The sequence below is a fragment of the Planococcus citri genome, chromosome 2, assembly GCF_950023065.1.
Source record: "Planococcus citri chromosome 2, ihPlaCitr1.1, whole genome shotgun sequence".
Classification (NCBI taxonomy): Eukaryota; Metazoa; Arthropoda; class Insecta; order Hemiptera; family Pseudococcidae; genus Planococcus; species Planococcus citri.
In genome coordinates, this window is record NC_088678.1 from 11591577 (window position 1) to 11652524 (window position 60948).

Genomic DNA, 60948 nt, shown 5'->3' on the forward strand with positions numbered 1-60948 from the left:
TTGGGTTTTTAAAGCTCCGACCTGACAAAATTTTTTGACCTTTAAAGAACAATTTGCAAGATAATACCTAGTGTGAACAAAAGGTGTTTTTGCTGAAATTTTACCTCAATAAACTAGAAAATTATAAAAAGACATGGTAAATGACATGAAAAAGACCATATTATACAATGTAGTTTTCCTACTTTTGGAACAAAGCTGCAATTTTCAGCGATCAAAATTCAAATTTCTCATGTGAGATGGACTTTAAATTTCATTAAAACGCTCCTAATTCAACCATTTTTTTTTTTAAATTTCGGGGTTTTCAACATTTTTAACTTCAATTTTTGCTCAGAACATGAAAATTCTGATGTACTTTGAATGCAACCTTCTCTAAAACAAAAAAGAAAAATCGGAGCGGAGCGGAACGGAACGCTAAACTGAAACGGAACAATATTTTTAAGCGGAGCAGAATGATATAGGAAACCGGAACAGAATTATTTTTCATGCTGGAGCTGAACCCTGAACCCAGAACGAAATGTCTCAGTACATACTTATGGTCTAGCTTGCTATGTACTAAATTTATTAAACAGTATAAAAACGTCATGTTTGAGTGTCCTACTTTTCATTCTCTCACTCCTCAACCTATTCCTCAAATTCTGACTCATCCAACTAGCTCACTTGCTGTACACTGTCCTATTACTGGTACAACAATTCAGTATTTTTTTGTTCATTGAATTGATTCATGTATTTGGTTATTGGTAGTTATTGGTATTGGAACTGAAAGGAGATTTTAATTGTTTTATGAATGGTTTCTGGAAAGGTTCAAATAAAGTTTCTCGTTGCTCCTTTTAATTTTTTGTATTTTGTCGGACATTTTTGGCAAAAGATTAGTAATTTTCTATCATGGTGGAGGCGCCGGGTATGCCAAAAATTGAAATAATCGTTTTATGAGCTCATGATTTGCGAATCATTGAAGTTGATCCGGCACTAAATGCAAAGTACGGCAGATAGAAAAATGTATGTTAAAGCCTGTACCTGCGTACACTACAAATCTGAATGAAACTTCAGAATGATTAAAATATCCCAGGTGAAAGAATACCATTGGTTTTAAAAACCAATGGTATTCTTTCACCTGGGATCAGTCTTCAAAGATTTTTCAGGTGTTTAATTTTCAATTCAGGGTTTCCTAAAGAATTGTGGGCATGGGCGCCAGAGTCCTGCACGGTGTAGTTAAAAGTTATCTGCGTTAGTCAGCTATGGTTATTAGTCATCCTAATGTCAGGTTATAACCGCACCAGCCAGTGAGATAATATTTGTAACTCAGATAACGTAACCATTGACTAACTTGTAGTTAAAATAACTCACTACCTGCGATTAGGTATACCGCGTTCTTATTGGAAAAATAACATTTGCTTCTTTCTTATCTATTTGATGAGTCACCAAAAAGGAATTGATGAGACACCTACAGAACCGAAGCTAACTTACCGCTGCATCGGCAGGTAGTTGTAGTTAGTTATTTGTCGGTTGCGCGCGCCGACAAAACTAACTACAGTTAGTAACGTGTAGTTAAATTAGCTGATAGCTCCAGCAGTTATCCGGCTATTTTAACTACACCATGCAGGACTCTGATGGGCGCTTCAGCAGGGCCAGACCCATTGAACACGTGGTCTACCTAGATATCCCATTTCAGCCCCCTGATTTTGGGCTCCTCAATTAATCTGCCAATTTTTTTTCTCCCCTTTTTTAAAGTGCAAGACACTGAGCATAAAAATTCATTCAGAATTTTTTTAAGTGGCCCAGTTTTTACCTCATCAGCCCAAAAACGTCGCGGCCCACCGAGATTTTCTTGGTAACTCGGTGGGTGGGTCCGAGCCTGTGCTTCAATATGCAGTTGAGATCCATAATCTGACACCGAAGAAAACGTTAAAAAGGAAAATGCCCTTATTTGTTATTTGTGAAAAAGCCATGTACTGTAAAATAAGGTGCACCGGGGCAAGTCAGAATGATTTTTTGCAATTTCAACTTTGACCAGCTGTTACTCCACTTCTAATGAACCAATATGGATCAAATTTATTATGTAGGTTCCCATAAGGGTTCTCAACCTATGGTAAAAATTTGAGCGCGATTGACACAGTAGCTTTCGCTCAGTGGAATAAAATATAAACTGTCCTGACTTACCCCAATTGGGGGAAGTCAGAACAGGCTAAAATTTGCAGAGGCGTAGATCACAAACCGAGCGTCCTAGAAAAATTACATAGAAACAAAATTGTAGAGAATTTAATTCTCTTTGAGATCACTCTCATCAGATTTTCACTAGGACGCACGGTTCGTCCGCTATATGCGAAAAACTAAGAAATAGAAAGTCTGTATTTTAGACCAAATTCAAAATAAGTTCAAAACAACAACAAAATACAATTGAACCAAAGACATCTAAAATGAAACTGAATCGTGAAAATTTTTATGCCTTGATGAAGTAGGGGTAGTACCCTCAAGTCACCTTTAGTGGCACTTCGCCAGATATAAACCTCTAGGTGCTAGAGCAAGTTTTCTAACTTACCCCGAATTCCAACTTCCCCCGGTGCACCTTACATAAAACGGTTTGGCTGTCTATCTCATGTTTTAATTGCATCTCCTTTAGCAAAATTTGATGAAAGAACTGTAAGATCTTTTCTGGTTGGTTGCAATGAGGATTCATATATTATTTTTATTCCCAAAACAGGAAAATTTACAAGGAGCAAATATGTAACTTTTAGAAAGGGGAAAGTGTACGGTAATTTTTATGGAAAAGTGAAAGAAAAATATGTTTTGGAAAAGGAAAGGAGTACAGAAAAGGAAAACGATTTTTGGAAAACTCCTCTATTTCCTATCGCTATCAGACCTAATCATGATATGAGCACTGATTTCATATTGGGAAACTAAATTTTCATTTTTATCTTGATTTGTTCAATGTGTAATGCATCACTCAATAATGGTGGGTAGAAGTTCCCATGTGACGGAAATTTTATTAGAGGAAAAAAATACAATCAAAATTATAATAATATGTAAAAAAATAAGTACATCGCTTTCTTTATCATATCAACCTACGCAACATTATAAACTAGCAGCTAGATCACCAATAAAGCACCGCGGTTGGATCTTTCCCAGCTGGCAAAGTGCTGCTAATTTTTAAAATATGCTGCTATTCATGCTACTAGATGCATGGATAGCGGCGCGCGAACTGGTTTATAGCTGTACAGCTATGTTTGCCACCATTTGTGCTGCTATTGCACTACTAGATGCGCTGCTACTTTTGCTTCCATTTACGCTGCTATGGTGCAGCCAAGTGTGCTGCTAGGAGCGCTATGGGTGTGCACGCTACCATTTTTTAAAGGAACAATGAAAAAAAAAATAAAAACTGGTTTAATAGTGGTATAGGGAGGGAACTCGTACATTCCCCATACAATCACTAAACCTCAGCTCTTTGTTATAGACAAGGTACTCGACCATTCTATTCTACAGGGCATAAACTCGAGCGGTCACCCATCCAAGTTCCAACCAGGCTCGATGCTGCTTAACTTCTCCGTTTAAATGAAAGAATGAACTGTAACATGCTAAAGGACTATTATTTTTGAAACAGCGCACTTCTGAAGTATATTGTACATGCATGGAGTTGTACATTCAACTTCTGGGTATTTTTATTGATTTATTTTTTTGTTTTATGCAAACATGATAATTTATTATTTATGTATTATTATGTAGTGCAGAAAACAGGACCAATTTTCATATTCGAATTGAAATTAATTGAATTTAGTTAGTCTTTTGAGCTTACAAATTGTCCATAAATCTTGACTAAACATTTAAGAAAACCTTAAATGAATAAGTAGGCATAAATTCAAATTTGAAATCCCAATTTTCGTAATTAGGTATGTTGTCAAAAATAATAAATTGAAAAATGATATTCTGCTTGCCAATGACAATATTCAATACATTAGGTAAGTACAATTTTCTTGCTCAAACATGCTTTTTGTTCTTATGCATAGGGAATAAGGAATTTTTTTAGTAATCTCAAAGATCAGGGGTACCGAGATCACTTAGAGAGTTTGAACACTTATCCTCAATTTTTACCTTTTTTCCTAATTTTTCCTCAATTTTTTGGTCATTTTATTTACTTACGAATCTCAGTAACTTCATTAAAAAAAATCAATCTTTATACTTGGAGTCATTTTTGTTCTCAGTCTCGGACCATAAAAAACTCAACGGATTCACCACAAAAAAAAAATTAAGTATTGGGTAATTTTAAATTTTCAAAAATGATGGGCTTGTAACGAAAAATTTGAATTATTCTATTGATGTCGTAATATTTTTGAAATTTTTCAAATGAATTATTTCATCCTGGAAAATTTTTAGCGTACCTACACTAATTCTGGAAGTAATACAACATTAATTTTGATATAAAAAAATTGTTTTCTCTGACTTTTGCTGTGGTTTCTGAAAATTTATAGGCTTAATCTAAAATGCAAAACGGCATCATTTTCGACTCTAAAAAATGTTTTTTTTTTCAACGTTTAAATTGTTCAAACTTGGAACAATATTTTATAAAAAATAATGGAGAATTTTGGGGAAAAAAATTCACTCCATGCAAACAAACCTAAGACAAAAGTTTTTGAAAATTTATGACTGGGGAAACAGAAAAACAACATTTTTTATGGTAAAAAATGATAGATGCTTTAAACCTTGGAATTCTCCAAATTTGAGTAGCCTAATTGTTTTTCAATTATTTCAAACTACAGAAAGAAGAATCCGGAATTGCATGTTTTTAAAAATAAAATTCATTCAATTCAAGCAAAGCAAACACAAGAGATTTTGAAAATTTATCAACAAGGAAAGCATAACATAATCAGTTTTGATGGTGGAAAATAATTTTTCAAACTTGAACTGCTATTTTTTTTAGAAATTCCAAATTTAGGAAAATAAAAGTCAAGTGACTCCAGCGAAATAAATGAAATAAATTTGAAGGAGCGGATGCACTTTCAATGATAACTTGGCGGGTCACAATTTTATGAGTACCTACCTAATTCTTTAGAGTTGGATTGCGATTTATAGGGGAAAAAAAGGTGGTTCCATCCAAAAAAAAAAAAAAAAAAAAAAGTTTGCAAGTAAAATGAGCTCAATTTGTTGAAGCATTTTTTCACATTTTCTACCAATAACAGCATGAAAAAGAATTTTTAGGCATTATTCACTTTTTTAGGCAATTTTAGATGAAACGAAATCCGCAGAAAGAACAAATATTTGAAAATTCTCAAGAATATTGCAAAAAAAACTTCAATTCTTGAAAATAATCCCCCAAAAAAAACGTAAATAGTCTAAAGAAATATGTAAGCATAAGTGAGTATAAGATAGGTACCTAATTAAATATTTGAAAATTGAAAAAAAAACGAAAGATATGGGAGTTGAGTCAGTTTTAGAAATTTCGCGAAAAAAATAGCCCAATACAATATAAAACTTTTAAATTAAAATATTCCCCAACAATAAAAATAAAAAAGAGAAAAATTCTTCTAAAACGGTTAAAAAAAGAGTTCATTCTACTGGGAACTTCATGAATGTTGAAGAGCAAGAAAATAGCCCTGGATAGTGATTAATCAAGAAACATTAAAAAAAAAATCACCAGTGATGAAACTATCTAATTTTTATAGCAGTGAAAAGCGGAATTTACTGCCAGTAGCGCAAGTGGAAGTGCAGTTAGCTGCACTACTAGCTGCGCTACTGCGGATGCCGCTAAATTCTATAGAGGTGCGATGCCACTGTACGCTTCTATTCGCGCTTCTAGCTGGGTGATTAGTAGTGCAAAGCGGCATTCGCTACCATAGCGTGAGTGGAAGCGTAGATAGCTGCACTACTAGTTGCGCTACCGTAGCAAGCCTTTTTTTCTTTGGTGGTGAGTGCTGCTAAACACACCTATTTTTGCCGCTAGCAGCATGATTAGCAGCACTTGAGCAACAATGCTTCTAGCTGGGTGAATAGCAGCGGAGATAGCTGCACAGCTAGTAGCGCAATGGTAGCATGACATATTACACCATGGTAGTGAGCACAGCTATACACTGCCAATTCCACCGCCACTTCTCATACTAACACATTGCGAAGTAAAATGTATTTTACTTGAAAATTTGTGAATGTGTTGGTAATAGTAGCGGTGCTACCATACGCTTCTAGTAGCACAGCTAATTCTTTGCCAGCTGGGTTGTAATTGGGCAAGAACTATCTGCGAATTGTTTCAAAATGGTGAAGGTGAAAGAATTCTGTTGCGGGTGCTCTCTCCGAAGTGGAACGTATATTGCAGCATGGGGTTTACTAGTAAGTTTTTTAAAAGAAAATTTAAGAGTGCTGTTTGTTTTCAAAATAATCATTTCATTTACTTAGGTACCTAAATTGAATCACTGTTTGTTTACACAGGTATGGAGTTTCTATCTATGTATATCGGCTGTGTATTATTTTATGTTCATTCAACGTTGGACTACCAAAACAAGTAAGTATGTCCTCATTGTATTTTTCGGTTTGCTATTGATTTTTGAAGAAACTGTAATGCAAGGAGTTTACCAGTGCTCTTCGTTTCTCTCAGATGTCATTTTTACTTCACAAACAATGCGAAAATTTCAAACCTGAAAAAAAAGTTCTATTTTAAGAAAACAGTCTAGACCAAAATTTTCTATGATCAAATTATTGTTCAAGGTTTCCGACGCAATTTCTTTACGCATCTACAAGGTACATGCACATCACAAAATTATGGTTTTCACGTTGAAATTAGATCCCGTTTCTCGTTGCAGTTTCCTCCGATTTTTGTGAAATAATGCGCAAATACAGAGTATTACAGTGATATGACACATGATACCTACTTGCTATTTAATTTGATATTCGAACATCTGATTGGTTGGGCCTTAAGTGATGTCTTCTTACTAGATAAAATCATCACCTGGGTACCTACCTACCTGAAAATATGTGCATATCCTGGATCAAATAAGCATCCAACTAGGTACACATTACTTATGTACTTATACCAATTAAAATAAATATACCTAATTTATTTTTGAAGGTTCTTGGTTACCATATTTACTTGCCTATGAAGTCACAAGGACCACTATTGGAATGACAGTTTCCCTAATAGCGATATGGGCACTTCAAAAGGTAGGTAACCATGTATTTTCATCCATTAGTCGCAGCATGCAGTGTAATTTTATAATGTAAATGTACTTACCACGGACGAGGTGCTAACGTTGTAACGTTTGCTCATAATCTGATTACCTACTACATATCGCACCTCGGGAATAATAAGGTGACATCTCAAAAAAGTGAAATTTTACAGGAGAGTGATTTTCTTTTTTTTTAAAAAACTTGATTCATTATTTTTATCAACTTATAATTAATTGTGAGGAATGAATAGCACCTCATTTTAAAGATCTGGTATCCTACCTTCATTTAGCATAAGAACACTTTGAAAAATAAAATCTTAAAGAGGAAATATTTCAATGTTTGGAAAACATTTTGTGTTATAACCTTTCATTAAAGTTGATGTGGAGGCGAAAGGAAGCGTCCAAAAAAATTTCATGATAACAAAGTTGTAGAGAATTAAATTTCCAATCGACATAGTGTCGTTAGTTTTTTTCTAGAGTGCTTAGTTTTTGAGTTTTTCTCAAAAAACTAAAATTTCATTATATGTGCAAATTCATTTTTCTGAAAAGTGATCAATTTGAAAAATGTTTTCCATTTGGTACAAACCAATAAAAAATGCACTCCTTGTGACTAAATCTAACTGACAAACATTCAAAACAATCAAAACTGTTTGTTAACACTTTGTATGTGTACGAAATTCGCTCAAAAAAGGTGGAGTTTTTTGAGATGTCACCTTATAACTCCAAACAACTTTTGCAATGTTGTTAGGATTTTGAGTTAGGCCATTTGGGTTTTTTACATGATCTAGATAATGTACCCACTACCCAACTCAAAGTGTTATTTTTGGTTGAGGGGGATCATACAAGCCCCAAAAATGCAAAAACGTCAAAATCAATTTTTTTTGAGATGTCACCTTATTATTACTTCCGAGGTGCGATATACTACCCTTTTATATTTTCAGAACAAATGCAAATTTTTAAGCGGTCTTTTATGGTACCTATGTTACTCCATAACTTTTACAATACTTCAGGAGATATTGGTAATATTCGCGTTGGAGGTAGAAAGAAGTTTATCGGGGTTAAATCCGTTGGCTAGTTTCTATTTTGGGTATGGGAGTAGTGAAGACGTCGCATTGATTTTCTTGATTTATTTATTTGGAATAGGTAAGAAATACGAGTACTTACATATTATATAAATATGCACCATTCTCCCATATTTATACTATGGGTATATCCAATATATCCATATTAAAAATACTAAGTAGGCATTCCTTCATCTCAATGTTATTGTAAAATTGTATAGGAGCTGCATCTTATTTTGCGTTGATTGTGAAATCCTACCGAGATTATTCGTTAAGAAATGAAGCTCGCAATGTTCAATATGTCGGCCCGGATGCAACAACTATTGGGTATATAAGATCATAGTCGAATAGATACTTAACTAATAATTAGTAAACTAATTTAAGTACAATTAGTACAATTTATTGTTTTGCCGCAATATTTAATATGTCACTTAGATGCACAATAAGTACAATGAAAAATCAAACCATATTTTATTATAGTCATATGCTAATCATTTGTGTTTGTGAACGCGTTTTATATTAAAAAAAAATTAATTTGAGTACAGCCTATTCATTTTTGAAAATAAAAATGTTTTGTTAATCATCTGTCATCATGACACTTTCATCTAAGTATAGGAATCGAATTAGGTAAATGTAAATAGGTATGTATTACAGGGTGCACAGAAATATCTAGCAGTGCAAATTAATCTTGCTTCAGAACAGAAAAATCAGTATTTTTTAAAATAGATACCTACTTACTTACCTAAAACATTTCAAAGCAAAAAAAAACCTTTACGCATTTAGCGTGAGAAGACCGACTTTTCTTCAAATGAAAATCTGATTTCTAGGTGAATCATTCACGAACGAATCAATTCGTATAAGTGACTCGTTCCCGAACGAATCGATTCTATTACTTAATTTCAGGCAAATCATTCACAAACGAATTCAATGATTTTTAGTGAATCATTCGCGAACAAATTGGTTTGTATAAGTGACTCGTTCGCGAACGAATCGATTCATTTACTCAATTTTAGGCGAATCATTCGCGAACAAATTGGTTTGTATGAGTGACTCGTTCGCGAACGAATTGATTCATTTACTCAATTTTTGGGGAATCATTCACGAACGAATTGAATAATTTTTTGTGAATCATTCGCGAAGGAATTGATTTATAAATTACAGAATTGATCGATTCATTGTCGAATGATTCACCAACAATTAAGGGTCGTATTGGTATACTTTGTAGGAATTGAACCAGGTCTAGTGAGATTTCAAGTTTCATTGGAATCGGTTCAGCCATTTTCTAAGTACATACCTACCTACCTAATGAGTTTTAACAAATGTTGAAAAAAAAAAAAAATTCGTCGCTAGATAAACTTGGAAGCTTTGAGTTTTTGGAACTTGATGATGATGGCGAAATGTCCAGATAGTGCGTAGCCTAGTTGAGAAATTTCAAGTTTGATCAAAATCGGTTCTGTCATTGCTGAGAAATTCAATTTTTAATGGACTTTGCGCAAAGTCACCCCGTGGAAATTTCAAAAAGCCGAATTTTGTTTGCGATTACGGGCGAAAGCTGCGAACTGAAAGTCCGACATTATGGGAATGGGTAATGGACTTGTGATACTTCAAGTTTCATAAAAATTAGTTCAGTCGTTCATCAGGGTAATCATTTCCAAGTGAAAAATGTCGAAAAAAATGTATGAATCAATTCGTTTGAGAATGATTCACAAAAAATGATTCAATTCGTTCGTGAATGATTCACCAAAAATTGAGTAAATGAATCGATTCGTTCGCGAATGAGTCACTTATACGAACCAATTTGTGCGCGAATAATGATTCACTAAAAATCATTGAATTCGTTCGTGAATGATTTGCCTGAAATTAAGTAATAGAATCGATTCGTTCGTAGTGATGTTATGAGCATATGCTCGCCGAGCAAATGCGCGCAAATGCCCGCATATGCGCGCATTTGCGCCCAAAAATTTTGAGCAAATGCGCAAAATATGCGCGGTGAAAAAAGCATGTGACATATCAAAATACACGCCAGAGGTCGCTATTAATGGATAAACTAATAAAAACGCTATCAAATCAACTCTCCTCCCCCAAAGTCGAAAAATGAAATGATTTGAGCAGTTTTCACTTTGATTCTATAACAATTTCTCGGTAAAGAGTGATGAATTTTGGTTTTATTTGATTCTCAACGGTTAAAATATTTGAAAAACGTGTCCTTCAGAAAGTTCTGCTGTTTTCCTCTTTTTTTCATAATGTCCTGTTTGTTTGACACTTTGTAGCCTACTCACTTGTTCTATTTTTAAATCATGAAACAAAACTTTTGAGACACTTCCTTCTGAAAAATATTGAAGTATTTTTGGGAGAAAATGGCTTGTCTTTTCATATTTTAACTACAATTGTTTGCTATTTCCATTTATTCTTTCTTCTTCTCTTTTTCTTCTTTTTTTTTTTTTTTTGTTGAAAATATGAATGTCTAAAAATTTTCTACCAAGTGATAATAAATTTGCGGGGGGGGGGAGACATCAAATAAAATTCAAGAAATTGTCTTGCTTTGTCTTATTTACGATTTTTTAATCATATGTAAAACAAAAATTTGGAGCCTCCCCTTTCTGAAAAATATTGAGGTAGTTTTGAAAAAATAGCTCATATTTTCATATTTTGAATCAAAACTTTTTCAATTTCCCACTTATTCTTCCCTTATTTTGGAAATTTCAATTTCTAAAAATTTTCACTCTAGTAATAATACATTAGGGAGGAAAAATCTAAACATTTTAAAATTTTGAATTGAAAAAAATCGAAATGTTTTCTAAAGTATGTATGTAGTGAAAAAAATCGATTGTAATAATATTGAACATCTCCCCCTTCCTTCAAAATAAAATATGAGAAATTGTCCTGCTTTAATTTGTCCTATTTTTCATGTTTTTTCGTTTTCTGGACAACTTTTCATGTTGAAAATCACAAATAGAAGCAAATAACGTCCATTTGTGGAATTTGCGCGCAAATGCTCACCTTGCGCGCAAGCAAATGAATATGCGCGCATTTTAACATCACTATCGTTCGCGAACGAGTCACTGATACGAATCGATTCGTTCGTGAATGATTCAGTAACTATTGATCAATTCGTTCGCGAATGATTCACCTAGAAATCAATCAGTTTGTTCAATTGCCAATCGGTTGTGAATGACTCCATTCGATTTAATTCGATTTGATTCACTTCGGTTGAAAACAGATCAATTCCCATACAATAGTTTCTCAAAAACCGAATCAATTATAAGTTATACCTAGTTGATTCGTGTGCGAATGATTCGCCAAGAAATCAATCAATTTTTTTAATCGTCAATCGTTCGTAAATGATTCGATTCGATTGTAAACAGATCAATTGCTGCACAAATATTTCTAAAAAAGTGAATCAATTCGTTCGTAAAAGATTTTTATTTGAAGAATAGTCGGTCTTCTTACGGTAAATGCATGATGAGAGTTTTTTTTTTTTTTCAAATTGTAGTACTTCAAGGGTAATCGACGAATGATGTCAAAATTAGTGTTGCCATTTTCAAAAGCCTAAAAAAATAGATTTAAAAACTCATAATTTAAATATATCTCGATGTCCGCGAGTAAAAATTCTGAAAAAATTCTCAGTTTCAGTCCTTTTCAGGTAGAATAACATATCAAAAAATTGTACTGGCATTTTTTTCGTTTTCGAGAAAAAAAAAATACAAGTTTGGCACTTATTGCAAAAATGCCATCAGAAACCTGAAAAATGAAAAATTTTGCATTTTTGAGATATGTACTCGTATTTTACCAATGTGGAGACGATCATTTGAAAAAAAATTTCCATTTGCGGCCATTTTGGAAAACTTTGAAGCCCCACAATTACAGACACGTTTTTGTTGTGAATTTTTTTGGGTACTTATTCATTTTTATCTCGATTTCTTCAATGTGCAGGTAGTGCATCACTCATTTATAGTGGGTAGAAGTTCCCACGTGACGGAAATTTTATTGTAGGAAAGAAAATACATATAATCAAAATTATAATATGTAAAAAAAAATACATAGTTTTCGTTATCAAATCAACCTACACAACATTATAAACCAGCAGCTAGATCACTAATAAAGCACAGTTGGATCTTTGTAATTGGGCAAGAACTATCTGCGAATTGTTTCAAAATGGTGAAAGTGAAATAATTCTGTTGCGGGTGCTCCCTTCGAAGTGGAACGTATATTGCAGCATGGGGTTTACTAGTAAGTTTTGTAAAAAATTTTAAGAGTGCTATTTTTGGTTCAATTTTCAAAATATGCAATCATTTCATTCACTTAGGTACTTAATTCGTATCACTTTTTGCACAGGTATGGAGTTTTTATCTATTTATAGTGGCTGTGTATTATTTTATGTTGATTCAACGTTGGGCTCCCAAACAAAGTATGTCGTATGTCATTATTGTATTTTTCGGTTTGATATTGATTTTTGAAGAAACTGTTATGCAAGGCAAGGAGTTTATCAAGGAGTTTATCAGTGCTGTTCGTTTCTCTCAGATGTCATTTTTACTTCACAAACAATGCGAAAATTTCAAACCTAAAAAAAGGTTCTATTTTAAGAAAACAGTCTAGACCAAAATTCTCTGTGAGTGATCAAATTATTGATCAAGCTTTCCGATGCAATTTTTTTACGCATCTGCAAGTTACGTGCACATCACAAAATTAGGGTTTTAACGTTGAAATTACTGAAATTAGATCCCGTTTCTTGTATTGCAGTTTCCTGATTTTTGTGAAATGATGCGCAAATACAGAGTACAGTGACATGACACATTGTACCTATTTGCTATTTAATTTCATTTGGGATACATATTAGGTAGGTAATGATATTCGAACATCTGTTTGGTTGAGCCAAAAAGTGATGTCTTCTTACTAGATAAAATCATCACCTAGGTACCTACCTAAAAATATGTACATATCTTGAATCAAATAAGCACCCAAGTAGGTTCACATTACTTACCTATACCAATTAAATTAATATACCTAATTTATTTTTGAAGCTTCTTGGTTACCGTATTTATTTGCCTATGACGTCACAAGGACCACTATTGGAATGACAGTTTCCCTAATAGCGATATGGGCACTTCAAAAGGTAGGTAACCATGTAATTTTCAATTTTCATACATTATTCGCAGCCTGCAGTGTAATCTTATACTTATCACGGACGAGGTGCTAATATAAGTTCAATTGCTCATAATCTAATTACCTATACTATACTTACCCTTTTATTTTCAGAACAAATTCAAATTTTTAAGCGGTCTTCTATGGTACCTATGTTACTCCATAACTTTTACAATACTTCAGGAGGTATTGTTAATATTCGCGTTGGAGGTGGAAATAATTTTATCGGCGTTAATTCGTTTTTTAGTACCTATCTTGAGTCTAGGAGAAGTGAAGACATCGCATTGATTTTCTTCATTTATTTATTGGGAATAGGTAAGAAATAAATGTACGAGTAAAATACTGTTCTGCCGTATTTACTATGGGTACCCGTATTAAAAATACCTAGGCATATATTCCTTCGTCTCATGTTGTAAATTTGTACAGGAGCTGGATCTTATTTTGCATTGATTGTGAAATCCTACCGAGATTATTCGTTAAGAAATGAAGCTCAAAATGTTCAATATGTCGGCCCAGATGCAACAACTGTTGGGTATATAAGATCATAGTTAAATACATAGATACGTACCTACTTAACTAATTAATTTAAGTACAATTTATACAATCTATTGTGTTGCTTCAATATTCAATGTAATTTGGATGTACAAGTTGATGAAAAATCAAATTATATTTTATCATAGTCATATGCTAATCATTTGCCATTTGTGTTTGTGAATGTGTTTTTTAAAAAAATTAATTTTTGTGTACAGCCTATCCATTTTTGAAAATAAAAGTGTTTTGTCAATTACCTATCCGTCATCTTGACACTTACACCTATAGAAATATGGCTTTCCAATTAGGTAGATACCTAAATGTAAACATACAGGGTGCACAGAAATATGAAGCAGGCACCTCCAAATAATTTTTTTGCTGAATGTTTCTGCTGGTCATAGTTAATGATGGATAATGATAGCACATAAATAATTGGTTACATCCTTACATCCAATCCAACCAATCATATGCATCTGTTTCACATTGCCAATCTACAGTATGACACGAAAGTAGTGCCTGCTGGTGGCTTTTATTTCTGAGTATAGAAAAAGAGCTAGCGAGATGAATGAAGCGGCGTTGAGTATGGAAAAATAAGGGCTTCCCAAAATGACCTTGAAAATTTCAGGCCCATGCAACAGGGTGTCCACAAATTGAAAAACCAGTTTCGTCAAAAAATTCAAACTGGTTTTTATTGGCGCAATGTACCTATTCTACACACTAAGGCGGCAAAAATGTGATATGAATTTTTTGAAACCGGTTCATTAATTTGCGACCAGTTAACAAGAAATTGAGAGGAGTAGGATTGCCCTCACCACTTAGGTGGTCATTCGCGTAATTTTCCCCTCAAGAGAAGCTTCTGTAATATGTTTCTATAATAGAGTCTGCGCTTTACTCCATATACTGCAAGTAGGGTAACGTGATAAACTCTTCTAAATTTATACGTGCGCTCATAGGATCCTAAATAACTGGAAGGATCCCCCTAACCATCGTATGATAATACAATCAGATCATTCGTTCCTGCCGAATGATCTATTTTCTGATGAATAATTTCTAAGCAGGAAGTTGCTTTGGCAAGCCACAAATTTTACTTGGTCTTGTAACTCTGTGGTAACTTGTTCCTCGTCAAAATGATGATGTGTTAGCTATATCAACACAGTTAATGTGTGAGAGCAAATGGGGTTCTCTCCTATTTGCCCTTTTTTGTATTTCACCCACTTACGGCGTGGTAATTAGTGTTTTCTCTGAACGTTTTAATTAATTATTATTAAATTTGGTTCTTTTGAATACACTTCGATTTTCCAGACATCGAAAGTATTTCTCATCTATACATCGTACCTATAGATAGACGTCCCTACCTACATACCTAGTTTTGGTGAGTACATCAACAGAGGTAGGAAAAATGCATAGTGTCCAAGTAAGTCTAAAGTAATTAATTATAAATAAATCGTAATTAATTGAGATGGATGAAATGAGTAATAATACACCTAGTATTAGTGGCTGTATAGGAGATACTTATTTTATCTCAGACGAAAGACATAATTTCACCATGTTTTAGTTAGATTAGAACAGCAAACATAGCACGTAAGCATTTGAGGTAAAACTTAGGTGGATACATGTAGATTAAACTTTACTGGATACAAGTGTGCACTCGTATTGAATTACATATTAAGGGTAAGGTGCCCGAATGTCGACCACCTAGTTTATTTTTGGAATAAAAAGACCTGTAATTGACTTAGGTTCGCGCACAATGGCTCAAATGATAGCCACATGCCTCTAGTTTAATGCCCTGAAGTCACTAAACCTAAAACCCCCCCGCTGATTTTTCATGGCGTTTTTTCCAAAAAGTGAGAAAATTGAAAATCGCAAAAATGGTATCCTAATTCCGACCACCCCAAAAAAATTGAAAAAAAGATGGTAAATAATATGTCAACATCGTTGTTTATTAATTGAAATGACACAAATAGAAAGGCAATTAATTATTTAAGCAAAGGGGAACAAATATTCAATTTTTTTTTACATTTTTCTGACCCCGCATCACAAATCTCATGTCCCCATTTGAAACACTTGGAAATTGTTTAGATGCTTTTAAATACCCTTATTCTCGTTTTCTTACAGCTTTTACAGCTTTGTTCATTGCATCAGCACACCATTTTTTACGTTTTGGCATTTTTTTCGAAAATCCAGGAAAATAAAAATTTCAAATATATAGCCAAATCATTGGTGGTCGGAATTAGGGCACTCGATGAAAATAAATTTGATGGAAAATTTATCGGACTTACCTTTCATCGATCCAAAAACTGATTATCGGCTTTTATTCGTCGAACTTTGTACTTTAAAAAATAATTAAAACTTTTTTCACGAGAAATCACACATTTGCGCAACAGGCGATTGAAGTTGCGGGAAAAGTTAATTTTGACTTTTTGAATTTCGTTTTTTAGCTATATTTTCGCGAGTTTTGGCTTTTGGGTTGTGATTTTGGTCTTATATGGCAGAAAAATATGCATTGAATTTAAAATTCAAATATAAATTAAATTTGATAGAGTGAGATCTTACAGGATTGATATAGATGATTTTTATTAGAATTCCTACCTACGTGATTAAGTCAAGAAATATTCCCTAAGGTAGTGAATAATTGCCTCGCCTGGTTAGCTCAAAATATCGGAGAGGTTTCAGTCATGCAGCTCATTCTTCACAGTAAAATCTCTAATTACCAATAAAACTCATATTAATTACACTAAAGTGATAATATGTTTATTGTTAATTAGACATAATAAAATCAAATGCATATTAAAACTGGTACAAAGATAAAGAAGTATAGAATAACTATAGGGTTGTTCTATAATAGGTACATGCACAAGCTTATACCTTACGACGCGCGTTAATGGATTACTGAAGGTGGGTAATTAGATACCCTAGAAATTGCATGCAATTTCGGAAATAGTAGTGAGATTTACTCACCAAGGCTCACATAATGTCCGCTTCTACTGTCTCTTTCAGGGTGGCTCACTAATACTAGGCCGGTCGACAGCAATGTAATACACGAGGTACCTATTCTTCTAGGACTATCTCTGATGGCCAGCATAATCAGATGATATCCGGTGTGGACGCGATTAATTACGTATACGATAATTTAAATCACGAAAACGAGAAACATATTAACCACTAAAAGTGGGCGAAGACTGAATAAAAGGGATGAACCCCCTATAGAGGACTTCATCTACTCGTATCTACATAAGTACACTTTTGACCAAGAACCAGCTATCCGGATCGCCGAGTCCAAGATCGTATGGAAGCTCAACTTATTTGGAAGTTCAGCCCATTTTAAATACAACTAGTTTGGCTCGCGTCCGTGTTGCTCTATTTATACTATTTTTGGGTGCATCGGATGCGTTCTATGCGTTTGCTGCGCGCGATTACGTTATAGCTACATAGTAGGAGTAGCACAGTAGTAGGAGTTAACACATTACCGAACTTGCAGTTTAAGGGAGTTATTTTATTCATCATCTCTATGGTGATGATTAATTTAATCATCGCTTAGGCGATGAAGGCATATTTCCTCATATCATATGCCCTTCCGGGGGTTGACCCCTACAGCAGGTCACGGGGGGAAGCACGGATCACGAAAAATAAGAGGAAAAATATGCCGTAACCCCGCTTTCCCCTCCCTTCCAAGACAAGGGAGGCTCCACCACCCTGCCCCTCCGTACTTTGCTGCGTTGATCTGCAGACTATTTTGAGGTGACAGGTTTTCAAGAGATGGGTCGGAGGGTGGGATTTTTCAAGTGGAAAAGTCGTTAATATGCTTCTGACTACTAAAGGTGTCTATAATTTTTGAAGTCAATAATGAGGGATCGTTTACTCAAATTTATAACCAATCAACAGGATCGAAAAATGGTAATGTGTTTTACAGAAAATTCTAAAATTTTTGAGTTCCGAAATGGCCCTTCTCTTTTTTGTTATGTAGCCAAATGTATCCTAAATGTCTTAATGGGTATGAACTGAAGGTTTTCCTTATAACTGGATAGAATAAATACGCGAAGTATGTGCTCTGCTAATGTGAGTGGTTCTTGGTCATTAAGTGTCATTATGGTAATTTGACCTATAAATTTCTGAAGATTTCCTATTTCTTGCAAATATGACGGAGACGAAAAGCTAGCTTCTTTTATAGAAAGTTTTACAATTGTCATATTGCAGATTTTAAATTTTTGTTCCCTAATTTTTGTTCAGATGTGACGACCAAAAGTATAAAGTTGAAAAAAGTTCGAAAGCTAAGAAAAGTTGATTAACGTCACTGTGTGTTCTAATTTGTACATTATGCGGCCCTATCTTTCCGAAAGTGCATGTAGTTTCAAAAATTTTGCTTAATTCTACCGTTTTGTGTAATTCTAAGATTAATTTTAAAGGCATACTATATGTACATGGCATGAGACTAAATGTATAAAAGTAGACACGTGATACAGAATTTGAATATGAATGCATATAAAAGACAAATATTGTAAAGAATGCAAAAATATGAACTATTGAATAATGTTGATTTGTGAAAATTATTTGTTGAAGAAGTAGTGGTATTGTGTGATGAGAAGTTGTAGTTGTTTGGTCACCAACAGTATCATTATCAAGGAATCTCAGCTTTTTTCGAGTTAAACATCTCTCAAAGTCGTCAATTAGCATGGGATCATTACTCTGGACTGTGTTGTTTTCGAGTCATAATAATTCTGTGGGGAAGCAAACTATTAGTATGTTTTTCGAAAAATACTCACTTGTGTAGCTTGTTTATAGATGAGCGTCTGAAACGTTAGTAATGTTCTACTTTTATATTTAAATCTAGGGTTAAATATAATTGGTTAATAAGTATATGGAAAATTCAATTTTTACAACTGCGATCCAATCCCAGTGATCCAGAGCTCTACTGGTTTTGGCCTGATGAATTGATGTCTTTCTCAGCCTCCTTTTTCTCTGTCTCATCATCTCGTGATGGCGTTCGTTGATCATTTAAAGATGACCTGGAATCAGAAGCAAACATACGAGCCGCGCGGTCGCGTGGCACATTAACTGGTGGCATGCTGGTTTTTTCCACCTGCTCTATAGCTTCTTCTACCATACGCACGATGGGATCGGTGCGTCGTCGTACATTTCGAACTAAGCTTTCCTCCTCATCGCGTTTACGACGTTCTACACGGCGTGGTTTACCTTTCTTTCCGAGATTGTTTGCATTCTTTTCGGTGGAAATTTGTACACTTTGCACCTCTAGATCTGTTCTGCTTGAACAAGAAGAGGTAGAGGGGGTGGAAAGGGTTGTAGTTTGGGATAATTTAGTAGATGAAGTCGTGGTAGGAGGAGGATCTATTTTAACAGGGGTCAAGCAAATTCTGGGAATTCGAAGATCCAGTGGTAGTAAAGGAAGAATATTATTTGGAGGAATTTCAACATCAGGTGTAGGGGGTCTGGGAGATTGGCTTGTAGGGTGTCTGGGAAGTACGTCTGGGATACGCTCATTTCTGAGGGCTAGAAGCACGTTGGCATATTGGTTGGATGGGTAGAATGGGCCATATTGGTCGATTCCTGCCCTATCTGTATGGAATTCTTCGAAAATATGTGGAATTCTAGTTATTCTAGCTCCAAGAGTTCTTTCCCAATCGTAATTTAAAGCTCTGTTAATTTCTGAAAATTGTTCCTGATTGACTTTCTTGTGAGGGATAAGTGGAAGGATTATGAGTTCTTGCACTTTTAGTTTTTTGAATAATAGAATAATAGCTTGGAATATATTGAAGAATTGTCCATATGACGTACCTCTTTGTACGTCAAAATTCCCAATTGACATCATAATTCGTTTTGGGAGTTTTAAGAACGTTTCGAGATATAAGAGTAATTCAGAAGCTAGAAGGTCTCTACGGTACATTTCTATGTCAATCAGGTTTTCATAGGGTTTAGATACACTTAAGTATCTTGCGATACCATCAGCGTGTCCATCCCCCATAATTAGGATATTATAGGCCAAAAATACGATGATATAAGCATCGTCCAAAATTTCGTATCCTGCTGCCGTAAAGCCATGCGGGTACGAATTAATGGGATAGAAAGGTTCTATTTCAGCTGAATCGGAGCCGAACCGGGCTCTATAATTTTTATGAAAAAGGCGCTTGTCAGCAGAAGTGCCCTTTTTTGGCTTTGGGGGGAAAATTTTGGATCGTAGTGTCGTAGGAGCTACGCGATCCGAAGTCGTACTAATGCCGGAACCTGAGGCTCTAGAGCTGTCTGACGAAGTGGAGGGTGTTCCAACTACGTCTACATATTTGAGCTGCGAGATTATGGGCTGGGTTAATGAACCAGCTTGGACAGTTTGTTGTCGAGGGGTGACAATCGTTGGAATTGGGGTCTCTACAGGCTCTGGTCTTTGAATCAGTGCAGAATCACAAGAAGTTTGTGGTTTTGCGAAGAGAGGTTGTGCTGAGTTTTGAAATTGTCGCCACAGTGGTGGGGGGGATGTAAACTGCGGTACATCGGAATTTGAAGTCGAAGATTGTGGCATGACGGATGCAGTTTGAGAAGAAGAAGGTTGAGGATTGTTTGAGGAATTTATTCTCGGACGTATATTCGAAAATAGATTGCCTATCTGATGATCTAGGAGCAAGTTGTATCGAGTCATTAAATTGAAGTGTTCTCGTCGATACTCCTCCAGCTGATTTTTTAGTTCAATATTCTCGTTAATCATCACCATCTCGATACGTGTGATGTAATCTCGTTGTAATGTGAGTTGATTTACGAGAGACTGGACTCTAGAGTCAGTGTTGAGTACTTGGAATATTCGTAAGGATTGATCCACAAAGAAAGAATCAGATCCTAAGATCATTTGCTTACATGACGGATGAGGACAGGGGACACATTGTGCACCTTGTTCTGTTCTAGTAGTGGAATTTATATACAAGCGATATAGGCATCCAAAATGGAAAAGGTGCCTACATGCTGTTATGTAAATATCATCATGAATTGCCCTTGCAAATGGTCCGGGCAGTGCTAAAGATAGCTTGCACTGGTCGCAAATAATCTCGCAATACGACATGATTTCTAGGAAATCAAACTGCGATGATTAAAGATTTGAAAGTTGTTCGGGAAAATATTCGAATAATCGAATAAATTTTTTGGAAAAATGGTCGAAAAAAATCTGATCAAAATTGGTCGAAAAATTCAAAAATTAGTTGGAGTGGTTCGATGCAAAATTATAATCAAGCTGAATGATTCGATTGAAACGGGAGATTGTCAACAAGGAGTTGACAATATTGATCGAATAGTTGATCAGGTGAAATTGTGTTCAAAATCTGGATTTTTGAGGAAAAAATTGGAAAAAATAATAAGACTGAATATTTTGGTGCAAAGGTACAAATAATCACTCGCGAATTCGATGCAAAAGGTCCAACTAACTTACTTAAATATAAGCCAGCTAGATCAAGTTGAAATATAAAGCAAACTCGGATCGAATAGGTAAAGTAGAGTCAAAACTTACCACAGCTAAGTCGAGAGGTGTCGTATGGATCCCAGCACTACATATAATGAGGTGAGATTCGAGAAAAGGTAGCACCTTTATTTCAGTTTTCTATCTTTTTGGATGATACAGATAGGTGAAAAAATCGTCCCCACCTCCAAATCCATAAAATTTTGGTGCGTATATGATCGTAAGAACACTTGTGCGTGAGAAATAGATAAGAAGGCGAGGTAATTATCGAAAAATAAAATAATCGAATATAAGAGAGAAAAATATGAGTGACAAGTATCGCCGTCTGTTGAAGTTTTTATGGCTTTTGACTATTTTATCGAATGGTCTCTCTGGATGTGGTAGCACTTCGTCTGGACTTCATTCTAAGTTTCTATGAACTGAATTTTCCGAAAAAAGCTGACTATACAAAAAAAATCAAGATCGCCAGACGAATAAAATGCATGGAATTTTGCACATAGTTCAATTTTTCAAAGTAGCGAATTCGTAGAGATCGCTATGAATCGTCGAAGTAATGCAGGCTTATCGCTTGCACTGTAGACGATTAATTCATCTGTAATGCTGCCGGTGTTGTTCGAATTTTGTACCTTACTTGATATCTTAACGAGGTACTAACTTATTTGACGTTTTTATGAGCAGCTAGCAATCCTATTTACTCGCGCCGTTGACCAAAATTGTCTTCTGTGCTGCGCTGGGAACCATGCGGTTATCAATTTTTAGAGAAGATCGTTTTGATTTTATTAGGGGACATGGTACAATATCCTATAGTGGCATAATATTTACATATCGTGGCGTATACTGAAACAATAAACACACTGTGTAGAATATTACGTAAGGGCATTTTACTGTTGTTGGGCAGTAAATGCTGTGTTCGAGAGATTTTTAATTAAGGTTACATATATGTACAGCTTATATTATACCTACGATTACGAGTCGAAGATTTTAATAGGAAAAGAAAAAAAAATGATTTCTGGGTTGAGTGGAAGTAGGTATATTGTAAGGTGTGTTTGAACAAGGGTGTGCTATATGGATAAGTTTAGGAGAACGAATAGTATTCTATAACATACCAGGACCTAGATCTAGGTATGTTTGCGTGTATTTGAATTCGTATTTTATGAAAAGAAGATAGGTATATGGGCTATTGAGAAGATAATTATTTCATGGAATACTCATGAATCGTATTTAATTTACTTGATAAGCGTATTCTTTTCCCAAGTCATCGGGTAGCAAATCTCAGACCAATCTGTGTACATGTTTATTTGGGTTCGTTTGCGTATTCTTCTCCAGCTGTCATATGCGGGTGTATGCGCTCTGTGTTGACGAGATGTAGTAGGGTCAATGTCACACTCGCTTACTGTTTTGGAGTAACGAATTCGGGGTGTGAAGATGCGTTGTTGATGTTTGTGTACGTAAATGACACAGTTGGGTTCCAGGTTCGTCTACCTGCTATGTATCCATGGTGTATTTTACCAAGGGCTAGAACTACGATTAACATAAAAAGGAATCGGTTATTGTGTGTATTTGTGATAATGAAATCGAGTGATTTTTACATTTACGTTAAAGGAGCATTATTACTTGGAAGTATGCAAGGATATAGGGTAGAGTATTTAGCATATCTCCAAGCGATGTAAGATTGTATTTTACTTAGGGTCGGAATTACGAGTTAAAAACATCGTTCTTGGTAAGTGTCTTAGAATACTTACTTATAGACAAAGTACTGAGGACGAAAATGAATTAATGATCGAATATAATTTTGAATTTAGAGGAAAAGAAAATGTTTTCACTTGGAAATGCACGAGGACATATGATAAGGTGTTTTTTGGTGTACTTCCAAGCAATTTTAGATTGTAATTTTCTATCTGTAAAAGTATACGTGCCATAATAGGATAGTAGAAGGGGTTATAAGACTCAAAAGGAAAAAAAAAATATTTACACCGACTTGTTCTTAATGCTTTGCTTGTTGGGTGTGTGTTGTGATTAAAACAAACAAAAAAAAAATATATGGGTGACTAAGAAATGTAACAAGACCTAGATCTTGTGATTTCGCGAATTTTTAATTGCGATAATTAGCTATTGGTGAGATTATTTTTTATCTTTTGAATTTTTATGGTGACTGCAAAGTGTAACAGGACATATGATTTTGGGTTTTTTGTACACTTCTCCGTTGTAATACGTGGTGATTGTTGCGGTCAAAGGATGTAACAGGACATATGGAAAGGGAATTTTTGTACATCTTTCAGTTCACAACGATAAAAGTGGTGAATTTTTTGCAAAGCATTAGGTGTTCCATAGTTGGTTTCCTTCATCGTCTGATTTTTCATCAGGAACCATCTCATAAAAACGAGCGATAGGCTCTTGATCGCTATCAGATACGTAATTTAGGAATTTAGTCTCGAGCTGTTTTTTCCAGTGTGTCGCTGGTTTCGTCCGTACTCTAGCGAGAACTCGTTCAGATCGTGTCCTAGTTGGTAATGAGGTAGGCCTTTGAGCACTTGCCCCTGCCCTAGGAACGTTTGAAGTTTCGCTAGGTTGCGATTCTGGAAGTACAGAGTCAGGTGGGGTGTCCAATGGGTTTTGCGCATTGGAGAGGTCATTATCGGGTAATCTTTGGAGTGTCATAGGAGCATCCAAAAATATTTCATCGTCAGAATCTTGGCTATCCTGACTGTCTTGGCTATCATCGATTGTCGAAATAGTCTCTTGAGACGAAGATTCAATTGCCCTATTCTTACGTGGACGACCTCTTGCTATTTTTATTACGCTGGGGGGTACTTTCCTCAAGAATTTCAATAAGTTTCTTACACGTCGTGTCTGTCTGCTGATATGATGAGATGTTTCTGAGACGTTTATGAAGTTCAGGAATGTTTTCGGCAAGAAATTTGACTTCCAGGGGTGCAATTCCTGTCTCAAATTCTTGTGAGTGAGGTTCCGATAGCTCAGTTTGAGGTTCAAATGGTTCCAGCTCTGTTGGATCTGAGTCATCCGGAATTTCAACATTGTGAACTTCTAATTCAGGTGCCTTTATTTTATAAAGGGCCTTGTTCGAAAAATTCATATCATAAATAATATCGTAACAATTTAGAACGGTTACCCAGTGAGCCGCCTTTCGGTGGGTTTGAGCAATTTCTCGAAATCGGTTGATTATTGGTAAAAGGTTAGATCTGACATGGACTCGTCGACCATGTAGCCACATTTGTAATTTTTGAACACATTTTACCAAACACATAATTTCTCGGTCAAATAAGGTGAAGTTTTTCTGGTGCTCTTTAAATGCTATCGAGATGAACATGATGATTCGTTTGTCATTCTCCACCATATAAAATAGTACTCCGTTCATCGAGTCATCAGAGAGTTGGGTGTCTAAGAACAGATCACCTTCCTTTGGAGCTTGTTGTAGTTTGAAGTCCTTCTTGAATTCAGCTTTCAAGGTCTCAAAGGCTTTTTGTTGTTTTTCTGTCCATTCGACAGGTACATCACCTTTCGTAAGATGGTAAATAGGGTTTACAATTTGGGAATATTCAGGAATAAAATCCCTGTAGAGGCCGGTATTGCCAACTAAAGCCAAAATGTCGTTCTTTTTGGATAGAGAGAATTTTCCTCGTTTAGTGTGTTTCTTTTCAAATTCCTCTAGTTTTCTAATTTTTTCACTTTGTTTTCCAATTCCTTTATCTGAAATTACGAAACCAAGATGATCAGCGCAATTTTTGAAAAATTGAGTTTTTGTTGGATTTAGCTTCAGACCGTGCTCTCTTATGAGGTGAAAGACTTTTTCAAGTCTTTTGATAGTTTCCTCAAAAGTTGTTCCTGATATTTTTATGTCGTCGACGTATTTTGTAATTCCATCCTCATTTTCAATGACTTGGTTAATCATGTGTACGAACTCACCTGATGAGATCTTCAGGCCATATGGTAGCCTGGTGAATTCGTACACTTGCCCTTCAACTTGAAAAGCAGTAAATTTACGTGATTCCAAATCAAGTTCGAGTTGCCAAAAGCCCGCGGTGAAGTCGAGGGTGCAAAAGAACTTATCGCCAGCATTGTCATAGAGCATGCTTGCGATTGTATTTGGCTCAGTTAAGACATTGATTAGGAATTTATTGAGTTCGTCAGCATCGAGACATAAACGAATATCTCCATTTTTCTTAACTACAGGTGCTAAGGTGTTAATGTAGCATGAGTGTGAATATTTGATGATACCGAGAGCGAGCATTTTCGTTATTGCTTTGCGTAAAGCCGGCAATAATTTTTTACTAGGTCGGAATTTTTCTCCTCTCCATGGTTGCAGGTGTGTGTTTCCTTCTTGAAACGTGAATTTAACCTGCTCTCCGGTGTATTTACCAGGGTTGAGGTCAAAAATATCGGCAAAATGTTGTAGTCTATCAAACCCTCGGATCGCTTGTTGAAATGTAATTGATCCATTCTCAAGAGCCATATTTAGATCAGCTCGTAAATTCTCTTTAAAAGTACGTTGAGCCAATCTACGCTCTTCAAAGATTTCTTGTTCAATGATAGTATGATGAGTGTCAGACATATCTTCGGAAAATGTTTCATGTTCTTGTTCATTTGTAACCAACGAGAATACCGTCAATGCACTTTGAAATTCATCAGTGTGCATGAATGGTATTGTGAATTTTTCACAAAATTCTGGTCTACATTTTACGAGTCGTTCGGGTACATTTAACTTCATTTTTAAGTAATCCATAGAGATTCTGCCCAAAATGAATGTCTGACCTGGTGCATCAATGATGTAAAATGGCACTTTTATCATTTCATTTCCAAGTATCATTTGAAGTTCAATGATATGCGTCGCAGATGGAATTAGCGTATTATTGGCCAATCTAAGTTGGACTTGTTTTTTGAGTTTTATGAATTTCACCCAATTCGGAGCCTCTTCAAGGAATGTTTTGACCATTAAACGAGAGAGCACATAAGGAAGTGCCCCTGTATCGAGTTGTAACGCAACCTTTCTGGCACCGATTGTGACTGGTATGACACACGCAGGGTCATTAGTTTTCTGCGTCACAAGTTGTGAAGAGGTTACTGGGTCAGGCTTCTCATTCTTGAGAGGAGTGTTGTCTATCGCATCAATGAACTCGATATTTTGTTTTTTCTTTTTATTTATCATTTTATGGAATCGTTGTTCATTGATTTTTGCGACTAATATTTCACCCAAACTCATAGCTGTTGGTGAATCTGATAGAATTGCAGGGTCGTTATAGAGATTGCGAATCGCGTTCTTAATTTTTCTTTCTGGTTTGAGTCTATTGCCTAAATCTGAGTTTTTGAGCGTTAAAATTTGATAAATTGGAGCTTCTGTTGTGTTTTCATTGGTGTCACTTCCCAGGTATTCTACTTCTGCTTGAGTGGGAAGTGTCGCCATTCTTTCTTTAAATGATTCGATTCGTGCTATCTCTGAGATGAGCAAATTGCGGACATCACGGTATTCCGTGATTGAAGGGAAATATCGTTTTATTGCAGAGACATAGTGGAATTTTTGTTCCATTGGCAATAATTCTTTGCATGCACTAACTCTGGGTCTGGTGTATTGTTTACCCTGACTATGAATAGTTTCTGTTTCCAAAAAGCTCATAGCTGGCATACGTAAGAATTTTATCTTAGGATTGTTAGCTACACGTACATATATGTTCTTAAAGTCGACATAACGAGACAATTTTATATCAAATTCATCTGGTGTGCGTGGTTTTGCCAGAGGGAATAATAGGATTATGCTCTGTGCACCGTTGTCGAGTAATAAGTCGGTTATGTTGTGTAGCTGTTTTTCAATGATGTGATATGGTTTGCGCGAAAAATTGAATTCTAACTGACCTGCAGAGACTACAAAGTGTGATTTTTCAGGGAAATTAGCTCTCCGCAACCTACGATGTAATTCTTCGAGGGCTAATTGGTCGCGTAAATAGTCAGGTAAATGATTTGATAACGTTACTTCGCCACGCGCTATGTAATGGCTCAACCCATCACCAACCCAAATATATTTTTCCAAAATTGAATCTGAGGGGGCTATGAAGGCACTAGGAGTTGCCCCTCGGCTACCTAGTGGCTTTCGTTTCCCAAAGCAGAGCTTTCATCATCGTCGGAGGGAGAGGTTGTCATTAATTGCAAGGCAGCAGTAATCGTTTGCAAATCTAACTCTTCCGGCGCATCTGCGAAGATTGTGTTCAACATGTTGCATGTCGCCACCTGATCATTTAAATCTTCTAGGGGTGGTTGGTCTACAACGTATTCATCTAGGTCTTGATCAAATTCTACTGCTTGTACGGCAGCCGCAGGTGCGTTGGATTGAGTTTTTGGTCTAAATCTGTTAATTGTCAAATTGCCATTTTTATCAATACCGAATGGCTTGGGTGTTGAATTTGACGTAATCGTATTTGGGTTTTTTACTTGATTGGGGTTTTGAAGTATCGTTTTCTGTTCTGGCTTATCCTTCGGAGGATAAGTCGTTGCAGGCAGATTCGACGAAGTTGGAGGTGAAAACGTAAATGGTTTTTCATTTTGAGCAGGCTGGCGATTGTTGGTGAAGTTTTCATTAAAATTTTTTGGAATCCCCTTCTGCGAGATAAGATTATAAATCGCCAGTAGTTGCTCATTTGATGGTGTGCCCTTATTCGTGTATCGCGTATTATTTACAGGCGCGGGTACGGGAGGGTCATCAAATTTACGTCTATAATTTCGTTGGAACCTAACGGGTACTTCATTTTCAGGATCGTATTGAATTCTAGCCAAATTGGACAATTTTTCAAGAAAATCGTCCATAGACTGTCCTTCTTGCATTAGTCTAGTCTGGTAATTTTCTGGAGCTTTCCCTATCAGGATGTCTATAATTTCATCCTCGCTTCTATGGCGATGATTTCGAAGTGATTTAGCCCATCTGGCCATTTTATTCGCCATATCTTTGAGGTCTTCCGCAGAGTTGAACTCATATCTGCAAGCTTTCATTGCTTCATTTTGAGCTCTGCGATCCCAGTAAAAGTCCAGAAATTTACTTTTCAATTCGCGGTAATTTCGTACGTTTCGTACCGTCTCAAGGAATGATTTACGAGTTTTTGTAGCAATCACCCCTTTAAATGCCAGAATCTTATGTTTTATAGCTACATTTGTTTCCGAAAAATACGCATCAAATTCTTCTAAGAATTCGTGCGGAAAATGCAGTTGGTCGTCTGTGAAAGTAATACCTGCACTTTTTATAGATCCTGCATCAATCGCGAGAGATTTAACTTTTGAGCCACCTGCCGAGGGAGTATATTGGATTTTTTCTTTGATGTTATTAATCTCTTCGACAATTTGAGCACAACCTTCGTCACGCTTTTTAGTTTCTTGACAAATTTTGTCAATTGTTTCAGAAATTCGTTGCAAGTCCAAAGTGTTCCCTTTCGTGGCATTATTTGTTTCGATCAGAGCAACGCGAGTAGATTTTAATTTCTCTTTCAACTCATCAACCCAGGTTCCTGCTTCTTTTAGGTTGTTATGAGCTTGCGTCGCGAGATCAGCAAGCTTAGAGTTGACATAAATTCCAATTCCCTTTGCCTCGCATGCTACCTTTGTGGCATTTTGAATTTTATCTTTTTGATTCTCAAAATTCTTTTTCACTTCGGTATCAATTTTTTCATTCCAGTCCCAAGTTTTTTGAAAAATTGCAAATACTTGTTCATTGGTAGTATCTTTAAAAAGTTCTGGTTCAAAGGGGCGAGAGTACTGTTGGGTACCTATCCCTTCGTCACTTGGGGTTTGTAAGTCACTCATATCCTCATATACATGCTCTTTAGCATATGCCTGAGAATGATCACTAAAGACGGAGTGAGTGGAATTTTGGCTATTTTCCTGTTCCATTTCACTGATGTTATTTAACACCGATTTCCGATCACGTTTACGAAATTCGAAAAATTTACAAGGTTTTCTACTCACCCTACTGAGTGTGTTCAAAGCTGGAGGAGTGTTCATAGAATCACGAAATACTAAGTGCGAACGAAAGTCCAACGCGAAAGTCTAACTTGTTCAAAAGTCACACAGAGAATAGTCGAACTGATCAAATAGCTTGAGTTTATATAGTGTTTTTGGATGCCTATTTTAACAAAAAAGAGAAGTGGAAATCTGGAGGTTTGGTAGGAACTTCATTGTAGTCCTTTTCCCACAAAAGATCGTGAGAATTAAGCTCTATGTGCTTTCTCATGCTGAATTTCTCCGCTTTGAGTAATAAAAGTCTATTTCAAGCTCATTTTTCTCATTTTTGGATGAAATTTATGGTTTTGATCATTTAAACTCATTGATTTACATTGAATCATCCCTATTTTGACCAATAAATCCGTCAAGATGTCATATTTTTGTCAGAAATAGTAGCAATTAATGTCTGGTTTCTGTAATTTACTGGTACAGAAATATTGTAAATATGTATGTTGGCTGAATTGTAAGAAACATAAATCTGTCAGAAAACAATCAAAAATATGAATTAATTACACAAAAATGGATCGGACTATTTAACTATTGTTAGTATATGATTTCTATTTAGTTTTATTTGTAAGTATAGAAAAATAAAAACTGACAGAATCAATAAATTTGAGAAGTTAATTGGATTATTTTAAGGGTTGTTAGTATATGTGTAAGCATTGAACAATGAAGCTGACAGATTAATGGCTTGATTTATTGAATTTTGAAAAAATTAATCGGAGTATTTGACTATTGTTAGTATGTACATATGCATAGAACAATCAGGCTGACAGATTAATGACTTGAATTAATAGATTTTGAAAAATGAATCGGAGTATTTAGCTACTGTATTTATGTACATTTTCGTTTTCTTATACTTGTAGGTATAAGAACAGTAAAAATGTCAGAAAAATATTGAGTGGTAATAAATTGTCAAAAACTGTCAAAATGTCAAGCAGGATATTTGAAATATTGCATGTTAATATTCTCCAGTCTCCTATGTGATCAGTATAGAAAAGCAAAAAACATTAAAATGTTAATTCAATTGATTACATGGCTATTAGTATGGTTAGTTTTTACATGCGACGAAAATAAAGGCAGCCTTTATGTATCTATGCTGTATTCAGTAGTCGTTTACGTATTCGTTGCCGAGTATCTTATACTCCAGCAAGTAGGTGTAATAAAGTAGTTGAATCTAGACGTTTTTATTATATCCAAAAAATAGGTAAGAAAAAATGTAATCAAATGATGACATTTTTATTATATCAAAAAGGTGTTCTCAGGTATCCGAGAAGATTCTGTATGTTTTGGTTAAATAGGTGTAATAAAGTGACCAAATAGTGACAGTTTTTATTGCTAAAGCAATAAATGTCAACGCCTTGAACGAAAGATGTTCGAGTCTCTTGCTTATTAATTTTTATAACTATCTACTGGCGCTATGATTTCGTGAGAATATTTCGGCTCGGAGATTTTAAACAAAGAATCCTATTCGATTTCAAAGGCTCTGTAAGGCCATGGCACGTGTATGCAGCTATATGAGCTGGATACAAAGAAGATTCTCTATAGGTATGATACCTATGCATTTTATATGGAAAAAGATCGCGCTTTTTTCTACTGAGAACTTAGATGTTTTTTGTCTTGTGATTTAAAATAATTTTCATCGGAGATTTTGAGTCTTGCAACGATCTTTTTGGGCTAGATTTTCGAAATTTTGAACTTACACAGATTCAAAATAGAGTGAGCAGATAGATACATTTTTACAGAAAATGTAGCCAGTGTAAAATTCGATCAAATAGCCCAAGTCATGCAGGCTATTAACCATTTTCTTACTGGTAACTTGAGAAAAATTTTCTACAGAAAGAAAATCAATGAACTATCTACAGACTGAATTTATCCCATTTTTCTACAGATTTTCGTCTGTAAAAAGCATGAAACAAATTCGTTTCTAGGTACCTACTTGAATAAAATGAGCTTAACTGCTTATTTTACCCATTCACCAAATTGTTAAAATATTACTAGGTACATAGAATAACTAGATTAAAGTGGCCAAGAAATTTTCATCAAAATTATAACATTTTGATGACTTTAAAACTGGATGGCCTCACTCAAGTTGTCATTGTGCTCCATAAGGGAGGAATGATTTTGAGTGAATTTTTTCTCAACCTAACTATACAGACGTTTTCGGAATTTTGAACACTTTTGTTACGAGCATAAAAAGATCAAAGTTTTATGCTTTGCTTTTTGTGGGTAATTTTGCATTTATCTGTCAAATTGTCAGATTTTCATCTTCGGACTTGGCAGAAAACAGCAATTTTGCCCTAATTTTAGGTCCGAATTCGTCAGATGGCTAATCTGTTCCATTTGGAACAAAATTAACCTCGGAAGAATTTTTTCCTTATTTGTGTTGTATTTTCAGATTTTCGTCATCGTAACTTTCATAGAAATGTCCGAAAATACACCACAAAGGGGTTAGTTAGGTCAAGAAATAAGTAAATTGATTTTTAAAACTATTTCAACTATTTCGATTCGGACTTGTACTGTTACAAATCACGAGTCAAATGGTCTTGTTTGGAGTTTTTTCCTAGTCCCTATTCTAAATTTTTGCATTTTGAGAGTGTTTGAAAAAATTTCTTCTATTACTGTTTTAGTTATATAGACGTTTTTTAAAAATTTTTTATGCTATTTTTTGAGAATTTTTGTTTGCTATTTTTCAAAGTTAGACTCACATGATGGTAGAGTACTCACTTTAGGAGACAAACTTACCAATCGCTCATGGGGAGTACCATGATTCTCTGTGAGTAAAATATCCTTCATGAGAGTCTTATGAGAATAGCAATTTTTAGAATTTTTTGAATTTTAAAAATTTTCAAAAGTGCATAATGAATGAGGTATCACAATTCTACTGTGATTCTCAAGATGACTATCGCCCATGAGGCTAGTCAGATTTTACATCTTGCTCATTGGGAGAAGCCCTCTTGATTGGCACAATATAGCTGCGATCCTTTATCCATTACGTAAGACAGAGACTAGTTATTTTTGTGATCTCAAAATTTTATTTAGATGAAATTTTGTTTATTATTTTAAGATTAATGTTCTCTGACGATACACAGCAACTAGGGTACCGCAATTCTACCATGATTCTTGAGATAATTGTCTCCCTTGAGGCTAGTCAGGTTTTACACCTTGCTCATGAGGAGTTTTTTCTCAATTGGCACAATATAGCTGCGATCCCCTACCCACCATGTAAGTCAGAGATTAATTTTTTACAAAGCCAGAGTTTTACGTAGATGAAATTTTGGTTATTATTTTATGAATGATATTCTCTGTAAATACACAGTGACCAGGGCATCACGATTCTACCATGGTCCTCGAGATGATTATCTCCCTTGAGACTAGTCAGGTTTTACACCTTGCTCAGCAGGGAGTTTTTTCTCGATTAGTATGATATAGCCGCAGCTACCTACCCACCATGTAGGTCACAGAGTAATAACCACTTTCGTTTTTTAAAAGAATTTATTATTTTGATTCGGACTTGTATTTTTACGAATCATGAACCGAATAGTATTTCAGAATTTTTCCCTGCCCCTATTCGCAATTTATGCACGAAAGAGTGTTTGGAAAAATTCATTTTATGTACATAAAAAAATACTACATTATTTTAGCATAGTGTTAGTAAGCATTATGTATTGAAACTTTTCTCACTAAAGTATGAGCTATCGTATTACCTAAAGACCTATCTACGAGACTTCGAGGCAAAAAACGTATTTTTAGTGGGGTACAAGAATTTTAAAAAAATCAAAACGAAAAAAAAATCAAAAAAAAATCAAAAATTTTGGAAGGTAATAATTTAGATTAATCCGGAATGTAATTTTTAGCTTGAATAATGCTCATTTTTCGAGCCTTTTGAATTCAAGAAAGTTCAAGAATTTATTTTTTAATACACTGTGGCCTTTGAGATTCAAAGGTCAAAGGCTTACCATTGAAACGTAATTTTTAGCTTGAATTATGCTCGTTTTTCGAGCTTTTTGGATTCAAGAAAGATCAAAATTAATTTTTTGGTAGATTAGAATTTTTAATTTATGAGTTTTCGAAGATATGTGGCATGTATGAATTTTTTCTAGAGAGGTTCATCCACGTCAGGCGCCAGACTAAGTGATTAGTCAATTTTGACATGCAACATATCTTGGAAAATCATGTTTTTACACTCGAATTGTGTTCTTTAGGAGAACCATTTGGAATTCGAGTTTGACAAAATTTGGAAAAATCGAAAAGTTTGAAGATTATGAAAAATTTGAATTTTTAAGGGTGGGTTTTTTAGTAAGTTGGAATGAAAATTTTGCAATTTTCATGAGAATTACGCGGAAGTTAGGCGCCAATATGATAGAGTGAGATCTTACAGGATTGATATAGATGATTTTTATTAGAATTCCTACCTACGTGATTAAGTCAAGAAATATTCCCTAAGGTAGTGAATAATTGCCTCGCCTGGTTAGCTCAAAATATCGGAGAGGTTTCAGTCATGCAGCTCATTCTTCACAGTAAAATCTCTAATTACCAATAAAACTCATATTAATTACACTAAAGTGATAATATGTTTATTGTTAATTAGACATAATAAAATCAAATGCATATTAAAACTGGTACAAAGATAAAGAAGTATAGAATAACTATAGGGTTGTTCTATAATAGGTACATGCACAAGCTTATACCTTACGACGCGCGTTAATGGATTACTGAAGGTGGGTAATTAGATACCCTAGAAATTGCATGCAATTTCGGAAATAGTAGTGAGATTTACTCACCAAGGCTCACATAATGTCCGCTTCTACTGTCTCTTTCAGGGTGGCTCACTAATACTAGGCCGGTCGACAGCAATGTAATACACGAGGTACCTATTCTTCTAGGACTATCTCCGATGGCCAGCATAATCAGATGATATCCGGTGTGGACGCGATTAATTACGTATACGATAATTTAAATCACGAAAACGAGAAACATATTAACCACTAAAAGTGGGCGAAGACTGAATAAAAGGGATGAACCCCCTATAGAGGACTTCATCTACTCGTATCTACATAAGTACACTTTTGACCAAGAACCAGCTATCCGGATCGCCGAGTCCAAGATCGTATGGAAGCTCAACTTATTTGGAAGTTCAGCCCATTTTAAATACAACTAGTTTGGCTCGCGTCCGTGTTGCTCTATTTATACTATTTTTGGGTGCATCGGATGCGTTCTATGCGTTTGCTGCGCGCGATTACGTTATAGCTACATAGTAGGAGTAGCACAGTAGTAGGAGTTAACACATTACCGAACTTGCAGTTTAAGGGAGTTATTTTATTCATCATCTCTATGGTGATGATTAATTTAATCATCGCTTAGGCGATGAAGGCATATTTCCTCATATCAAATTTTATTAATAATTATTTCTTGATTTATAATTTATTTTCAAAATAATTTTTCTTTCAATATAATTATATTAAATAAATTAAATAATTATATTATAATTATTATAATAATAATTATATTAATCGTTTTTTCTGTGAAAAATACATACGAAAATATTTTTTCCCGAATTTTCAAGGCATTAGTGGGCGAGATAGGCTTGTGGTCGGATTTAGGCGACTGGTCGACATTCGGGCACCTTACCCTTAATAGTCTTAATTATCCTTTATTATTTTGTATGTATCTCTTTCGGTATATCATTCAATAAACATATCGAATAGCATGAGTAAGTATATGTTTTTATTTGGTGAAGAACTGAAATATGTGCTTATGGTGAGTAAGACATTACCGAAGTCTCCTATCTGAGCTAGTCAGGAACAACGAGAAAATATTCACTGCCTAGGGAATATTTCTTAGCAAACTTCAGGGATTAATCATGCTGATATCTACCATCTCCCCAGATAATTCTTACCTTCACTATAACAAAATACCCAAAAATTGAAGATGGAGAAAAAAACTTGAAACAAAAGATGTAGAGCATGAAAAATTAAACCATTTTTGCTGATAAGATTTTGAAAATGGCCAATTAATTGCAACCGAGTATCTTTTCGATGGCTCGCTGCGAATTAATGAACTGGTTTCGAATCTGATTAGCAAAAATTGTTCAATTTTTCGCTCTCTACAGCTTATGTTTCAAACTTTTTTCTCTATTATGTTCAAACTTTTGTCTCTATCTCCAATATTTTTTAGGTGATTGTCAGAAACATGGTTTCTAAATACGAACCAATGAACCGGTTTCAAAATATGCTTACGCAGAATTGCGTTATTTTTCACACTCTACAAGTTTTGTTTCAAGCTTTTTTCACCATCTACAATTTTTGAATAATTGTCGATAACTGATTGCGAATTAATGAACTGGTTTCAAAATCCGATCACCCAAAATGGTTCAATTTTTCACACTCTACAACTTTTGTTTCAAGTTTTTTTCTCCATCTTCAACTTTTAGGTGATTATCAAAAACTGGTTGCTAAATGCAAACCAATGAACCGGTTTCAAAATGTAATTATACTGGATTGTGTAATTTTTCACGCTCTACAACTTTTGTGCCAAGTTTTTTTCTCTATCCACAATTTTTGGGTATTTTTTGTTGACTGGTTGCAAAATATTGAACCAGTTTCAAAAAATCCATATTATCATGTTTTTGTCGCCTTAGTGTGTAGAATACATTCCGCCAATAAAAATCGGTTCGAATTTTTTGACCAAACCGGTTTTTTAATTTGTGGACACCCTGTGCATGGGCCAGAAATTTTCAAGGTCACTTTTGAAAGCCCTTATTTTCCCCTACTCAACGCCGCTTCATTCATATCGCTAGCTCTTTCCACTTGGAAATAAAAGCCACCGGGCACTACTTTTGTGTCATACTGTATATTTTTAATCAAAAAACTTTCTTTGGGGTACTTGATATTTCTGCACATCCTGTACAGTGCATGCGTAGATAAGGTACATACTTGTATCTTTCAAAAATACCCCTTTCAAGGTGCAAATTAATTTTGCTTCAGAACAGAAATTTAAAAATCAGTATTTTTTAAAAATAGGTACCTACAAACATTTCAAAGTAATGAAGTGACCTCACTTTAAAAAAAAAAAACAAATAATGATATGGTAATCAACTAAACTGTAGTATGTACATGTGAAAATACATGACGGAATTGACGAATCTCTAGATAGGTCTCTTCCTTTCCTGTCAGAATATTATTTTTAACGTAACCAGACAATATGTTGCAATTTTGCATAGGTAGGTACAAACGGGATTGGTTTCTGAAAAACTTGACACAATTAAAATTAATGAATGAATTAAAGTAAACTAAAGGTGAAGAAACGACAAAAAACACCATGTAAAGGACATTAAGTATTTCATGTAAGTACCTAATGATAAAAATCAAAAATGTATGGTACGGATGGGACAAATCTGAATGAAAAAAAAAATAGGCTATTGTTCGTTTCTATGGACGGACTGATTATTCAATCCTCTCCCAAATAAGGGGAAGTTTCCTTCTTAGAATTGTTGTGTGATGTGTGATACCTAGACCTACCCTACATACAATGATTCTAAGAGGTTGTTCATGAATCTCTTTAAACATTGAGCAAAATATTTAAAACAACACAATATAAAAACTTGACATTTTATTAATAAAACAAAAATCATTAGGATCATTCTACGCCAAATCGGTGGATTTTGGCTCGAGGGGGTATTTGATTTTTTTCAAAATCAGATCGTGTTTAGAGGTCATCAAAAGACGACAAATGACGCAAACCGGACATTTTTTCGAGTTTTTTTGGCGGAGCTGTGGGACTTCAAAGTTTTCCAAAATGGCTGAAGATGGAAAATTTCAGTTGAAAATTGCTTCGGTTGTACGTGGCATAGAATTTTGTACTTTTTTTCAAATTGTAGTACTTTGAGAGGTTGATCGACCAATGATGTTAAAATTAGTGTTGCCATTTTCAAAAACCTAAAAATATCGATTTAAAAACACTTATAATTTAAATATAACCATGAGGTCTGCGAGTAAAAATTCTGAAAAAATTCTCAGTTTTAGTCCTTTTCATGTAGAATAACATATAAAAAAATTGAACTCGCATTTTTTTCATTTTCGAGAAAAAAATTACAAGTTTGTCCCTTCTTGCAAAAATACCACCAGAAACCTGAAAAATGAAAATATTTGCATTTTTGAGATATTTTACCAATGTGGAGACGAACATTTCAAAAAAGTTTCCGTTTTCGGCCATTTTGGAAGACTTTGAAGCCCCACAATTACAGACACGTTTTTGTCGTGAATTTTTTTGGGTACTTATTCATTTTTATCTCGATTTGTTCAATGTGGAGGTAATGCATCACTCATTTATGGTGGATAGAAGTTCCCACGTGATGGTAATTTTATTGTAGGAAAGAAAATACAATCAAAATTATAATATGTAAAAAAATACATAGTTTTCGTTATCAAATCAACCTACACAACATTATAAACCAGCAGTTAGATCACTGATAAAGCACAGTTGGATCTTTGTAATTGGGCAAGAACTATCTGCGAATTGTTTCAAAATGGTGAAGGTGAAAGAATTCTGTTGCGGGTGCTCTCTCCGAAGTGGAACGTATATTGCAGCATGGGGTTTACTAGTAAGTTTTGTGAAAAATTTTAAGAGTGCTGTTTGTTTTAATTTTAAAAATAATAATTTCATTTACTTGGGTACCTAATTCGTATCACTTTTTACACAGGTATGGAGTTTTTATATATTTATAGTGGCTGTGTATTATTTTATGTTCATTCTACGTTTGGCTACCAAAACAAGTATGTCCTTATATGTCATTATTGTATTTTTCGATTTGCTATCAGATTTTTAAAGAAACCGTAATGCAAGGAGTTCACCGGTGCTCTTCGTTTCTCTCAGATGTCACTTTTACTTCACAAACAATGCGAAAATTTCAAACCTGAAAAATTATTAGTTCTATTTTAAGTAAACAGTCTAGATCAATATTCTCTATGATCAAATTATTGATCAAGCTTTCCGATGCCATTTCTTTACGCATCTACAAGTTATGTGCACATCACAAAATTAGGGTTTTCACGTTGCAAATACCTACTTAGATCCCATTTCTGGTAGGTATTGCAGTTTCCAGATTTTTGTGAAATGATGCGCAAATACAGAGTACAGTGACATGACACAATTGACACATGTTACCTAATACCTATATACTATTTAATTTCATTTGGGATACATATTACTCGTAGGTAGGTAATGATATTCGAACATCTGATTAGTTGAGCCAAAAAGTGATATCTTCTTACTAGATAAAATCATCGCCTAGGTACCTACCTGAAAATATGTAGGTACATATCCTGAATCAAATAAGCACCCAAGTAGGTAGGTACACATTACTTATCTATACCAATTAAAATAAATATACCTACATAATTTATTTTTGAAGGTTCTTGGACACGGTGTTTATTTGCCTATGACGTCACAAGGACCACTATTGGAATGACAGTTTCCCTAATAGCGATATGGGCACTTCAAAAGGTAGGTAACATGTATTTTCATCCATTAGTCGTAGCCTGCAATGTAAAATCTTATAATTACCACGGACAAGGTGCTAACGTAAGTTCAATTGCTCATAATAGTCATAATCTTATCTATTACCGACTATACCCTGTTATTTTCAGAATAAATCCAAATTTTTAAGCGGTCTTCTATGGTACTTATATTACTCCATAACTTTTACAATACTTGATGAGATGTTGTTAATATTCGCGTTCGATGTGGAAGTATCTTATTTATGGACGTTAAATCTGATGGGTCATAGCTATGTTAGGTCTGGGAGAAGTGAAGACATCGCATTGATTTTCTTGATTTATTTATTTGGAATAGGTAAGAAATGAATGTAAAATACTATTCTCCCATATTTACTATGGGTACCTACCCATAATAAAAATACTTGAGCATTGCTTCGACTCATGTTGTACCTAAATTTGTGTAGGAGTTGCATCTTATTTTGCGTTGATTGTGAAATCCTACCGAGATTATTCGTTTAGAAATGAAGCTCACAATGTTCAATTTGTCGGCCCGGATGCAACAACTGTTGGGTATATAACAGCATAGTTGAATAGATATTTACCTAACTAATAATTACCTAGTACATAATTTAATTTTAGTACAATTTGTGCAATCTATTGTTTTGTTTCATTATTCAATGTCACTTAGATGTACAAGTTAATGAAAAATCAAATCACACTTTATTATAGTCATAAATGCTAATCATTTGTGTATGTGAACGCGTTTTGTATTTTAAAAAAGTTAATTTGAGTAGAGCCTATTCATTTTTGAAAATCGAAAGTGTTTTATCAATGATTTGTTATCTTGACACTCCTATAGAAATATGACTTTCAAATTGTGTTAATATGCAGGTTGTACAGAAATATCAAGCACACCCACAAATTTTATTTGCCAAATGTAACTGTTAATGATTATAATAATAGCACAAAGGCAATTGATTGTTGGACACTGAGATGATAACATTCCACCAATCATACGAATGCATCTGTTTCACATAATATTATTGGCAATCTATATTTTTAATAAAAAAAACTTTCTTTGGGGTACTCGATATTTTTGCACATCCTGTACCGTGCATGAGCAGGTAAGGTATCTTTCGAAAATATCCCTTTTGAAGTGCAAATTAATCTTGCTTCAGAACAGGAATTTAAAAATCAGTATTTTTTAAAAATAGGTACCTACTTTTCTAAAAACATTTTATAGTAAAAAAGTGATCTCACTAGGGAAAAAAAGCATAATGATATGATAGGTAAACAACTAAACTAGTTACTTACATGTAAAAACACATGATGAATTTGAGGAATCTTTAAATACTTATATGTAGGTCTCTTCCATTTCTGTCAAAATATTATGTTCAACTTGATCAGACAATGTTGCTATTTTCAATTTTGCATAGATTGGAATTTTTGATGGGACCGACACTTACCAACAGGATTGGTTTCTGAAAAACTTGACACAATTAAAATCAATGAAAGAATTAAAATAAACTAAAGGTGAAAAACCCGACAAAAAACACCAGAAAAGGACATTATTTCATGTACCTACCTAATGAAATTATAAAAATCAAAAATGTGGTACGGATGGGACTAATCTGAATGAAAGAAAATATGGTATAGTTCGTTTCTATAATGGACTGATTATTCGATCCTCTCCCAAGGAAGAGGTTTCCTTAATTGTTAGATTTGTTGTGTGGTACCAACATACATACAATGATTCTAAGAGGTTGTTCATGAATCTCTTTAAACATTGAGCAAAATATTAAAACAACACAATAGGTAAAAATTTCACATCAGGGCAACTTACGGGACATTTCAGGTCATCATCATCATCAAGTTCCAAAAGCTCAAAGTTTCTAAGTTTATCGAGCGACAAAATTTTTTTCAACATTTTTTAAAACTCATTACCTAGAAAATGGCTGAACCAATTTCGATGAACTTTAAAATCTAACTATAGGCCTGCACGGTTCCCACAAAGTACATATTAATACGACCCCTCAATTTTTGGTGAATCATTCATGAACGAATTGATCAATTTTTTGAAAGAACCATTCGCCAACGAATCGATCAATTCATTAATTTATGAATCAATTCGTTCGAAAATGAGTCACTTATACGAATCAATTCGTTCGCGAATGATTCACAAAAAATTATTCAATTCGTTCGTGAATTATTCATCTAAAATTTTAGCATATGAATCGATTCGTTCGCGAACGAGTCACTCATACGAATCGATTCGTTCGCGAACGAGTCACTTATACGAACCAATTTGTTCTCGAATGATTCACTAAAAATTATTCGATTCGTTCGTGAATGATTCACCTAAAATTTGAGTATATGAATCGATTCGTTCGCGAACGAGTCACTTATACAAACCAATTTGTTCGCGAATGATTCACTAAAAATTATTCAATTCGTTCGTGAATGATTCACCTAAAATTTGAGTAAGTGAATCGATTCGTTCGCGAACGAGTCACTTATACAAATCGATTCGTTCGCGAACGAGTCACTTATACGAACCAATTTGTTCGCGAATGATTCACTAAAAATTATTCAACTCGTTCGTGAATGATTCACCTAAAATTTGAGTACGTGAATCAATTCGTTCGCGAACGAGTCACTTATACGAATCGATTCGTTTGCGAACGAGTCACTCATACGAATCGATTCGTTCGCGAACGAGTCACTTATAAGAACCAATTTGTTCGCAAATGATTCACCAAAAATTATTCAATTCGTTCGTGAATGATTCGCCTAAAATTTGAGTATATGAAATTACGAATCGATTCGTTCGCGAATGAGTCACTCATACGAATCAATTCGTTCGCGAATGATTCATGATTCATCAAAAATTGAGTAAATAAATCGATTCGTTAGCGAACGAGTCACTTATACGAATCGATTCGTTCGCGAACGAGTCATTTATACGAATCGATTCATTCGCGAACGAGTCACTTATACGAATCAATTTGTTTGCGAACGAGTCATTTATACGAATCAATTCAGTCGCAAATGATTCAGTCCGCCAATCGGTTGTGAATTACTCGATACGATTCGATTTAATTCACTCCGCTTGAAAACAGGTCAATTTCCATACAATAATTTCACAAAAACCGAATCAATTGTAAACTAGTTGATCCGTTTGCGAATGATTCGCCAAGAAATCAATCAATTTTTTTAATCGGCAATCGTTCGTAAATGATTCGATTCGATTGTAAGCAGATCAAATTGCTGTACAAATAAAAATGTGAATCTATTCTTTTGTGAAAGATTTTTATTTGAAGAAAAGTCTGTCTTCTCACGCTAAATGCGTGAGAGTTTTTTTTTCAAAATGTAGTACTTTCAGAGGGCAATCGACGAATGATGTCAAAATCAGTCTTGTCACTTTCAAAAACCTAAAAAAAATCGATTTAATAACTTATAATTTAAATAGGTATAACAAGTCCGCGAGTAAAAATTTTGAAAAAATTCTCAGTTTTAGTCCTTTTCATGTAGAACATAAATCAAAAAATTGGACTGGCAACTTTTTTTTTCGTTTTCGAGAACAAAAAATTACAAGTTTGGCACTTACTTATTGCAAAATGCCATCAGAAACCTAAAAAATGAAAATTTTTGCATTTTTTATGTATTTTACCAATGTGGAGACTAACATTTGAAGAAAAATTTCACATTTTCAGCCATTTTGGAAAACTTTGAAGCCCCACGATACAGACACGTTTTTGTCATGAATTTTTTCAGGTACTCATTCATTTTCATCTCGGATTTCTTCAGTGTGTAGGTAATGCATTACTCATTAATGGTGGGTAGAAGTTCCCACGTGACGGAAATTTTATTGTAGGAATGAAAATAAATAACTACAATCAAAATTATAATATGTAAAAAAATACATAGTTTTCTTTATCAAATCAACCTACACAATATTATAAACTAGCAGCTAGATCACTGATAAAGCATAATTGGATCTTTGTAATTGGGCAAGAACTAAGTATCTGCGAATTGTTTCAAAATGGTGAAAGTGAAAGAATTCTGTTGCGGGTTCTCTCTTCGAAGTGGAACGTATATTGCAGCATGGGGTTTACTAGTAAGTTTTGTAAAAAATGTTAAGAGTGCTGTTTGTTTTGATTTTCAAAATAATAATTTCATTTACTTTGGTACCTAATTCGTATCACTTTTTACACAGGTATGGAGTTTTTATATATTTATACAGGCTGTGTATTATTTTATCTACATTCAACGTCTGCTTACAAGATATAACACTTCCGAAGTACCAAAATCATGTATGTCGTAGTCATTATTATATTTTTCGGTTTGCTATTGATTTTTAAAGAAACTGTAATATCTATGTACAAGGAACTCGCCAGTGCTCTTCGTTTCTTTCTAGGTCATTTTTACTTCGCAAACAATGCGAAAATTTCAAACCTGAAAAAAAAAGTTACATTTTTAGGTAACAGTCTAGACCAAAATTCTCTATGATCAAATTAGGTATTGGTCAAGGTTTCCCAGCGACGCAATTTCTTTACGCATCTACTAGGTGCACATCACAAAATTAGATTAGGGGTTTCACATTGAAATTAGATCCCGTTTCTTGTATACATATGTATTACAGTTTCCTGATTTTTGTGAAATGATTCACAAATACACACTACAGTGACGTATGACACAGGGTACCTACATTTGATTTGGGATACAGAATGGACAGAACGTGAACCCCTAAAAAAGTTTCCTGCTAAATATTTCAGTTGATCACCATGAATGATAATAATATCTAGCATATGATTGGTTGTTGGACTGAGATGATAACTTCCCACCAACCATAATTATGCATCTATTTCATGTTGCCAACCAATATTTTTAATGAAAAACTTTCTCTGGGGTTCACGATATTTCTGTTCACCGGGTATGTATTAGGTAGGTATTAGGTAATGAAATTCGAACATCTGATTGGTTGAGCCAAAAAGTGATGTCTTCTTACAACATAATATAAAATCATCACTTGGGTACCTACCTACCTATCCTGAATCACATAGGCACCCCTTAGGGACTTACATATACCCACCAATTAAAATAAATACCAAATTTATTTTTCAAGGGTCTCTGTTACCGTATTTACTTGCCTATGATGTCACAAGGACCACTACTGGGATAACGGTTTCCCTTACAGCTATATGGGCACTTCAAAAGGTAGGTAACATATCTTATCACTTATCAGTTTTATTGTTAGCCTGCAGTGTAATTCAAAACCGCGGACGAGGTGCTAAGAGTTCAATTGCTCATAATCTACCTAATCATCCTTTTATTTTCAGAACAACCCCAAATTTTTAAGCGGTCTTCTATGGTACCTATATTACTCCATAATTTTTACAATATTTGAGGAGATATTCTTAATATTCGCGTTCGATTTGGAAAAATTTATATTGCGGTTGAATCCGACAATTAATAGCTATCTTCCGTTTGACTCTAAGTCCGAGGGAAGTGATGAAATCGCATTGGTTTTCTTGATTTATTTATTTGGAATAGGTAAGAAATATGAGTATGTAAAGTACCATTCTCCCATATTTATACTATGGGTATATCCACATTAAAAATACCTATAAGCATTCCTTCATCTCATATTATTGTAAATTTGTATAGGAGCTGCATCTTATTTTGCGTTGATTGTGAAATCCTACCGAGATTATTCGTTAAGAAATGAAGCTCACAATGTTCAATATGTCGGTCCGGATGCAACAACTGTTGGGTATATAAGATCATAGTTGAATAGATACTTAACTAATTAATTTAAGTACAATTTGTACAATCTATTGTTTTGCTTCAATATTCAATGTCACTTGGATATACAAGTTAATGAAAAATCAAATCATATTTTATTTATTATAGTCATAGGTACTGCTAATCATTTTGTGTTTGTGAACGCGTTTTATATTTAAAAAAAATTAATTTGAGTACAGCCTATTTATTCTTGAAAATAAAAATGTTTTGTCAATCATCTGTCATCATGACACTTTCATCTATAAAAATAAATGGCTTTCCAATTAGGTAAATGTAAACAGGTACCTAAAAATACCTAAAACATTTCAAAGTAAAAAAGTAGTCTCACTTTTTAAAAAAAAGTCAAAATATTATTTTCAATTTAATTTGAAAATGTGTTTTTATTCTGCATAGATTGATTCGGATTTTTGATGGGACCACCAGGATTGGTTTCTGAAAAACATGACACAATTAAAATGCATGAAAGAATAAAAATAAACTACCTAAAGGTGAAAAAACGACAAAAAATACCAGAAAATGATATTACGTATTGCATGTACCTACACGGAAAAAAAAATTATTGATAATTTTTACTATTTCATACAGTAACCGGATCCCATTCAAAAATATTGCGATTTTTACTATGAGATTAGTAAATTTTTCTATGAGAGTAATAAATTTTACCTAATTCTATAGGTAAAATGTATTTTTTGGCTGAGTAAAAATCACTATTATTTTTGGATTGGATCCGGTTACTATACTGAAATAGTAATTTTTATTGTTTTTTTTTTCAGTGTAGGTAATGATAAAAATCAAAAATGTGGTACGGATGGGACAAATCATCGACCTTGTAAATAATCTTGTCGCCTCCTCTAATAGACCAACTGTGTATATGGAGTACAACGTAACGAAATGGCACCAACATCTCACCACTACTAACACAACGTTTTACACGAAGTCTAATGTACTGGCTTTGGGAATGAAAGTGCAAGTGCGTGACTTGTGAAAAGAGGCGAGAGGAGGCGCGTCAGCTGGTTTGTCCTTGTAGTTGATGTTGTTGTGTTGGTTATCTTCCCCTCACTCCGAGCGGGTAACCTGCGCATGACCATTTCCATTCCCAAAGCCAGTACATTACACTTTGTGTTAGTAGTGGTGAGATGTTGGTGCCATTTCATTACCATTGCACAGTTGGTCTATTAAGAAGTGAACATAAAGCGAACTGAATAAGCTGCAAGGTCGATGGGACAAATAATCTGAATGAAAGAAAATATTGTTCGTTTCTATGGACTGATTATTCAATCCTCTCCCAAGGTTGATTCTAATAGGTTGTTCATGAATCTTTTTAAAAATTGAGCAAAATATTAAAACAACAAATACAAAAACTTTATATTTTATTAATAAAACTAACATCATTACGGTCATTCTACGCCAAATCTGAGGATTTCGAAACGTGAGGGGTGTTTGATTTTTTTCAAAATCAGATCATGTTTAGAGGTCATCAAAAGACGATAAATGACGCAAACCGGACATTTTTTCGATTTTTTTGGCGGAGCTGTGGGGCTTCAAAGTTTTCCAAAATGGCTGAAAATGGAAAATTTCAGTTGACAATTGCTTCGGTTGTACGTGATATAGGATTTTGAACTTTTTTTTCAAATTGTAGTACATACTTTGAGAGGGTGATTGACGAATGACGTCAAAATTAGTGTTACCATTTTCAAAAACCTAAGAAAATCGATTTAAAAACCTATAAGTTAAATATAACCGCGATGTCCACGAGTAAAAATTATGAAAAAATTCTCAGTTTTAGTCCTTTTAATGTAGAATAACATATCAACAAATTGGACTGGCATTTTTTTCATTTTCGAGAGAGAAAAAATTACAAGTTTGGAACTCATTGCAAAAATACCATCAGAAACCTAAAAAATGAAAATTTTTGTATTTTTGACATATTTTAACAATGTGGAGACTGACATTTGAAAAAAATTTCCCATTTATTCATTTTTATCTCGATTTCTTCAATGTGTAGGTAATGCATCACTTATTAATGATGGGTCGAAGTTCCCAGGTGACGAAAATTTTATTGCGAAGAAAAAAAAATACAATCAAAATCATACCTAATAGTATATTTTTTTTTAAATATAGTACATAATCTTCATCAAATCAACCCACGCAACATTATAAACTAGCAGAGATTGCCAATAAAGCACAGTTGGATCTTTGTAGTTGAATGGGCAAGAACTACCTATCTGCGAATTGTTTCAAAATGGTGAAAGTGAAAGAATTCTGTTGCGGGTTCTCTCTTCGAAGTGGAACCTATATTGCAGCATGGGGTTTACTAGTAAGTTTTGTAGAGTGCAGTTTATTTTAATTTTTTAAAACTTTCATTTCATTTACTTAGGTACCTACCTAATTCGTATGTATCACTTTTTACACAGGTATGGAGTTCTTATCTATTTATACAGGCTGTGTATTATTATATGCACATTCAACGTCTGTTTACACAATACCATATTTCCGATTCCGAAGTACCAAAATCATGTATGTCGCGTATGTCATTATTATATTTTTAGGTTTAGTTTGCTATAAGTGCTTTTCGTTTCTCTATAGGTCATTTATATTATTAGGCAAGAGCCTAGACCGAAATTCTCTATGATCAAATGAAATTACCTATTGATCAATCTACAAGTTACGTGCACATCACAAAATTAAGGTTTTCACATTGAAAATTAGATCCCATTTCTTACTTATATGTATTACAGTTTCCCGTTTTTTGTGAAATGATTCACAAATACACGCTACAGTGACATGACACAGGGTACCTTTTTGATTAGGGATACGTATTAGGTAGGTAATTAATGATATTCGAACATCTGGTGACGTCTAGCTTCCTACTGGATAAAATCATCACTTGGGTACCTATCTATCCTGCATCACATATGGTAGGCACCCCTTAGGGACTTACATATACCTACCAATTAAAATAAATACCTAATTTATTTTTCAAGGGTCTCTGTTACCGTATTTACTTGCCTATGACGTCACAAGGACCACTACTGGGATAACGGTTTCTCTAATAGCTATATGGGCACTTCAAAAGGTAGGTAACATAAATGTTTTCACTTATTAGTCTTATTGTTAGCCTCCAGTGTAATCCAATACCATAGGACGAGGTGCTAACGTAAGTTCAATTGCGCATAATATAATGCTTAGAACATATAGTATTAACATAGAAGGCTCATTCGCTATCCCACTGTACAGGATCTTGTTGCGGAACATTTCCTCGCGAATGTGGTGGAAAAGTCCAATCATCACCGTGGTTTTTTTGTGTTTAAATAGAATTTACTCGAAATTTTGATCGAGGACATAGATATTTGAGGTAAGAAAAATAATCTACGTTAAATTCTCTACAAGATGATGTAGGTTTGAAAGTTGTCCGAGCGATTGAAAAAAAGTTATGAAAACTCAAAGTTGTAAAACCCTTGGAAAAGAATTGTTTTTTTCATGTTTAAATGCAATTTACTCAAAATTTTGATCAAGGACGTAGGTTTTTGAAGTAGAGAAAATGATCTACGTTAATTTATCTACAAGATGGAGTTTATTTGAACATCATCGGCCCCATAGAAAAAAAGTTACGAGAGCTTAAAGTTGTAAAAAAAAATACGAAAAAACAGTTTCTTCAGTAGTTTTACGACTTTAAGCTCTCGTAACTTTTTTTCTATGGGGCCGATGATTTTCAAATAAACTCCATATTGTAGATAAATTAACGTAGATCATTTTCCCTACCTTAAAAACCTACGTCCTCGATTAAAATTTTGAGTAAATTGTATTTAACTACAAAAAAACACGAAAAAACGGTTTTTAAAAATAGTTTTACAACTTTGAGCTTTCGTAACTTTTTTTCTATAGCGCGGATAACGTTCAAACCTACTTCATCTTGTAGATAAATTAACGTAGATTATTTTTCTTACCTCAAACACCTATGTCCTCGATCAAAATTTCGAGTAAATTGCATTTAAACACGAAAAAACAATTCTTTTTTAAGGGTTTTACAACTTTGAGCTTTCATAATTTTTTTTCTATCGCTCGGACAACTTTCAAACCTGCTTCATCTTGTAGAGAATTTAACGTAGATTATTTTTCTTACCTCAAACACCTATGTCCTTGATCAAAATTTCGAGTAATTTTCATAAAAACAATTAAAGTCGATGCATCAGGGACAACCATGTGGGTATCAATAGCTGAAGCGGGGTAGTGAAACTCTTCGTCAGACTTTTCTCCCACATTAATGTTCCTCGATTTATATTATCACAATGAGCCTTCTATGTTAATACTATATGTTCTAAGATATAATGGGTGCCATTTATCGGCACGACAGATTAAATGATTTAAACGACCAGAAAAAAAGTGTTTTGCACGACTGATGTTAACGACCAAAACTCATTTTTTAACCACAGAATCATTTTTCAACCATTGCACAACAACAAAAATTCAAGTGCACGCCAAAAAAATCAAGTGAATGCCAGCGTATGCCCGACAAATTGAATGAAATGCATGGACGACTTTAGTAAATGAATGACAACATAATGATAAAAGCGACAAATTTATTCACAAAACTAAAATTTTCAAAAAAGATTGGTGATGGTTTCGAACCGATCTGAAGCCTCCCCCTCCAGTGGATTTTCCAATAAAAAATTCCTAAAGCTAAAAAAAAGGTAAAAATGAAATTCAGCACTTATAAAGGCACATTAGGCCAGTGGCGAGGCGTCCATGGAAGCAAGGGAAGCATTGCTTCCCTTTAAATTTTCTGAGTTGTAGAAAATTAAATTAATTAAAAAATATTAGTATAAATTAACATTAAATGTGGAAAAATATTTTAAAACAATCAAGAATACTATCTTGTTCAAATGTCATCTGATGCACCTCTTCTATTACCTACAAAAAGCATAAATCTAAAATCTGTGTGGTGGAAGCAAACTGTACATTGCTTCCAAAAAACCAGTTTTAAGGGAAGAAAGAATCATGTTTGCCATCCTTAATGCGTGCATTAGAGCGTCAAACTGTGATTCTTTGGAAGGAATGCGCTAGTAGCTTCTAGTTGTTTGCTAATTCGTATTTACCATTCTGCGTTTCTTGCTCATGCGCGTGCTCATAGTTCTGTAAGATCAGACTCGAGAGCTCTGCAACCAGTTGCAAGTGTTACTTTTTTTTGTTATACAAATTACCTTGATCTAAAAAGTAGGCTATGGAAGTTTAAGTACATACTACATTTTTTGAAAATTTTTACTACAACTTTGCTTCCCTGCCAGTAAAACTCACGCCTCGCCACTGCATTAGGTACATATCTTTAAATTCTTTTTGAGCCGGTTCAAATCCAAAATTTTCTCCAATGATCATTTTTTTTCAAATTGGAAAATTGAAAAACAAGATGAGAGGCACTAGGAGTCCTTAAAGTAGCTTTTATTCACACTTGAGAATTTTTTGCAATTTCTGTTGGCTCCCACCCCCTTTATAGTTGTTACTGTTCTTTTTTTTTTTTTTTGAAAAACAAAAAAAAAACGCTGAAATGTGTACCTATCCATTTTCCGATAAAATTGAACATATTCGAGAAAGCGGGGTGGTTGTGCAAAAACTCTAAACTTCAAAATAAGTTCAGCCACATTGTGCTACTTTAATACGAAATTGTTTTGAATTTTGATTAAAATTCCTATTTGGTAATTAGGTACCTACCAGAGCTGAAAACAGTTACGCTACCCGCTTATCAGTATCTGGTTAAAATACTGGCTAAACCTGCTAGTGGATGTATCGAGTTGATTCGGGTACAGATAGTAGCATATAGCGAGCACAACCTGATTGTTTTCGCACTTAGTCGGCGCACTCATCCCAAAATTTGATAATGAGTAAGTGGGAGGAGTAACGCTTCGATACCTGTCGTTCGTATGTGTGATTGACATTTGACAGTGATTGTTGGCAATGATGACGTCATGCATGCTGGTACACCCGTTACACATCAGAGTCCTGCAGGGTATAGTTAAAATAGCCGAATAACCACCGGAGCTATCGGCTAATTCAACTACACGTTACGAACTGTAGTTAGTTTTGTCGGCGCGCGCAACCGACAAATAACTAACTATAACTACCTGCCGAGGCAGCGGTAAGTTAGCTTCGGTTCTGTTGATGTCTCATCAATACATTTTGGTGACTCATCAAACAGATAAGAAAGAAGCAAACGTTATTTTTCCGATAAGAACGCGGTATAATCGCAGGTAGTGTAGTTATTTTAACTACAAGTTAGTCAATGGTTACGTTATCTGAGTTACAAATATTAATCGCACCGGCCGGTGCGGTTATAACCTGCCGTTAGGATGACTACTAACTATAGCTATCCGCCCTGGACACGCAACTAACACAGATAACTTTTAACTATACCATGCAGGACTCTGTTACACATACAACATGCTACCAGTTACAATGTGAACTGGTGTGACAATTTTTCAACTCAATACCAGCTACTGGCGAGTAGCGAGAATTTACAGTATGGGTACAGTAGTTACCCGCTGTTAGCGAGCACCATTTTCAGCTCTAGTACCTACCTTGTAAGTAAAAGATGGGATTAAAAACTGTTTTTGCTGCAATTTTTTCAAACTTTTAAATCGTAACTTTCAATTTTATTTACATCGCAAAAAGTCAAACTTTCGGCTTGAAAATTTAATTTTGAGTTTTCAAAATTTTAATCAGGTAAATACTCACCAATTTTGAATCACTAACCTTGCAAAAAGACTCTCTCTCCAACATATTCACAAATACTGCCCCATTCATGTTCACTAATTCAAAAGACTGGTGTAAAATTTGCCTTGTCGGGCAATTGAAATAATTTTGTCGGGCTTTCTCATGTTCATCATACATTCCTTTTCTCGCAGCGTGAAATTTTCTATGCTTGTCGTTCGAGGTCTGTCGTTCAATGCTGTCGTTTTAATGACCAAAGCTGTCTTTAAATCGCTGTCGGTCAAAAACTCGATTTCATTGTGGGATTTTTCTGTCGTGCAATTCACTTATTCTGTCATTCAATTAAAGTTTTCCCTAATCTAATTACCTACCCTTTTATTTTCAGAACAAGTCCAAATTTTTAAACGGTCTTCTATGGTACCTATATTACTCCATAACTTTTACAATACTTGAGGAGATATTGTTAATATTCGCATTTGATTTGGAAACTTTTTTATTGCGGTTAAATCCGACAGTTCGTAACTATCTTCCATTTGACTCTGAGTCTGAGGGAAGTGATGAAATCGCGTTGGTTTTCTTGATTTATTTATTTGGAATAGGTAAGAAATACAAGTATGTAAAGTAGTAAAGTACGAGTACCATTGTCCTATAATTACCTATATGTATATACCTACTATGGGTATATCCATATTAAAAATACCTAGGCATATTCCTTCATCTCATGTTATTGTAAATTTGTATACCTACTCTATAGGAGCTGCATCTTATTTTACGTTGATTGTGAAATCCTACAGAGATTATTCATTGAGAAATGAAGCTCACAATGTTCAATATGTCGGCCCGGATGCAACAACTATTGGGTATATAAGATCATAGTTAAATAGATAGGTACTTTACTAATTAATTTAAGTACAATTTGTACAATCTAGGTATGGTTTTGCTTCAATATTCAATGTCACTTGGATGTACAAGTTATTGAAAAACCAAATCATATTTTATTATAGTCTTATACTAATCATTTGTGTTTGTGAACACGTTTTCTATTTAAAAAATAATAATTGATTAGAGCCTATTCATTTTTGAAAATGAAAGTGTTTTGTCAATCAACTGTCATCTTGACACTTATACCTATCAACATTGAAATTTGTAATCATAAATTACAGACACATTTTTGTCGTAAATTTTTTTGAGTAGGTACCTACTTATTCATTTATATCTCGATTTCTTCAATGTGTACAGGTTTAGGTACCATAATGCATTACTCACTAGTGGTGGGTAGAAGTTCGCACGTGACGGAAATTTTATTGACGGGAAAAAATACAATCAAAATTATAATACATATGTAAAAAAATATAGTATTCTTTATCAAATCAACCCACACAACATTATAAACTAGCAGAGATCGCCAATAAAGCACAGTTGGTTCTTTGTAATTGGGCAAGAACTATGAACTAAGTATCTGCGAATTGTTTCAAAATGGTGAAGGTGAAAGAATTTGGTTGCGGGTTCTCTCTTCGAAGTGGAACATATATCGTAGCATGGAGTTTACTAGTAAGTTCTGTAAAAAAATTTCAAGAGTGCTGTTTTGTTTTTCAAAATAGGTAATCATCTCATTTACTTAAGTAATTCGTCGTATCGCTTTTTACACAGGTATGGAATTTTTGTATATTTGTACTGGCTATGTATCATTTTTTGTTCATTCGACGTTTCACTTCCGAATCAAGTAGGTAGTATGTACCTATGTCATTATTGTATTTTTCGGTTCTCTCATGATGTCATTTATATACCTACTTACTTCACAAACAATGAGAAAATTTCAAGCCTGAAAAAAGTTCTATTTTAAGAAAACAGCATAGGAACCAAAATTCTTCTATGATCAAATTATTGATCAAGGTTTCCAACGCAACTTCTTTACACATCTACAAGTTACATGCGCATCACAAAATTCGGTTTTTCACGTTGAAATTAGATCCCATTTCTTGTAAGTATTGCAGTTCCCTGATTTTTGTGAAATGATGTGCAAATACAGAGTACAGTGACATGATACATGATACCTATTTGCTATTTAATTTGATATTTGAACATTTGACTGGTTGAGCCAAAAAGTGACGTCTTTTTACTGGATAAAGTCATAATCTAGGTACCTACCTGAAAATACGTACCCTGAATCAAATAGGCATCCCGTAGGTACACGTTACTTACCTATACCAATTAAAATAAATTGTACCTAATTTATTTTTGAAGTTTTTCCATTACTGTATTTACTTGCCTATGACGTCACACGGACCACTATTGGAATGACGGTTTCTCTAATAGCGATATGGGCACTTCAAAAGGTAGGTACTAACCATATCTTTTCACTCATTAGTCTCAGAGGGCCCTAGTCTCAGCTTGAAGTGTAATCTTATACTTAGCACGAACGAGGTGCTACGTAAGTTAAATTGCTCATAATTTGATTATGCACCTGCTGTTTTATTTTTCAGAACAAATCCAAATTTTTAAGCGGTCTTCTATGGTACCTGTATTTCTCCGTAACTTATACAATATTTAAAGAGATATTGTTAATATTTGCGTTCGATGTGGCAAGAATTTTATCGAGGTTAAATCTGGCATTATATTGGTATCTTTCGTCTGAGACAAGTGATGCAATCGCATTGATTTTTTTGATTTATTTATGTGGAATAGGTAAGAAATGATATGTAAAATACTTAGGTACTATTCCCCCGTATTCATATAAGTACTCATATTAAAAATATCTAGGCATTTCTTCGTCTGATGGTGTATCTAAATTTGTGTAGGAGCTGCATCTTATTTTGCATTGATTGTGAGATCCTACCGAGATTATTCGTTAAGAAATGAAGCTCACAATGTTCAATTTGTCGGCCCGGATGCAACAACTGTTGGGTATATAACCGCATAGTTAAGTAGAAGATACTTACTTGATAAGTAAATTAAAGTACAACCCGTAAAATGTATAGTTTTGCCTCAATATTTATGTCTTTTAGATGTACAAGTTGATGAAAAATAAATCAAATCATATTTTCTTATAGTCATATGCTAATCAAATGTGTTTGTGAAAGTATTTTCTAAAATTTGTCGATTTGAATTACTAATGTCCTAAAACCACCTCCAATTGATTTGGTGCGTTCAAAATATGGTAAATAATACTTAGGTATCTAAGAAAACTTATATGAGTTATATGTCTATTTATATTTTCAAAAATTATCCAAAAATTAGACTTCAAAATCAAAGTGAACTTCAGATTTCTTTATAGGTTGGTAGGTACCTAAGGGTAAGAGCAGAGATGTTGCAATTCTCAGGCTAAAAGAATCGCGGTTCTCAAACGTGTGATTCTATGATTTTTATAATAGAATCTCTTGCATTTGCGGTTCCTTATGCATAGGAACTGCGGTTCTTCTCTCAGTTTTCATTTTTGCGATTCCCATTTTTTTTTCAAATTTTGAAAACAGACCAATAAGTATTGAGCAAAGCAACAAAAGAAATTTCACATTAGGTACTCTTTAGTTGTAGACCTAGGCGTCTAGGTACTAATTAGGGGAAAATTGAAGAATCCAACTGAAGAATTTCACATTTATTTGGCTAAATCTTGAAAATTTGGGAACTGCAGCAATTGCAGAGAACTGCAAAATTGTGTTTTGCGATTTTCTTGATGAGAGAACTACGAACTGCGGCTCTGCGGTTCTATATTAGAGAATATTTACGCGATTCAAATCGCAACAATCCTTGGTAAGTGTACCAAATATCGACCCCCTCCTTAAATCGGACTCCCCCCTCTAACTCTCCTGATAATGCCACAAAATTTTTGGAAAGCCATTTTTCTTATTTATTTTTCACAGAAAAAGCGAAGGAGGCCAAAATCACCGTTGTAAAGCCAAATGGAGAGAAATGACAAGCAAAAAACAAAAATCAGAAAGTCAACATTAAATTTTAAATTTTGTTCGAAGTGAGCTAGTAAAAATAGTTCTTAGTGGATAAATTTTGTGTTAATTTTTAATTAAAGCTGACACTCGAACGAATAATTAGTGCTAATTACTATTTGGATAATTTCATCGGTGAGTTTACGAATTTCTGGTCAAAGTTACTTATATGAAGTGCCCTAAATTCGCCCCCCCCATTGTTTTAGCAATTTCAAGACTTTGTTTTTTGCTACAGACTTGCCAAAAGATAAACCAAAATCGTAAGAAATGGGCCGAAGTTTCCAGTAAAATGTTCTAAGGTACTTACACCTATGTTGATATTTCGAGTAATAAATATCATTCTGTTTTAAACTTTTCAGACTCTGATTTTGGTGTTTTTTACTCGTTTTTAAATTCTAACACGTTTTTTGAAGGGGTCCATATTTGGTTCACTTTTTTTTGTTGAATTTTTGAACTTTTTTGGAAAATGTAAAAAAAAGATTGTAATTGAAAATGTTGTGTCTTGGGCATGGATGGAAACCGAAATGAAAAAAATATCGGTTATTTTTTTAGTGGTTAGGTATTTTTTTCAAAATTATTTATGATGGTTACGGTTAAGGGTTACGGTTTTGACCCAAAAGAATAAAGGTTAAGGTTAAAAATAAAGGTTACGGTTTTTTTCATTTATCAAAAATTAATTGCACCTCAATGTCAAAAAAGTGCGCCTGCGGCCAAAAAAAACGAGAAAAAAACGCAATTTTACAGCCATTTTTTGAGTTTGAAGAAAATTTTAGACAAATTGAGCCCTTTTTTTCTCAAAAATCGTAATAAATGTCATATTTTACACACAAAAAAAGAGCGTTTTACTCAAAAAAATAACCGTTATGTGTTTAACCAAAACAAAAAAATAAATCGGTTAAGGTTATGGTTAAAAAATTTCAAATCAATAATATTGGTTATGGTTACGGTTACGGTTACAGTTTTTGCCTCATTTTAGTGGTTAAAATTCATTTCGGTTAAAAATTTCGGTTACGGTTTCCATCCCTGGTCTTGGGGCTTTGGGATGTTGAAGTAGACATGTCAAGCTATCATTTAAGCAATCACCGACATTTCCAGCTCAATTTGGCTCTGAGAAATTCAAAAAATAAACTGGGGGGGGGATTATTCAGGGTACCACCCACAATAATTCCCGCAAAGAAATCTTGGCTATGTTATTTTTTTTTTTGTGATTTTCAACCCAATGTGCAAATTTTTTTGTGATTTTCCACCTAATTCGCGTATATTTTACCTATACTTATGCAATAAAACCATTTTCGACAGTTCATTTCATGATTTTGCTAACCACACCTCGTTATTTCATAAAATAACTAGATATTTCATACATTACCTAGGTTAACTGTGAAAAATTTTCATGAATTTACTACTTTTTCGTTAATGTATGAATTACCTAACTAGTTATTTCATACATTACCTGGACTATTTATACATTAACGGTACCTAACACATACATTTGAATTTTTGATGGGACCAACAGGATTGGTTCCAAAAAAGTGACAAAATTTAAGATTTGAAGCTATGGGCAACTGTACAACTTTGCATCACAGATATCTCCATTGCAAAATTAAGCTTATGAGAAACTATTTTAAATTTGTGATGAATTAGCTACAAGCAGGTACCTTACATAAAAAAAAGTGTAAATCAACACTGCCATAAACAAAGTTCAAAAAATAATGATGTGATGAGTAAACAAATCTATGTATAGAACTATAGATTGAATGTCTTCAGTCTTGCTCAGAATAGAAAGTAGAAAGAGAGAAGTCTCTTTAATATTCCTGGTTGGAAGAATTAGATGACACAATCGTATGGACGTTTTTAGGAATCTTTATTAGAAAAAAGTGATCAAAAAATGAACAAAAGACGTGATGGGCATTGTTTTAGTAGATCAGTGGGTGACCCATGACCATTTTTTGATCTCATTGTAGTAGCATTTTTTATGATATTCAGAATTACTTTTCATTACAATCACATATCCTACCAAAATTGAGTTTTCCATCTGATTTGGCTCAATTTTTTCCAAATAAGTACTTATCTTTGATATCAAATGAGGTGTGAGGGAAATGGATTTCAAAAAGGTAGTTGACTTATCCATTCTCACTAATTTGAGGTTAATGAATTTCAATACCAATCTATTTATTTTGATTTGATTCCACAAAATACTACCTAGCTGTGCAAGTTTTCAAATTAGCCTGGTGGCAATTTGTGCTGTCAGATTTTTAAATATGACTGGGAATATGACTACTGAATGAATCTGATAACCAAATGGAACTAATGAGGTTGTGACTGGGGATATGACAGCTGTTATTATTGGCGAATGGGTCCAATTTTGGGCTTCAACCCTATTGACAAAAATTGTGCGTACAACATGCTGAAATGCATGCTTTATGCATATCACACACAATGTGTGAATTTGGACTTTTTCAAAAAATCGTAAAAGTAAACTAAAAGTATGTACAAAAAGTGCGGAAATCTTAGCAGAAAAATTGCTCATAACTCACAGGCAATACTATCCACAGATCAATTACTTAATTGTGAATTTTAAGACATTCCAATAGATAATTTTTTCAAAAAAATGAAAAAAAAAATTGAAAAATTTCCGCCACGTGCAGGGATTGATCCTGGTTGCTGCAGTGTGCAGCCGCTTAACCCACTCGGCCACCTCACAGCTTATTAGATTAGAGGTTATTTTTGCATAAATGTTATCAATTTTGGGACTTGGAAAATTACTCACTGGTGCATTTTAGAAAATACTTGGTTGCTAGATTGCTTCTGTTTAGCATGCGAAAATGCACATTTTTAACGCAATAATGCACGCTTTTACACCAGTCCAAAATCACGCATTGTTTTATGCATGCTTTTAAGCATAATTTTGTCAATAGGGAAATAGTGCATATTTGAGCCAAAACCAATAGTTTACCACAGTGTTGTCATAACGAAATTTTTTTTTCGTTACGTTATATCATTTCGTTTCAGATTTGTGAAATTTTTTGTTACGTTATTTTTCCGTTATTTCGTTGCACAGATAATTCCATTACGTTATGTTTTTCGTTTAACGTTATTACATCATTTTGTTTTTCCGTTATTTCGTTATTTCATTTCGTTTTTCGTTATAGCACAAAAATGCCCAAATTGGGGGTTTCTCTGAAAAAAACTGAAAAAAGTACAACGTTGGTCAGTATACCTAAAGTGTACCTTCATTTCTCAGTAACTTTATGCAATTTCATTCCAACTTTTAAGCACTTTTCTCTATTTTTGCAACATTTTTTCAATAGGTGAACTTTTATGTCAATTGAGCCACTTTGTGCAGTTATTTTTATGAAATTTTTATTTTTCCAATTGTCAGTACTTCTATTTTTTAGGATGTCCAACAAAATTATTGAAAAATGGCAAAATAGGACTTTAGTACGACTTTCAGCAGGTCATCTATCGAGCACTTATGGAATTTTTTTTGGGGGGGCAGTGGTGTCGAAATTTACGTTCAAATTCTTAACCAAACTTTTGCAAAAAATGTGAAATTTTATTCCAATTTTTCAATTTTAACCAGAAAAAAAAACAAAACATGCAGTTATTATTAGCGATGAATTTTTAAAAATTAAGTAATTAACCATCAATTTTAAAATTGATGAATGAATATCACATCATGTTTGCTTAAAAGTTAAAATCAAATGTAAGTCGAATTCTTCAATTTCAATTGTAAGTAAATACTTATTTCATATTACCATTAGCTTCAAAATTTCGAAATTTGAATTCTGCTCATAAATTTTCACATCAATTATTTCATTTTCAAGTACAGTATTTTTCAATTTTCAAACTAACTTTTTCAATTTTTTATTGATTAATCATTTTTTAATCATTTTTTAATCATTTTTCCCAAAAAAAATTGAAGAAAAAAGCGAAAAAAACGGAAAAAAACGGAAAAATAACGGAATTTTTTTCGTTTTCCGTTTCGTTATAGCATTAAGATTTTTTGGCAGTGGGACATTTGACCCCTGTGCATTTGACCCATGCGACATTTGACCCACGATTTCAGCAATCCGCCATTTTTGAAAAACGACATTTGACCCATGGGACATTTGACCCATGTTTTTATCAGTGTTTACAAAATACCAATAGGACATTTGACCCATGAGACATTAGACCTACAGTTAAATATAAAAATAAATCGACATTTCGCCCATGCGACATTTGACCCATGGTAATAAAAAATAGTGACATTTCACCCATGGGACATTTCACCCACAAATTAAAATAAAGTAGGACATTTGACCCATGCGACATTACACCCACAGTAAAATATAAAAATACAGGGACATTTCACCCATGCGACATTTGACCCACGGTATAATGCCAGTGTTGCAATATGCTGCGGAGAAAATTCTTTTTGAAATAGTAATAACGATTTGTTTTGTGTTCTTTGAATCATTCAGCGGCAACTTCAACGACACCGGTACTTGTCATGTTGTATTGTAGTAAAGAGCTACTTGAACTTGAAATTTTTCTAGTGGAGCTTCAAATTTCTGGAGCGGAGGCACTCACAAAAAAATCTCCTGGAGCTGGAGGCGAATTGCCTTCAATAAAACTAAAAAGGAGATGAGGAAGCACAACAATAAGTAAATTAAATGTTGTGCTTCATTGGCAGTTCTCTATTTATGTAGTATTCTCATATCTCTCTTGTAATATGAAACTCTGTATGACCCTTACCCTTACCCAAATTTGGTTATTTAAATGTGTTTGTGTCGGGGAGGGGGGGTATTCAAATCTTGAAGTCTCGAGTCTTGTTTGAATTTGAAATCTATCTTCATATCAGAAAATGTACGGTTTTTGTAGGCGGTGCTGGTTACGATCCTGTGACCCAAATAGGTGTCCGACCCACTTGAAACCCCTCGAGGATGTCTTTATGGGAGGAGGGGTTCAATTAAAAAATTATTGCCAGTGAGGTATATCAAAAATCAAAGTACAGGCCCAGCTGAAATCAATTTTCTCGAAAAATTGAAGAAAAATTTTATATATCAATAGATGGCCTCCAGATCACCCAAAAATACGCTCATTTTTTTATGGTGCTCGGACCATTCAGGCACCAAAAGGTGGGGCTGTGCCCAAAATTTGGATTTTGTGGCACAAAAAATTTCGTCGGGGGCTGAAAAAAATTAGGATGTCATTTCAGTCTTCTCCCTTCACTACCTCTTTGCCAAATTTGGGCCGCATCAGACAATTTTTTCAAAATTTGTAATTTTTCAACTTGGCCAAAAAGTTATTTAGATTTCTGACCCTCATGAAAATGATAGGAAAAGAAAAACAAAAATAAAACAAAAAACAAAACAAAAAAAAGTAACTTTTTTCAAATAGGTAAATATTTTGTTCTTCAATACAAGTGAAAAAAAGTAACAACACAATTTTTCTGGTTCGTATCATATTATGAAATTACAATGCGGTATGGTATGCCTATGTGTAAAGAGAATTATTCGAAAAACATTGAAAACCCATCTTGAAATCAAACATTCACAGCTATTTGATTACAATGGGAGTAGGTACTGACCCTTTGGACTTTTTTCATCATTTTGGGGCCATATTATGCCTCTCCAAAAAAATGATCTTTCTGTAATTTTCAGCTTTGACCCTCCCATACCTAATATTATATAAATACATGTG

The 60948-nt window shown here is 34.2% G+C and overlaps 4 protein-coding genes and 1 long non-coding RNA gene across 16 annotated transcripts in view; all 5 read left to right on the top strand.

The window, feature by feature from the left end:
* Positions 1–8742, top strand: part of LOC135834654 (uncharacterized) — an 11909-nt gene extending 3167 nt beyond the window's left edge. For 3 of the 8 annotated variants that reach the window (XM_065348582.1, XM_065348585.1, XM_065348587.1), the window contains 3 exons: positions 1–6309; positions 6409–6481; positions 7046–7137. The exon at positions 1–6309 is cut by the window's left edge and continues 142 nt beyond it. Coding sequence is in view for 3 of the 8 variants with exons in the window: in XM_065348588.1 (XP_065204660.1) it covers positions 6235–6309; positions 6376–6481; positions 7046–7137; positions 8084–8285; positions 8425–8546 (597 nt within the window). In the remaining 5 variants the exon portion in view is untranslated. Of the gene's footprint in view, positions 6310–6375; positions 6482–7045; positions 7138–8083; positions 8286–8424 lie in introns of those variants that run through there. The other 5 variants (XM_065348583.1, XM_065348586.1, XM_065348590.1 and 2 more) reach the window with 4 other exon arrangements.
* A 3536-nt stretch (positions 8743–12278) lies between these two features.
* On the top strand, positions 12279–14132 carry LOC135834655 (uncharacterized). 2 transcript variants are annotated; one of them, XR_010556735.1, is made up of 5 exons: positions 12279–12433; positions 12539–12611; positions 13225–13316; positions 13460–13660; positions 13772–14132. It is a non-coding gene; the product is annotated as an uncharacterized LOC135834655 (long non-coding RNA). The 2 variants fall into 2 exon arrangements; XR_010556736.1 differs by lacking the exon at positions 12539–12611 and having other exon boundaries at positions 12296–12433.
* Positions 14133–37785: 23653 nt separating this feature from the next.
* LOC135834657 (uncharacterized) lies at positions 37786–39638 on the top strand. The gene is made up of 5 exons (XM_065348592.1): positions 37786–37923; positions 38023–38095; positions 38734–38825; positions 38969–39173; positions 39283–39638. Exons 1-5 carry the CDS (start codon positions 37849–37851, stop codon positions 39402–39404), a joined length of 567 nt encoding a protein of 188 aa, XP_065204664.1. The 5' UTR covers positions 37786–37848; the 3' UTR covers positions 39405–39638.
* A 3153-nt stretch (positions 39639–42791) lies between these two features.
* Positions 42792–44840, top strand: LOC135834656 (uncharacterized). Its single transcript, XM_065348591.1, has 5 exons — positions 42792–42935; positions 43035–43131; positions 43944–44035; positions 44158–44371; positions 44486–44840. Exons 1-5 carry the CDS (start codon positions 42861–42863, stop codon positions 44605–44607), a joined length of 600 nt encoding a protein of 199 aa, XP_065204663.1. The 5' UTR covers positions 42792–42860; the 3' UTR covers positions 44608–44840.
* A 1954-nt stretch (positions 44841–46794) lies between these two features.
* LOC135834659 (uncharacterized) lies at positions 46795–56566 on the top strand. Of its 4 annotated transcripts, XM_065348593.1 has the most exons (9): positions 46795–46940; positions 47038–47140; positions 47608–47699; positions 51711–51924; positions 52080–52876; positions 52976–53048; positions 53570–53661; positions 53809–54010; positions 54124–56566. In XM_065348593.1, the coding sequence occupies exons 1-5, from the start codon at positions 46830–46832 to the stop codon at positions 52199–52201; spliced, it is 642 nt and encodes a 213-aa protein (XP_065204665.1). In that variant the 5' UTR covers positions 46795–46829; the 3' UTR covers positions 52202–52876; positions 52976–53048; positions 53570–53661; positions 53809–54010; positions 54124–56566. The 4 variants fall into 4 exon arrangements, with proteins under 4 accessions (XP_065204665.1, XP_065204666.1, XP_065204668.1 ...); XM_065348594.1 differs by lacking the exon at positions 52976–53048 and having other exon boundaries at positions 52080–52975; XM_065348596.1 differs by lacking the exon at positions 52976–53048 and having other exon boundaries at positions 52080–52926.
* Positions 56567–60948: the final 4382 nt, after the last annotated feature.

Bases quoted from the DNA above. Each gene is read 5' to 3' on its own strand.
- LOC135834657 (XM_065348592.1), top strand. From the start codon at position 37,849: ATGGTGAAGGTGAAAGAATTCTGTTGCGGGTGCTCTCTCCGAAGTGGA. The intron at 37,924-38,022 runs GTAAGTTTTGTG...CTTTTTACACAG, and splicing joins TTGCAGCATGGGGTTTACTA to GTATGGAGTTTTTATATATT. The intron at 38,096-38,733 runs GTATGTCCTTAT...TTATTTTTGAAG, and splicing joins ACGTTTGGCTACCAAAACAA to GTTCTTGGACACGGTGTTTA.
- LOC135834656 (XM_065348591.1), top strand. From the start codon at position 42,861: ATGGTGAAAGTGAAAGAATTCTGTTGCGGGTTCTCTCTTCGAAGTGGA. The intron at 42,936-43,034 runs GTAAGTTTTGTA...CTTTTTACACAG, and splicing joins TTGCAGCATGGGGTTTACTA to GTATGGAGTTTTTATATATT. The intron at 43,132-43,943 runs GTATGTCGTAGT...TTATTTTTCAAG, and splicing joins TTCCGAAGTACCAAAATCAT to GGTCTCTGTTACCGTATTTA.
- LOC135834659 (XM_065348594.1), top strand. From the start codon at position 46,830: ATGGGCAAGAACTACCTATCTGCGAATTGTTTCAAAATGGTGAAAGTG. The intron at 46,941-47,037 runs GTAAGTTTTGTA...CTTTTTACACAG, and splicing joins TTGCAGCATGGGGTTTACTA to GTATGGAGTTCTTATCTATT. The intron at 51,925-52,079 runs GTAAGAAATACA...CCTACTCTATAG, and splicing joins GATTTATTTATTTGGAATAG to GAGCTGCATCTTATTTTACG.